The 60,948-nt window shown below is 36.5% G+C and overlaps 3 protein-coding genes, 1 long non-coding RNA gene and 2 pseudogenes across 4 annotated transcripts in view; 5 read left to right on the forward strand and 1 right to left on the reverse strand.

Annotated features, from left to right (window-relative positions):
* The window catches only part of LOC127129017 (protein NRT1/ PTR FAMILY 5.2), a 2,978-nt gene extending 2,233 nt beyond the window's left edge, over positions 1–745 (forward strand). The window contains exon 4 of the mRNA XM_051058348.1: positions 1–745. This exon is cut by the window's left edge and continues 111 nt beyond it. Within this exon, the coding sequence (XP_050914305.1) occupies positions 1–745 (745 nt within the window).
* A 2,797-nt stretch (positions 746–3,542) lies between these two features.
* On the forward strand, positions 3,543–5,645 carry LOC127129018 (protein NRT1/ PTR FAMILY 5.2-like; annotated as a pseudogene).
* A 2,636-nt stretch (positions 5,646–8,281) lies between these two features.
* LOC127126006 (protein NRT1/ PTR FAMILY 5.2) lies at positions 8,282–11,251 on the forward strand. The gene is made up of 4 exons (XM_051054866.1): positions 8,282–8,636; positions 8,866–9,083; positions 9,295–9,863; positions 10,008–11,251. The coding sequence occupies exons 1-4, from the start codon at positions 8,516–8,518 to the stop codon at positions 10,891–10,893; spliced, it is 1,794 nt and encodes a 597-aa protein (XP_050910823.1). The 5' UTR covers positions 8,282–8,515; the 3' UTR covers positions 10,894–11,251.
* A 12,114-nt stretch (positions 11,252–23,365) lies between these two features.
* On the forward strand, positions 23,366–25,466 carry LOC127130229 (protein NRT1/ PTR FAMILY 5.2-like; annotated as a pseudogene).
* A 325-nt stretch (positions 25,467–25,791) lies between these two features.
* Positions 25,792–31,637, reverse strand: LOC127126007 (BRCA1-associated RING domain protein 1). Its single transcript, XM_051054867.1, has 13 exons — positions 31,373–31,637; positions 31,222–31,275; positions 31,051–31,121; positions 30,795–30,890; positions 30,432–30,709; positions 29,966–30,301; positions 29,724–29,824; positions 29,362–29,548; positions 29,149–29,255; positions 27,987–28,080; positions 26,844–27,009; positions 26,638–26,756; positions 25,792–26,331 (listed from the first exon to the last, which is right to left on the reverse strand). The coding sequence occupies exons 1-13, from the start codon at positions 31,486–31,488 to the stop codon at positions 26,002–26,004; spliced, it is 2,055 nt and encodes a 684-aa protein (XP_050910824.1). The 5' UTR covers positions 31,489–31,637; the 3' UTR covers positions 25,792–26,001.
* A 10,968-nt stretch (positions 31,638–42,605) lies between these two features.
* Positions 42,606–43,306, forward strand: LOC127126008 (uncharacterized). The gene is made up of 3 exons (XR_007804869.1): positions 42,606–42,683; positions 42,755–43,023; positions 43,122–43,306. It is a non-coding gene; the product is annotated as an uncharacterized LOC127126008 (long non-coding RNA).
* The last annotated feature ends 17,642 nt before the right edge of the window (positions 43,307–60,948 follow it).

The raw sequence follows: 60,948 nt of genomic DNA on the forward strand, positions 1-60,948 counted from the left end.
TACAACATGTATACCAAGCATAATTATAGCTCAAACAACCACACTTTTCATAAAACAAGGCACAACTCTAGATAGGAGTATGGGGCCTCATTTTGAAATCCCTCCAGCATGTCTCATAGCATTTGTAAATATCTTCATGCTGATAAGCATTGTAATGTACGACCGCGTTTTTGTTCCTGCGATCCGACGATACACAAAGAATCCGAGAGGGATCACAATGCTACAAAGACTAGGAACCGGCCTTGTGATGCATGTCATCATAATGGTTGTCGCGTGCCTTATTGAAAGGAAGAGACTAACGGTTGCTAGAGAAAACAGCCTCTTGGGAGCGCTCGATACAGTCCCTCTTACTATTTTCATTCTCGTCCCTCAATTCGCTTTGACGGGGATTGCAGATACATTTGTGGATGTTGCGAAGCTAGAATTCTTTTATGATCAAGCACCTGAAGCCATGAAGAGTCTTGGAACGTCATACTTCACAACAACATTGAGCATTGGAAACTTTTCGAGTACTTTTCTTCTATCAAGTGTTGCTTATTTCACAAGTAAACATGGTCATAAGGGTTGGATTTTGGATAATCTAAATGTCTCTCGTTTAGATTATTATTATGCTTTTTTGGCCTTGTTGAGTTTGATCAATTTCATTTGCTTCTTTGTTGTTGCCAAATTCTTTGTATATAATGATGATGTAACACAAACCAAAACAACAGACTTTGAGATGAACCCTGCTTCATCTCACAGCTAGATGCCAAATCCAATGCAAAGGTTCTCAGCTTTGTCCATAGTTGTGAGATGTGACTCTCAGAAGTGTGTATTTGTTGCTTAAAATCATCAATGAAATTGAGATGATATTATATTTGTGAATAAACTTAGACATATCTCCAGAAAATACTTCCATTAATACCTTATATTTCATATTGTTGAGTATGCTATATTACTGTCATTTTCTTGTTCCACAGGATTTTGATTATGCAAATTCAAAGCATTCTTGAGGAACAATACTTTGGATTATGCAAATTCAAGTGTTAGTTGATAGAAATTGGAATTAGGATTTTCAATTTATGGCAAAAATGATAGAATAAGAATGGGGAGTATGAACTTATACATGTTGGACACACAAAATACAGCATTTCATGACAAGTCATTTGTTTGACAGACCCATGAGTTTTTTTTCTAATGGTGTTTTATTAAAAGACTAACATATTATACAATTACAGACATAAAAAACTAATATATAATATTTTAAAGATGTAAATGATCTATTAAAAATATAAAAATTAAATTAGTGGAGGATGCATATGGCCAAACCATCGTCCACTTGAAGTTATTGTCGACCTCTGAGTTAAGAGTCGTCCCGTCCCGATTTTAACCTGACATCCCCACATATTTCTATAATATTCATGTTGTTACTGTCAAAATTTTATTAAAAAATCCGATAGAACAAATAAAAAATCTGTTACAAATTTTAAAATCTGATAGTAAATATAAAAAAAACGGTATACCAAATATTTAAAAAATCTTGTCTTGGTGTCATATGTCTTGGGTCCGGTTTGTTCCCTATTGACCACTATAATTTTTCAATTACTGAGTTAGTTCTCAATCGAGGTGATGTCAAGTAATTTCAAAATGTCCCCTCTTCCAACAACTGATTATTGAAGTTGCTTTGCTCTTTCACGGGGGTTTGTTTTTGATGCTTGTCTTATTTATTGGTATTCATTTTACCTTTTAGTTATTGATTCTTATCTCGGTTAGATCTTTGCACATCTCTTAGAATTGAACATTTTGCACTAATATCATTTTTGCATGCATAAGTCAAAACTTTGTGTCGCAAGTTATTATGAAATGGTTCAAATCAATCACTTAAAACTTGGGGCAAGAAACACATGGATATGGATGCATAATTCCTATCATACTCTCCTTTAATTCAATTATGGATGCATATTCATCTTTAAAATTGGTGTTTTCTTTAAAATAGATTATTATTATGCTTTTTTGGCCTTGTCTCTCCTTGACATGAATTAGGGATTTGAATCAAATATGCATAGTTTGAATTTTTAAGTTCTTGATTTAATTCTTTCATCCAATCGGCTCAAATCTTTATCCCTATTTTTAACTCGAATCATAAGAATATTTTTACTCATTTTTAGTGCTTAATATCCGTCAAATATATAAATCAAATTCATTCTCTATCTACCCATAACACAACATATCATAACCTTGAAAGATTTTAGAAAACTTGAAACCAACTTTTGAAGTACAATTTTCATAATTTTCTATTGCATCTCAATTCATCTTCAACCTCTAGTAAGATTATCATATTTGGGTTACTTCTCAACTCTAAGGGAGTATGAAATATATAGGAGATGATATTCATTCTTTGTTAGTATTTGTTAAGTTTTTGAATTGCAGATCAAGAATCAAATTGTGTGGTTTATCAGGGATTGGCAATTCAATAAGAACAAAAATAAATAATTTCTTCTCCATTGAAGATTTAGAACTAAGTGAATCTTGCTATATACGAAATTGGGAGATTTTGTTCCTTCATATATAGGTCAAGATCTCGGACAAGGTATTAGTAGGGTCGAGTGAAGACCAGTGCAAAACAAAGTCTTTGAGCGGATTTTGAATCTGAGTAGATGGGTATTCAAGAATGAGTGAAGGTCTTGCGGAATTTAGCTCCGTGTGTTATATACAGAAAAAGAAGAAAAAATCAAATTGTAATTGTTTAATTGTGTTTTAATTTCAACACTATCTAGTTACTTGATTATATTAGACACACATTGTAAAAAATTGTCAAATAGTGGAAGACTACGAATTTTCAATGATTCACCATTGGAGACTATATTAGACGCAAAGTGAGACGAATACGTTGAACCAGTATAAACACCGGTGCAGTCTTTTCTATCTCTCCTTATTTTTCTATATAATTTGCATGTTTAGGCTTATGGCTTTCGTAAAATCACCTGTTGTTAGGTTTTATTTGTTTGTAATCGTAGGTCTGAAATAGATTAAGTCATCTGATTTGTCTTTCTGGTGATTATATTTGCACTGCATGGAGATTCGGGCTTCTGCAATAATGAGTCATTGGAGATTCTGCAGTTTTTAAGACTCCTTTAAATTGCAGAGTCTTAAAAACTAGGCAACATTACAAATGACCACCGCCTTACTAGAAGGGTTACAACTTACAAAAACAAAGCATATATAAAATGCATCGATGGTATCAAAAAATGGAATCTATACCTTTCAATAAATAAATAAAAAAGAGAAATATAGCATATATATAAGACACTCATGGAGTTGGAACTTAGAAAGCCAAAAAGACACTTTAATCAATAATATTTATTTATTCTTGTAAGCTGGTGACATTTTTGTGCCATATACATCAATCTCACGTCCACTTCGAATACCAATTGAATGGTCGAAAAGGTAAACACCGCATAATTCAGGAAATAGAATATATATGCAAATAGAAAGTGATTAAGAAGAAGTTACAAAACAAAGAGTGCATGCATATATTCCTATAATAAGATTTCTACCTTAGTTAGAATCATGGAAATGGTAGAAGAAAAAGGGCAACAGGGTTATAGTCAAGATGGCACAGTAAATCTACAAGGCAAACCAGTTTTAAGATCAAACACAGGAGGATGGAAAGCTTGTTCTTTCATAATAGGTAAACTTACTTGAAGCATTTTGAAGCACTTTAAGGTATAATATAACAAATTATTAATACTTATGAATATATGTAATTTATAAACTTACAGTGTATGAAGTGTTTGAGAGGATGGCTTATTTTGGGATAGCGTCGAATTTAGTTGTGTATTTGACAAATAAGCTTCATGAGGGAACGGTGGAATCTTCGAACAACGTTAACAATTGGTCGGGTTCGATTTGGATGATGCCGCTTGTAGGAGCTTACGTAGCTGATGCATATCTTGGTCGATATTGGACTTTTGTTATTTCATCTTTCATTTATCTACTGGTATGAGTATGATACTTATTTTTAACATTTGAGACGCAGTTTTGATGCATTATTTATGCTTGACATGAATTTGATTTATTGTGACACAGGGAATGTGTTTGTTGACTCTAGCAGTTTCGCTACCATCGTTGAGTCCGCCGCAATGTGCACAAGGTATCCTAGACCAAGATTGCCCTAAGGCCTCACCGTTGCAAAAGGGTATTTTCTTCCTTGCGTTGTACATCATTTCTCTAGGCACGGGTGGAACCAAGGCCAACATTTCTACTCTTGGAGCAGACCAATTTGACGAGTTCGATACCAAAGAGAGATCCTATAAGCTCTCTTTCTTCAATTGGTGGTTTTTCAGCATTTTCGTCGGTGTCCTTTTCGCCAGCACTTTCTTGGTTTACATACAAGACAATGTGGGTTGGGCTATTGGATATAGTCTTCCCACCATTGGCCTCATTGTTTCAATAATAATATTTTTAGTAGGAACGCCGTTTTATAGGCACAAATTTCCCTCAGGCAGCCCTATAACAAAAATGCTTCAAGTCTTTGTCGCTGCTACGAGAAAGTGGAACGCACGTGTTCCAGAAGATCCAAAAGATCTACATGAGCTAAGTATGGAAGAGTACGCATGTAACGCTAGAAACAAAATTGATCACACATCTTTCTTGAGGTTGAATCTAATTACTACTTTCTATCCATTCAAGTTTTGCTATACATACTCGTGTCTTATCCCATTTATGTGCTTACAGAATCCTTGACAAAGCGGCCGTAAAGACCCGTGAAACTTCATCGTGGATGCTTTGTACAGTGACGCAAATCGAGGAAACTAAGAAAATGATAAAAATGGTTCCTATTTTGATTCTGACAATTATTCCAAGCACTATGGTAATGCAAACATTCACACTCTTCATCAAGCAAGGCACCACACTTGATAGAAGAATGGGACCCCATTTCGAAATCCCACCAGCAAGTCTCATAGTATTTATAGTTATCTTCATACTGATAAGCCTTGTAATCTACGATTGTGCTTTTATTCCTGCGATCCGATCCTACACGAAGAACCCTAGAGGGATCACACTCCTGCAGAGAATGGGAGTTGGCCTCATAATCCATGTCATTGTGATGGTAATTTCATGCTTGGTTGAGAGGAAGAGACTCCGTGTTGCGAGAGAAAACAACCTCGTAGGACAACATGACACACTCCCTCTTACGATTTTCATTCTATTTCCTCAGTTTGCTTTAGCAGGGGTTGCGGATAGTTTCGTTGAAACTGCTAAGATGGAGTTTTTTTACGATCAAGCACCAGAAGACATGAAAAGTCTTGGAGCAGCATTTTCCACAACGAGTTTGGGTTTAGGAGGTTTTGCCAGTTCCTACATTCTATCAACTGTTGCTGATATCACACAAAGACATGGTCGAAAAGGTTGGATATTAAATAATCTAAACGTCTCTCGTTTAGATTATTATTATGCTTTCATGGTAGTATTATGCTTAATCAACCTCATTTGTTTTGTGGTTGTTGCCAAGTTCTATGTTTATAATGATGCAAGACAAAACAAACCATGTTTGGAGATGAACCCTACTCCATCTCAGGACAATTCTAGAATAAGCCAAAGCAATCCACAAGAGATTGATGTGTCATAGGGAAGGTATGAACACCATTCCTTGACACGTTAAAGAATCGAGTGAGTGTGGACAAAGAATCATGTTCACTGATGTAAGGTTCTTCAAAAGTGTAAGATTTACTTGAGATTAAGATATTATGCAGTATGCACATGTTTTGCTTCGTTAATATCTAATTAAGTATTACATTTAACTATACATTTGAAAAATACTGAAAACAACAAATACACCATGTGCAAACCCCTTTCACCATGTTTTTCAATAACTGACATTCAATATTCATCTCATGAACTCCATATTCATGTACTACATTAATATCTTACTAATCTGCGTTGTATAGGTACGATTACGTACCCACTACCTGGTACAGGTACTGGCACGGAGTACCACATTTAAAAAAAATTAAGACATGGGTACATTAGTATAATTTTTGTATATACAATTATAAAAATGGTTATATCGTAAAACATTAAAATTACAAAACAATTTGTTTTAAAAAAAAGTTAATATATGCGCAATAACAAAAATAAATCATACTTAAAAAGTATCCATAAATCATAAATCATGGCTGAATATCAATATTTTCCTCTCCAATATCATTAAAAAGAATGACTTCTAGTTCAGATTTATCGAGAGAAAGACAAACGACTTCAAAAATATCAATTACATCAATCTCCAATGGTCACCATTGACTTCAAATTGTCAATGGACTCCTCCTCCCGCCATCTTCAGGCATTTCCAACATTTTGTTACCATCTTCGAGATCTTTTTCTACCAACCGGTCATCCACGATAAATTTAAAATAATCAAGTTCGCCAATGTCGACCTCTCGACCCCTGAATATAAAAAAATGAACTTTTTTTCTCAAATCACTTCATCCCTGCACAACTCGTGCTTGAGGGAATATGTTATAACAAGATTTAAACTACACAACTCGTGCTTGAGGTAATATGTTATAACAAGATTTAAACATAGAGGAGGATCCCTTATACGCTTGAGGTAATATGTTATAACAAAATTTAAACATAGAGGAGGATCCCTTATACGCTTGAGGTAATATGTTATAACAAGATTTAAGCATTGAGGAGGATCCCTTAACTTTATATAATTACACCAATAATCTATATTTTAGATTATTTGCACGCCCTCAATCACAAAGGTAATTTGCATCAAGCATTCACTACACATGCTTCAGGTACAAAGCTAACTGTAATAATTTTAATTAGCGCAGAGCTAATTAATAATAATTATAAATAACGTGCAAATCATTACATTGTTATAATGAAATGTTCTATAAAATGTCTTTTCCAATAATCGAATTTGGTGCAACAGGATAATTTAAAATTAAATTTAAAAAAAGTTAATAAAAAAAGAAAGGGTATTTCAACACTTAAAGTATTTTGCCCCTATATGGCAGACTCTGACCGACCTCGATCATAAATTGTTGAACTCGCGTGTCATCTCCTAATCGCGAGATTGGCTCAATATTTGATGATTAGAAACTCTTTCTAATTGTATGAGCAATTCATTATTGTACTATCAAGATTTCTTACTTAAATAATTTCTCTCTTACAAATATCGTGTTTGAGATATTATGTATTGGTATTTTTCAAATGACTCAAAGTGGCGCAAGCTTAGATTGATATCAAGTTATATTGATCAAACTTGTCGGTTTGCAAACATAACGGTCATAATAGTCACACTTGAAAAAAAAAACAAGGTTGTTAATTACTATAACGGTCACAGTTAAGAATGACCGTAATGATAAGTTCAAACAAGAAGACTTGGTCATTAATGACCATAAAACTACCATAATCATACAAACAAAGTAAAAATTGTAACAAACTAGTTTAATAATTATTTTTTTTCATCAATACAATGTGTAAATAAGTGACACATTTTTTTTCATATAGTGATTATAGTATACATGTTTAGAGTTGGGTTTGAACTCAGGATCTCTGATTAAATTAGAAGAGATCTCCTTCATACCGTAATTAATTTTTTTTTCATAAAAAAGAAGGTGAAAAAAAGTTAATAGTATTCACATTAAACAATAAAATAAAATAAGAAACAATGTTATAAAAAAAATAGAATCACAAAAAATTATATCAATAAAAAGAGATAAAATTAAAATATTAAGTTATTCTATACAATAGAGTAACTTAAATTCCTACTCATCACAAAAATTAATAAACAATGAAGACATATATGAAGTGTAAGAATTAGAAATATGCAAAATTGAAGAGAATCATCTAAGAGTTTATTTTTAAAAAGTAATAATAACTCAAAATTTATAATGTACACATTAAACATAAGTGTGTAACGTAATAAAAATACTAGTGAAAACATAAATGTATTAAAAGTGTCAAATATAACATTTATTTTAAGATGGAGTGAGTATTTGTTTTAGAGAAATAACATTCATTTATGATATAGGAAATGTAAATTAAATAATTGATAAGATATAATAAAAAAATGGTGAAGACATGCAAAATAATCATTGGTAGAATTACATACATATTGGAGAAAAAAAGCATCGCTATAATGACACATATAATTTGCTATGACATAAATAATTAATATGACAATAAATAGTATCCCAGAAGTTAGTTGATAGTTATTTCAAAAAGCATTAAATATGACAATAATGGTCAATAAAGTTGATGCCTTAAAATTTAACTGTGTATCCAAACATGATTCTTGTTTATGTGTCATCTATACAAAACTCTATAGATCATGTGTCATCTCTATAAAACTCTCCATTTTAACAACCTTTATGTTTTCGAACTTCGATGTTTCCGAACTTCTATGTTTTCAAATTTCTATGTTTCCAAACTTCTATGCTTCATTCATACTCATACATTATATAGCTAGCTTATTTGTTCATTGAGAAAAATTGTCAGTTGTTATCCAAACTCCAGAGTTATGGCAGTAGTTGAAGAAAAAGGTCAAGAGAAGTACACTGAAGATGGCACAGTAGACTTACAAGGTAGACCTGTTTTAAGATCAAAATCTGGAAGATGGAAAGCATGTTCTTTTATAGTAGGTAAATTTAATCAACCATTTTGCTGCTTAATATAATTACTTATGACTTATTTAACTAAACAACTTAATTAAATATGTATAGCTTATATTATAAAAACATAAAACAAAATTATATAGTTTATATGTAAACTATCTATATCAGCCAATTAAGATTAGTTTATCGTGAGTTCAACTCTGGCTGTTGATGTGAAGATGCTGAGATGAATTATGTGTAATTTTTAAACTTACAGTGTATGAAATATTTGAGAGAATGGCTTATTTTGGGATAGCAACAAATTTAGTGGTGTATCTTACAAACAAGCTTCATGAGGGTACTGTGGAATCTTCAAACAGCGTTAGCAATTGGTCGGGTTCGGTTTGGTTGATGCCAATCGCAGGAGCTTACGTAGCTGATGCCTATCTTGGTCGATATTGGACCTTCGTGATTTCATCATGCATTTATCTCATGGTATGACATGAGAATTGTTCTCACTATTTTTTTATTTAATAGTCTAATGACTCGAATTTCACCTCTTGAAGATGAATAAATGAGATGTCGTGAGTTTGAACTCGTGCCCCTACAGTCGAATATTCCTGCTGAGCTCAATTAGCTGACTCGTCGAGACTTGATTATGTTATGTTTTATAAACAACATGTACCCTTGTTTTGTTTTGAAACAGGGCATGTGTTTATTGACTCTAGCAGTTTCACTACCATCATTGAGACCACCACAATGTGCACAAGGTATCCTAGACCAAGATTGCCCTAAGGCATCACCATTGCAAAAAGGTATATTTTTCCTTGCCTTGTACATCATTTCCATAGGCACAGGTGGAACCAAGCCAAACATATCTACTCTTGGAGCAGACCAATTTGATGAGTTTGATACCAAAGAGAGATTCTATAAACTCTCTTTTTTCAATTGGTGGGTTTCTAGCATTATGATCGGTGTCCTTTTCTCCAGTACTTTTTTGGTTTACATACAAGACAACGTCGGTTGGGCCTTTGGATACGGGCTTCCAACCATCGGGCTCGCTATTTCGATAACAATATTTTTGGTAGGGACGCCGTTTTATAGGCACAGACTTCCCTCAGGCAGCCCTATGACTAAGATGCTTCAAGTCTTTGTGGCTGCTATGAGAAAATGGAAAACACTTGTTCCGAAAGATCCTAACGAGCTACATGAGCTAAGTATCGAAGAGTACGCATGTAGCTACAAAAACAAAATTGATCACACATTCTTCTTGAGGTTGAACCAAGTTACTTAATTTCACCGTACTCACTCTGATCCTAAATATAAGCAAATTGTTTATATTTAAGATCAGAAGGAGTATTTACTTGTTTATCGGTGATGTTTTTAACTAACATATTTCTTTGATATATGTGGTTGTAGAATTCTTGACAGAGCGGCGGTAAAAACGGGCGAAACTTCTTCATGGAGGCTTTGTACAGTGACACAAGTTGAGGAAACCAAGCAAATGATAAAAATGATTCCTATTTTGATTTTAACAATTATTCCAAACACAATGCTAGGACAATCATTCACACTCTTTATTAAACAAGGCATCACACTAGATAGGAGAATGGGGCATAATTTCGAAATTCCACCATCAAGTCTCGTAACATTTATAGTTGTCTTTATGTTGATAAGCATTGTAGCCTATGATCGTGTTTTCGTACCTATGATCCGACGCTACACGAAGAATCCTAGAGGCATCACAATCCTACAAAGACTAGGAATTGGCCTAATGCTGCATGTAATCATGATGATAATCTCATGTTTGGTTGAGAGGAAGAGACTCCGTGTTGCAAGAGAAAACAACCTCTTAGGCTTGCATGATAAGCTTCCTCTTAGTATTTTCATTCTTCTCCCTCAATATGCTTTGACAGGGATTGCAGAAAGCTTTGTAGAAAATTCTAAGATGGATTTTTTCTATGATCAAGCACCACAAAGCATGAAAAGTCTTGGAACATCATATACAACAACGAGTTTGGGTTTAGGAAATTTTCTAAGTACTTTTCTTCTCTCGGTTGTTGCTGATATCACCCGAAAAGAAGGTTCTAAAGGTTGGATTTTGGATAACCTAAACATATCCCGTTTAGATTATTATTACGCATTCTTGGTGGCACTAAGCGTACTCAACTTCCTTTGCTTTCTAGTTGTTTCGAAGCTATATGTATATAATGTTGATGTAAGACAAAACAAATCATGCTTGGAGATGAACCCTGCTGATTCATCTCTGGACAAGTCTAGAATAAGCCAAAGCAGTAGAAGATAAATTTCTAAATCTTAGGGGAAAAAGGAATATTGTTCCTTCATGTATTAAGTTCATGTATTAAGTTCTTGTTCATCCATTAATCAACATAAATTTATAAAAGTAAAATAAGCATGTGGAAGATTAGGGTGTGTAATGGCCAAAAAAATGGGGGAAAACAGAGTTAAGTTTCATTATCAATAAACAGATGAAGATGAACCAGCAATGGCTATGTTGCTCCAGTGTGGCAAGGTGGTGGCGTCGAGGTTGTAGGCAGCCACTGGTAGAGAGGGGAAATGATAATTTTTTTGGTCTAAATTTGTTAGTTTGTTTTTTAATTTCTTAGACTGTCTTTATTTTATTAAGCTTTAATTTTTTTCGATTTCAATTCAATCAACTTTTTATAAAAACTAGTAATAAACAGGATATGTTTTTAGACGCTCATTTTTTTTAGATCATAATAAATATAAGATATTAAAATAAAGAAAAAACTTAATAATAGTAATAGTAAAAGAAATAAAAAATAATTTATTAGAAATTAATTTATCCTAACCAATAAATATGCAATTTAAATAACATTTCATTAACATCTACGTACGATCAGTAATAACACGAATATAAGAATTAGGATTTTAATAATAAAATTTAGTATGTCAGCAACTTGTATTCATTCTTGTACGCTTATGATTTTGTATGGATATTTATAGATAGATTTAATCAAAAACTAAATTGTAGAATATATTTAATTAATTTATAATTGTCACATTTTTTTAATATTTGGATTATAAATATAATTTTTTCTGTTTATAAAAGTATTTGGATTAACAATAAAAAAAATGAATTTAATTGATATATACTGACAGTGTAAAGATTTTTTACACTGTCAGTTAATCACAACCATTGATTTATTTAAAATGTTTGACTTTTATTTTAACCACTTAAAAAGTAATACAAACGGATGATTGTGATGTATTGACAGTGTAAAACTTTTTACACTGACAGTACATAACAATTAATCTCTAAAAAAAATTCGTATATAGATAGTTAATTTTGTTTTGGCATCGTATATAAATATTATAAGTTTAATGTAGAAAAAAAGCATACGTAAAGTTAAAAAAAAAACTACATAAATACAAATAAATCTGAATGTGCCCGATCTCAGGCGCCCCCGTCTCGATTTAACATGGAAACCCCGATTAAATTGAGGATGGGGCGGGGGCGGGGAAACTTGATTTTAATTACGGGGCAAGGGCACATCCAGAGGATGCTAGTACCCGCCCCGCACCCACCCCACCCGCCTCCGCCTATTAAATTTAATTTATTACCCTTATTTGTAATAGTTTTATTATTCATTTACACTTTTAATTTTTTTTAAGTCCAAAATGAGAAATATATTAACGATCAAAATAAGTCACTCCAGCATAAGATGTATCGAAGATGACAATAAAGAATCTGAAATAACAAACAAAACTCCGAATAAGACACGGCACAAAGTTGACTACAACACAATGATAAGCAAGATAAAGAATTTTGCCTTCAAACTTGGTAATCAAAATCAAAAGAAATATATTTCGACTTTAACCACCAAAAGGACTGAAGTTTTACCATTTCCAATAACGCCTACAAATGATCCTCTTTATTCTGAAAAATATGAGTATTTCGCTCTTTCCAAATAACCCAAATCACAAAGAGCCAAATAGTATTAAGACTCAGCTGAACATTTTTTGACAAACCGTCTAGCCCTCCAAACTGTAAGAGATGATCCAATGACTTTCCTTGAAATGTTGTTGAGAAACCTAGCCAATTAGAAATTCTAGGCCACTGTCCAACAAAAAAATCACAATTTACAAACAAATTATATTTGTTTTCATCCACACCATAATTTGCCACACATCTTTGATCGGTCGTAGCAAGAATTTGTCGCTTAGCCAAATTGTCATTCATCGGAATACGTTTCAAAAACAACTTCCAGACAAAAATAAATACCTTAAACAGCACAGTCTTCAACCATGAAAAAATGGAATTATCCCGATTGTTGTTGTCGTCAACTTGGGACAAAATTTTATAAGCATTATTGACTGTGTAGCAAGAAGAGAAATGTAAATCCAAATCCAGTGATCTTCTACATCCACCTGCAAAATCACAGAGGTTAACCGCTCAATACATTCTCCCATTAACTCCTCCTCCCACGTAAACAACCTCACATGCCACTTCTACGTCTCGCCATTCTCCCTTACCCCAACTCGTTCATCTCTGTGACTGGCGTCAACTTATTCTCCACTAAATCAAACAGCCTGGTAAATCTAACCTTCAAAGAAATATTATCAAGCCAAGGGTCTTTCCAAAACAAAGTAGAAGCCAAATCTCTTATCTTTCGATCAATGTTATCGAACCACCATCCTCAATCAACCAAACCAACACCCTCCCTTATGTTATTCAAACTCCTCCACCAAACAGATCCAACACCTCCCCCAAAGCATAAATGTCCCCCTTCATCACCATACCGAGCACTCAATACCATATACCAAATACTTTTCGTCTCATTTAGAATCCTCAAACATCATTTACCAAGTAAGGCTACATTAAACTCCTTCAACCTCCTAATCCTCAAACCTCCATTTTCTTTTTTCAAACAAATAGTATCTCATTTAATCCAAGAAATCGTATTCTCTTCCTTATTCCCCCTCAGAAAAATGCATTAAAAATTGATTCAAGAGAAGACATGATACCTGCAGGCACCTTGAAAAAGGAAATAAAGTATACCTGAATGGGCAACATGATTGACTTAATGAGAATCAAGCGACCACCCAGAGAAAGAAAACGACTTTTTCACACCCCCCCCCGGGCAATCTTCTTTATATTCGTTCAATCGAAGGAACCAATAAATTAAGCTTCCTAGAATCACCGCCAATGGGCAGCCCTAAATACAAAAAAAAAAGTAGGTGATTGTGCTTACAGTTCATAACCAGTGATGCCTCATGTAGCCAAGATTCAGAGACGTTGACCCCAAACAACATGCTTTTATGAAAGTTAACTTTTAAACCCAATATAGATTTAAAAAAACGCCTTCAAAGTTTGGACATTAGCCCAACTTTTAAACCCTGCCAAAAGAGTGTCGTAAGCGAATTCTAAAAGAGAAATAGAAGTGACAGATTGTGCCCCCACCCCATAACTTGTATACATACCTTTTTCTAATACATCATTCATCAAGACATGTAACCCTTAAGCTACTAACAGGAAGAGAAAATAGGAAAGAGGATCACCTTGTCGAAGACCTCTTTCCAACTTAAACTCATCAGTTCGACTACCATTAACAAGAACTGAAGCAAATGCCATAGAAATACATTCTAAACTCCATTTCTGCTACAAAGTCGAAAAGTTCATTTTACACATAACATAAGTCAAATACCATCAATTCACCGAGTCATGGGCTTTTTCAAAATCAACCATAAATAAATACAATTCTTTTTTCAAACTACGTGCATCATCCACCAATTTGTTAGCTTTAATAATTTCATCCAAAATCTTTCGACCTTTTACAAAACTTGACTGAGACTCGGAATAACACTATCAATCATGTGCCTTAACCTATTATAAAGAACGTTAGATAGAATTTTATACAGGCAACTAACCAAAGAAATAGGTCAAAAATCCGACAAACGCTGAGGACTCTAACTTTTAGGAATCAAAGCGATAAAATTACTATTTATACCTTTTGCCAACTTGGCATTACGGTGAAACTTAGCAAAGAAGTGCACCAACTCGTCTTTTAAAATGTCCCAGAAATCTTTTATAGAACCAAGATTGATTCCATTCGGGCCTAGACTCTTAAAGTTGTCACAATCCCAAACTGCTTCCTTAATCTCAACCTCTGAAAAGGGTAGAGTTAATATTCACCCCTCCTCCTTAGAGATTGATTTAAAAATAAATATATTTTATTCATGGTCAATCAACCTCTACTAATTAAAATTATTATGAAAATGATCAAAAATGTCTTTCCTCACGCCGCTAATGCCCTTTACCTGAACACCATGAATTGAAATCGAGATTGTAGCATTCGACTTTCTCCTGGAAGTCATAATACCATGAAAGAATCTTAAATTCATGTATCCCTCCTTTAGCAAATGTAATCTAGATTTTTGCCACTAAATGATAGAATTTAATTTGGATAAAGAAGTATTTCTGACGATAAAGAATTAATCTCTCTCAACTTTTCCTCCGTTAAATCTTGTTCATCTCCTTTAGCATCCAAGAAAGAGATATGATCGTTTACCGCTTTGATTTTGTCTTCTAAATTCTGAGTATGATTTTGATGCCATAATTTCAACCTGTCCTTAATCAACTTAAGGTTCTCTTTCAGCACAAAACCGCCTCAACCATCCACCTGAAAAGAAAGTCATTGATCATTCATAAACTCCTTGTAGTCTAGTAAATTTGTCCAACATTTTAACATTCTCGTTAACCTATGACCCCAGTTCTCTTCATCAATATTCATCGATATTCATCAGAACTGGACAATGATCAAAACCCAAGAATCTGATAATAAGAAAAGATCCAGTTGACTCATAGGAATACCACCCCCCTAATACCACGTAAATCTTCTCGCACACAATGGTAAATTAACCAGACAATTGTCTTCAATGAACTAAATAAAAAATTTAGAATCTTCCACTCGGTCAACAGATACACTACTCTTTATTTCCTCATTCGATCGAATAGCATTAAAATCACCATTCACACACTACGCATTCCCCCCGTTATTGTTAATGAGAACGCCCAACCAGTTTTATAATGACATCCTACCTCCTCTATCACATGGAGCATAAACATGTTCAATAGCAAACTCATGTCCTGGCTTAAAAAATCACCATTTGATAATTAAAAAATTCTCAAAACTCGTTGAAATTATCACCTCCACCTTATTAGTATCACATAATGTCAATAAACCTCTAGAGGTCCCTACATAAGACCAAAAGAGTAGCCCACCTTAGGGGACCCCACAGATACCTACACAGTGAGTTATCAATCACTTCCAAAAAAAAATCCTGATGCAAACCACCAGCGGACACCTCTCTCTAACCCGCCTTTGAACCTTTATCCTCTTCTCTCATCCACCTAACTCTCTCACATTATGAAACTTTTTAATCTGAAAATATCATGTTTATTAGAATTATTATTTATTTATTTGAAAATAAAAATTAAATAAAAATTATTAAGCATTATGATTATTCTTAAAACAATCTATTATTTAATTTAATTATTTATTTTTATTATTATTAACAAAATATACATTTAAAAAATATAAAATTTATGTGGGTGGGCGAGAAAACATGTTCTTCATTGCGGGCGTAGGGACCAATTGTTAACACCAGATTTGAGGCGGGTGTGGGGCTGGTTCTAAGAGGCGGGGCGGGGCTGGTGATGCTTAAACACGCCTCTGCTCCACTCTATTGTCATGCCTATACATAAAATCAAACAAATGGGGCTAGTGTCACTTCAACTATCTTTACATTACAACTAGATTAATATTAACTCTTTAATTATCCTTGAAGCTTCACTTTTTACACTACAAAAAAGGATTAATTTGTAATCAACAAATGTCTCAATAAATTCATGAGCAATTTTGACCTAACATCCTATACCAAGTATTTGTGTGTTTGATTTCAAAATTTCCCTTCAACTACGACCAACTCATTACCCGAATTACTCGTTTCCCACTCTCGCTGGTTGGTTCCCAAATTTCTCTCAAGCTTCCATCCTTGCTTCCTTTCACTGCTACAAGTGTGTTGTTGTTTTTTCCTCGTCTCTTCTTCTTTCATTAATGTTTTCTTCTACATTTCATGCATTCTTCTTCTTTCATGACAATATTTCATGATTTCTTCTACATTTCATGTATTCTACGTTTCATAAATAAAAAATCGTGCCGAAGAATTTTAGTATTTTTCAACAAGTTCCCCCAAAATTTATTGTTATTCCATGTGTACAATCTTCATGTCTTGGTCTTATCCCAACTATCAATTTAGATTTTAATAGCGAAGATGAGGATAATTTATACTATAACCTTTGTGCAAGTAAGTCAATTATATTGTACATTCTTTGATGTCTATTTCACAATACTCATTTTAGATATTGAAATCATGGTTTAAGTTATTTTCAAAATATATAATTGTGTATCCTATACTTATAACATTAAATTCATGTATTATGTAGCTCATCAATCTTAAGATGATACAAGTTGTGAAGATAAGGATGAAATAGCACTTTTTCTATATATAAATGTTCAAAAGGAACTTCTGAAGGTGAAAGTTATTTACATGACTTGAACCTTTTTCAACTAAGCAATCCTTTTTATTAACATAATGTACGATTTATGTAGAATATTACGATATTGAGGATCTGTAATCAAATGTCGTTACTCTAAAGCCCTTATGTGGTATCAACTCTAAAGCCCTTATGTGGTATCAAGAGAGTATGGACAAACATTGTCATTCAATAGATTCTAAGTATTCAATATGTTACGAAAATGAAAAAGTTGATCTCCAATTACTTAAACCACCTCCTGAAATACTTTCACATATCATGTTTGATAAAGAGTTTATAGCTAGCAAGAAATTCCAACAACAAATCAGAATTTACAAAATATTATTTTCCTTCACATCAGGTTCAAGCACAGTGAAAAGAGTGATATTGTCATTGTCCAATGTTGGTAGTCGTAGGTTTATGGATCAATTATACAATGATGGATGGCAATTTTTAGTAATATGGATTTTCCTAATTTATTTATAACATTTACTTACTTGAAATTCCCATTGGACAAAGATACAAAGATTACTTGGACCTTTTCATTAGAAGCCGCATGATAGACCAGATATTATATTCAGAATCTTTAAAACGAAGTTTGGTCAATATATATCAAATTTAACCAAGAATGATGTTTTAGGCAAAGTGCTTCCATTTTAAAAAGAAAAATTATATTTGTAACTTTACTAATTGTGTTTTAAACAAGTCATTCAACTAACTAACTAATTATGAATCATTTGTAGATATGTACATCATTGAATTTTAAAATAGATGAATGTTACATGCACGCATCTTGATATTTTTTCATCCTTCTAACTAATATTCAAAACCCGAAGACATTGACAAGATAATTAGTGTTGAAGTGTATGGTCCTTTGAAGAAGTTTAAGTTGTAAACTTTGGTTAAGAATCATATGGTTCATGACACTTGTGGTTTCTAAAATAAAAATCCACCTTGCATGAAAGATGGAAAGTGTTCTAAGTATTATCTCAAAAAATTCTAAAGTTCAACTATAGTCAATCAATATGGTTATCTCATTTATAGAAAAAGGGACAATGGATACACAATTGAGAAAAATAGAATCATATTTCACAACGGTCATGTAGTACCTCACAACCCAAGTTTTTTTTATGTATGAAGCACACGTCAATATGAAATGATGCAATAAAAGTATATCAATCAATTACTTATTCAAGTACATAAATAAAGGTTCAAATATAATTTCAATTGTAATTGTACCTTCATATGATACTATAAGTGGTGGGAAAAACAATATTGATGAAATCAAACAATATCTAGATTATAGATATATTTCAACAAGTGAAGCATGTTGGAGGATATTCTCATATTCAATAAATTGGAGGAAGTCTAATGTGGAGAAATTGTTTTTCACATGGAATGAGGAAATTTCGTGTACTAAAAGGATTTTGAGCAAATTGAAAATGTTTTATTCAAACCAAGAAAAACACAATCCATGTTTACAGCATGATTTGAGGCAAACAAAATCTATGACGGTGCTAAATTGCTAACATATGATCAATTTGTCTCTTTTGTTTATCATAAACAAAGTAGGAGTTAAAAACCAAGGAAAAATGATACACCATTGGTTGTCTTATTTGGATTCATCAAAGTACATGTGAGTTATATTATCTAAGGATAATGTTGAGTGTTAAGGACTAATAAGTTACAACGACGTCAAAAAAATTGATGCTTTCCAACATAAAACTTTTATATAAGCATTTTTTACAATGGAATTTCTACAAGATAATTGAGAGCTTATTAAGGCAATAAAAGAGGCACATGTTTGGGGTTCTAGTATTTTCTTTTACAAAAGTTATTTGTTAGTATCTTGTTATCAGCATCAACGAATAAACCAAAACATGTTTTGCGTAATTCATGGAAGTAATTATATGATGGTATTCTTTGTGAACACAATAGGTTGACAAGAAATTCAGGTAAGTTATTTTGTACTTGCTAAAAAAGTACAGATGTGTGGTACCCCTATTTTGGTATGGATGACCAGAGGCTTTAGTGTTTGTGGTGGTTAGGGCAAGCATACATGGGTGAGAAGCCCTATTTTTGAGGTGTTTTCTGAGAGGTTAGAGAAAGCTCACGAGGGTGAGAAGCTCTGTAATTGGGGTAATTCGTGGTGAATTCAGAATAACCTCTTAACCCTATGGTTGAGATATTTATAAGGGTTTATGGGCTTGAATTTGGGGAATCTTTAGAAGTAGTAACCGTTCCATCTTGACTAGGGAGCCTTTTGACTATCTAATCCTTAGGGAATCATGGTCATGACTGAAGGAGAATTTGCGACCCAAAGCGCAGCGGAAATTAAAATTTTTCCTTCAGAGATCCTTACGAATGGTCATGATCAGTGATAGAATATTTACCTCTTGTGACGATTGAAACCTTTGGTGCAGATCTCTTGTAACGATCAAAAACCTTTGATGCAGATTCACGAAACGATCACGAACGTTGAACGATGACAACGTCTCTACTCAGTCCACACGAACGGATTCCTTCAATCTCAGTGCTAGCTGGTATGAATGAAGGCTTTGAGTGAGAGAGAGAGAGAGAGAAAGTGAGAAAACGAAAATAATACAACCGCACTTTGTGCTTCTGCACAAGGGTTCTATTTATAGAACCACTTGTGTAGGCTTCAAGCTAAAAGCCCACTTAAGTGTATTTTGGCCCATATCTTATAATATGCCCAAAATTACTTAAGCCCATGGTACCTTACCATATTTCGTATTCTACTCAAGTACACCGTACCTTACGATGTTCTATAATCCACTTAAGGGCACCGTACCTTACGGTATTCCTTAGTTACTCTATCTCTCATCAATCTGTCCTTTGTGTGTGACCCTGTAGGTTTTCGTGACGTTGGCAATTATATTAAATCACGCATTTAATATAATAAACAGTGAGCGGTATCTAGCAACACATCACTGCTACCCAAGACACGAAAATGTCATGTGATCTGACAAAACCATCTGTGATAATAATTATGTGTATAATTACCCCTTTGCCCTTATGTCTATATTGAACACAAGGTATAGACCGTGTCACCCTTGTCCAGTTCAATATTGGGCCCATAGACATTTATCCTGTTACGCAGGATGGGCAAATTCCATCTAGGACACTCATGTCCCTCAGCATGCTTTGTGGAGTACCCATCAACTGTCTTTATGGTTATCCAGTTACGGACAACGTTGGATCAGCAATAAAGCACTCGACTCTACATCTAGGATCCATAGTGGTTTCAGGTCGAAGAGTGGTATACACTATTATCACCATGAGAATAACTTATGACACTTTGCATAACTTTCTATATAGTATTCTCATAGCGGGTCAATCCGGTATAAATATTACTCCTAATATTCATACCTATGTTTAAGACTTGATAACTCTTTATCCATGATCCATGAGATGTGATCATCAGTCTACAAACATAATAGTCTTAATGCTTTAATGTTATCCCACTTCACATCAAAGCTCGACTATGGATACTTTAAGAATAGCCCCCTTATGTTTAATGTGTTCTCATGATTAAGTCACACTTAATACATTAAACGGACTATCTATTCTAGGGACTTTATTAATCAATCATAATAAAGAAAAAGCCTTTTATTAATTCGATACAAGTACCAAAAAGTATTGGCCTCTAGGGCTTACACCAACAATGACTTCTTTCACATATGGTTATGGATTGCGTATTTGTCACCATTCATGTTTCCCCTTAGGGCGAGCCACCTACTAAGGGGGGATCATGTGTAGGCATCATATTATGGAATGGGTGTCTAATAGGGTCCGGCCCCATATCGCAATGTTGTGGGTCTTTACAAATATATAACTACACAGTCTCTCAAGCACAAGGACTTGTAAAGGACTAAGTGGTTAAGCTCCTTTTTTTTACCTAATCTCAAACTCTTTATTCCTTTTAGGTGAATCTCGTAGTTCAGGGTGATTCCCTCAATTAGGGGCGAGTCCTTCAGAGGTGAATCCCCTACTTAGGGGTGAGTCATCGTGTCCTACTAGGTGTCTACTCTATAAATCGTATGTTAGCTGAGGAAGATCAAACATAAGTCAAGTGATGTTTAGAGACGTCAGAATGTCAGTCATTTATGGAAATTTGACTGTTTGGTGGGAAAGAAGTGTGTGTGACATTTAATGTTGTTCATGATGATTTTTTTGGAGAAACTCAGTCTAGTTCCTTTTGTTATGTGTGCTCTTGACGTGTGAAACCATATCCACTTCTTGCAAAAGTTGTGCTACTAGGCACGCATGTGGCTTGTGCTCTTGATTTTTTTCCTTTATAAAGGGTCATGACTATCTTTTCAAAAAGACTTTTTCCTTTCCCTTATTTTAGAATTTCCACTAGCAATAGTACTTCTCTGATCTTTAAGTTCAAATAGGAACGGAGAAGATTATAGGGTTTGTTCAACTTCTAGGATTCAAGTATTGTGGCATTTTATTTACCTCTTCGCATTTCATCAAGAAAAAACGACTATGAAGAATGTCAAATGTATCCATGTTCGAGTACCCTTATATAAAACACACGCGTTTGTTTTAGATATTCTCTCATTCACACACTCGAATTATTTTTTCACTCATTCACTGACTTTATCATTAGGGTGGTAATCTTGCATGTCAACCTCTGCTCCGTTGTACCGAAAGCTCACTTCACCCCATCATAACTCAAATTCGGCCGATCTCCACATAGTTGTGGTTCCATTACGGAACATTTTATAAGTAATATTTAATAAAAATAATCTTTGGAAAAGTTCTGTCATTAGATGTTGACTTTTTATATTGCCTTCATATATAATACTAGGCCTTGGCTTGCTGCATATTTGTTCATGTTTCCAATAGATGTTATTGCCTAAATCACGTCATAGGACCAATTAGACCCTTGCGGACGTACTTAGAACATGTGTTTAAGATGAAGGTACGAGTTGAGATAAGTATCTGCCTTTTATAGAGTTTGTGTATAGAAACTGATGGAAGGAAGTGTATGCCCCATTTATGTTGGTGACGAGTAAGTGAGAAATCCTTCTAAGACCTGATTTGATCCATTTATCACATTTCATCTCCATAGGCTTCTTGTTCAATAACTAAGGTCTAAAGCGGTCCTATAAAAAATTTTGCGATTTCGGTCGATATAGATATTGCAACATCGAATGCGGTCCTCATGGCATAAGTTAATCATAATTTGTTCTTTAACATATAAACGGTAAATAACAATATCAATATCAACACCTATTGATAGACCATTTTCTCGCGCCTGATTTTTTAAACCTTATATTTTTTAAAACCTTAAGATCTAGTAACAGTTTTCTTAACCATATTATCAGCATGCTATAAGTTAAAAATAACAAGGGATAGAGACCTATCAGCCATGGCATTGTATATCACTAGTGATGGAAAGGGAATAAAACATATATATGCACAAATACATTTTGGGAAGCAGAAAGAGATTAGAGCTTATGTGACATGGACTATGTGAAGAGAGAAAAAGTTATAACCGTGTAATTACACAGTCCAATATACATGCACTTTGAAACTCCTTATTGGATTAAAAACTATTTATTGTAAATATCATATCCATATTATTTTATTGTAGGTAACATTATTTAATATATTATTGAGATACAAGATTAATATACATATCAATCAAGAGATTCTACATATTGATACCAAAAAAATGTTGCATATGCATTCAATCAAATCATCTATGATATACTTTATTATGCTAATTCTTAAAATATATTTATATGGTAAGATATAATTGGATGTATGTGGAAAAGAAATTACATACAAATTAAATCCATCATGGAAAATTTGAAAAGCCATTTTAATGTATTTATTTTTGTAATCTCGTGACTTTTGTGCCATGTCAATTTCAAAGATCTAATAGCTTGGTCGAGAAGGTAAACAACAGCTAACATGGTAATAAAAAATTGATGAAAACTATAATAAATAAATAAATAAATGACATGCAGAAGCACAAACTAGTTTTTGGCCTTTGGATTTCTACATCATGTTAGCTCATGCAAAATGGAATGTGTAAAATATATAAAACCAAACTTCCTTAAATACATCAAAAGTTAATAGGAAAAGTTAGCAAGTAACAACCTTGTAAGATTCTAGACACTGAAGAGCTCAGCTCAAGTTGTTGTTCTTGTTCAGTATCATGGAAGTCAGTGAAGAAAAAGGGCCACTAGAAGATTATACTAAAGATGGCACGGTAGATTCACAAGGTAGACCTGTTTTAAGATCGAAGACGGGAAGATGGAAAGCATGTTCCTTCCTAGTAGGTATAAAATGAAGTCTTTTACTGTGTTATATAAGTTTTAAGAATGTGATTATGTGACATATGTGTGTTGTATGTGTAATTTATAGGGTATGAATTGTTTGAGAGGATGGCTTACTATGGAATATCAACGAACTTAGTGGTGTATTTAACGAATAAGCTTCATCAGGGGACCGTGGAATCTTCGAACAATATTAGCAATTGGGGAGGATCGGTGTGGTTGATGCCGCTTGCGGGAGCTTATGTAGCTGATGCTTATCTTGGCCGATATTTGACCTTTGTAATTGCATCGGGCATTTATCTCATGGGAATGTGTTTGTTGACTCTATCAGTTTCACTACCATCGTTGAGGCCGCCAGAATGTGCCAAAGGTGTTGCGTTCGAAAACTGCCCCAAGGCATCTCCGTTGCAAAAGGGTGTTTTCTTCCTTGCCTTGTACATCATTGTTCTGGGCACTGGCGGAACCAAACCCAACATTTCTACAATGGGAGCAGACCAATTTGATGACTTCGATCCTAAGGAGAAATCTCATAAGTTTTCCTTCTTCAATTGGTGGTATTTTAGCATTTTGATTGGTGTCTTGTTCTCTACTACTTTCTTGGTTTACATACAAGATAATATAGGTTGGACCCTCGGATACGGCCTTCCAACCATTGGACTCGCATTTTCGATATTGGTGTTTCTATTAGGAACACCATATTATAGACACAAATTGCCCCAAGGGAGCCCTATGACAAGGATGCTTCAAGTATTCGTGGCTGCTGTGAGAAAATGGAAGGTGTGTGTCCCCGAAGATACAAATGAGCTGCATGAGCTGAGTATGGAAGAGTATGCATGTAATGGTAGAAACAGAATTCCTCACACATCTTTCTTCAGGTTGAGTTTACTTTCTTTTAGTCTCTTAAATATTTCACCATATTTCTTGGTGTGGGGGCAACACACTTTCTTTTCATCACACGAATTTCACTAAATTAAGTTGGTCTCTTAATGATATGGTGGCATCTATGTGAATTTCAACCAATAAAATAGAGTGTTAGACACTAAATATATGTTGATAACACCTATTTGATGTGTATGTGTCCCCCTCTTCTCTGTTTGCAGTTTCCTTGACAAAGGGGCTATAAAGACTGGACAAAGTTCACCATGGATGCTTTGTACAGTGACACAAATTGAGGAAACTAAGCAAATGGCAAAATTGATTCCTATTTCGATTTTCACAATTATTCCAAGCACATTAGGAATGCACTTATTCACACTCTTTGTTAAACAAGGCATGACTCTAGACAACAGAGTGGGACATCATTTTAATATATCTCCAGGAAGTCTCCTATCAATTACAATTATATTCACATTGATATGGATTCCAATGTATGATCGGATTTTTGTGCCTTTCATCCGACGCTACACTAAAAATCCTAGAGGAATCACAATACTGCAAAGAATAGGAATTGGCCTTGTGTTTTACATCATTATATTAGTCATTGCTTGCTTAGTTGAGAGAAAGAGACTCAGGGTTGCAAAAGAAAACAACCTCTTAGGCATGCATGATACAATACCTCTCACTATTTTCATTCTACTCCCTCAGTTTGCCTTGTCGGGGATTGGTGATAACTTTGTCGAAATTGCCAAGTTGGAGTTCTTCTACGATCAAGCACCAGAAAGCATGAAGAGTCTCGGAACAGCATGTGCCACAGCCTCATATGGTCTAGGTGGTTTTCTCAGTACCTTTTTTCTATCTGCTGTCGCAGATATCACCCAAAGACAAGGTCGCAAAGGTTGGATTTTGGATAATATCAATGTCTCCCATTTAGATTATTATTATGCATTCATTGCAGTAATAAGCATATTAAATTTCATTTGCTTTCTGGTTGTTGCAAAGTTCTTTGTGTATAATGATGTAAAATACACCAGACCGGTCTTAGAGATGAACGCTACTTCATCTCAGGACAGTGGCACTTCACAACCAGATGCCAAGTACTAGAAAAATATGGTTATTTCTTCATGTGTATGTTTAAAAAAATCAAGTGGGCATTTTGCTTTATAAGTGGAAGATTTGCTTTAGATTTTTGAATTTAGCCACACTTGCAAGTAAATTAATGGAAATAATGAATATGCTTATTTATATTATGCAATTCCTAAGACATTATTCCTTCTGTTAGAATATCAAAAAATAAAGAGCTTTTTGTTGGAACATTTTTCTTAAATTTAGCCTTGCCAATTTCATATCTTAAAGCTAAATACAGTGTCTTTTTCAGTATCTTCCTTAATATTACAGACTCTTTTGAACAAACTTGACAACACTTGACTGAAATAATAAGTAAAACACAGAATTTAATCTATTCCATATGAATTTCATAACATATCATCCCTTATCATCTTTAGTGCCAAAAGAAGATATATCTTGAACGCCCAAACAAGATATAAATCAAGTAGACATCTTGTACAAAACTGATCAGAATTTTGCAAAATAAACACCCTATTAAAAGATGTACAAAATATCTGCCACAAAATACATTTTAACTAACCAAAGGCTGCAGTTTACATGCAGCAATTGACTCCAGAATCCAAGTGTGACCAATAACTTGATAACCGGTATTGGCAGCTAGATCCTCTGCTTCACTTAGTCTCTGCCAAAGAATTGAAACTTCCTCCCCCAGCTTACATCCTTGTGGAGGATCAATATTGTAAACAACCAGCACTTTTGCATCTACTCTAAGTTCCAATTCATCTTTGCTTTTCAACACAGCACCTTCTCCCGCTTCAACTAAATCTTCAAGATATTTCTTAAAACTCAAATCATAGTCACCAGAAAAATAAAACTTTAAGCCACTGAATATCTTTGGCTCCTACAATCAGTCAGAATATAGAACTCAAGACATTAATACCACATAATTTAACAAATGAATATCAACAAAATAAACTAAATTTTAAAGTCACTAGTGGAGCTAAAGAGAAAGGTAAAGGTGGTCTTAAATTCTGGAACCGAAATTGCAACAACAAAATTTATGTAATATTTTTTGTAACCACATTAAACCAGAAATGCAGTTCCACTAGTCGCATTTTCATTTGTCCAAATCTTTTTCTCAAAATCAAAGATCAAAACAAAACCATAATTCAAACCCTTAATCAAGATGCAGTGAAAGAATATTTACCTTGGCCAGTGCCATAAGTCTGCCAGCTTTTGGGCCACCACGGCACCCTTGATTGTCTAGATCAATTTCATAACATTCTTCGTCAACAAGATTAGTCTCTTCCAAGCATGCAATTATCCCTAAGTTATTCATTAATGATTGTGAATAATCAAACTAAAATGAGGCAGCAAATCAAGGAAACAAAATTAGAAGCCTAAATTACATACAGTCTACTTTTAGGATCCATTGTCCATTTAGAATTGCCCTCAAAACTTTCATTGTCCTCGAGCATGCCCCATTTGCATCCGTTGCTGCAATCACATGGGTGACATTTGAGGTCCAACACTTGGTCACTGTAGCACCAACCTTGCTTGCAAAATTAATCAAAAGCACCTGCACCACCAAAATGAAACATATTAATTAGTTTAGTTATACAATAGATATTTGTGAAAATAATTTATTTCTGGAAGTGATATAATAATAAAAAGTTTATTGTCATTGGAATTTAATCCAAGTATTTAATGGATAATATTTGTGAGTGAAATAATGTTTAATGAACTGGCTTTGATAGATATATGTGTGGAAGTAATCTTTTAAGAAAAATGGTTACAAATAATAACAAAACTATAATCTTCTTGGAAAAATTACTACTATATTGCTAAAATATATGAAATGTATTATATAAAAACTTATATCAAATTGTGTGATAAATATAAAATGTGTCAGAATAAACAACAAATTGTATTAAGAAACTCCACACAGTGAAACAAACAAACATTTTTAAATTAACATGTTCTGCAATCCTACAACATAGTTAAATGCTACACAACAATATTAACACTATTACATAAAGTGAAATAAAGGATAATACATAACATAAATGAACTAATAAATCTTTTTAATAAGATGTATGAAATGCTAATTGGAAGAATTGAAAAATAATGAAGAGTAATAAAAGTATAGTGTGTATACTAGGGTTTGAACACATGCACATGTAAATTCACTGAAAAGCTTTTACAAAAAAGTTACTTTTTGTTGTAGAGCTTTTTGTAAATATTGTTTGGCCTTGCTTCTTTAAAGTAGAAGAAAAGACAAGAAAAGGGCAGGCCAAACAATACATAAGCCCCTTAAGAGAGAAGCTTTCCCGCCAATATTTCCCTGAGTCTCTTCATACCTCACTTCCACTCTCCTATGATTACATCATCATTCCTAAAACTGACTACCCCTTTTACTAACCACCATATTAGAAGTTTATGATGCTGCTATAAAGCCATGAACATCCCACCCTTATACCATTTGGAGAGAAACAGTTATGATAATGAAGGTAATGAAAGACTTAATCACAGATAGAAGACAACATTCATACTAACCTTTTCTTCATTTGATAGGGCAGATCCACAAAAAACCATTTTTTTACCACTATTCTTTAAACCTCCCAACAGGTTGTTTGGTTGTTGAAATGGCCTACAGCAACAGTGAATATATAACCTTAGAAACAGGGTTAAAACAAAAGGAGAAAAGGAGTATGTTCATCATAGCAAATTAATAGCTTCCTTACATACATATACTATTATGGTAATGAAATTTGCAAGGAATTTAACCCTGAAATTCACTCAATTATAATAAATATTTGAGGGAGCTATTAGAGCATATTTGTGCATATTGTTTTACTTGCATTTCTTTTAAGTTTGTTACAATAGTCCTTCAGCCCTAACTGAATTGCAGACTGGACCGATGACGATATGCACTCAGTGTTAAAATGTGACTGCAGTTCACTAGAAATTGATCCTTTTATCATGAGCATTTTCTCAGTCCAGACACCTATTCTTTTACTTGTTCTATGTTATGAAGGCCTTGGGCCCATATATGATCAGAGAATGGAGTTATGATCATCTGCACTGAAGTGTTATGATATGTCTCAAAATGAGTAATGGATTTTATTGATTGTATTTCCCTTGCTTCTCTATTAAATAAAGTACACCTTAGGCCCGCATTGGATCAGAGACTGGATATATGAGCATCTAGACTTGTGTCTACTACAAAAGATTGGTTATGTTTCTACCGTACAAGTGATTTGTTATGTTCTGAAATTCACTATCAAACCTCATTTGCTGCTACCATAACATTACTGCATCAAATCTTAATCAAACCAGTTTATAAATTTAGCAACAAATTCAAGGAGTCATTGTAGGCTTTAGAATGTGGCTCTTACTATACCTCCAAGATGTTTCTCAAAAGCAGAGTTTCAAATTCTCTCAACTTCTATTTTCTCTCTTTACATCATTGTCTCAGCAATACATTCTAAATGAACACTGAATCATTCAATATTATCTGGTTTGGGAGATGAACTGTTGTATATATAACAAAGTAGTATTTAATGTGCTCTAGATTTTGTTCTAATATTCAAATATCAACTGTTGAAAGTAAATAAACAAATTATATATTAACAATATGTTGGGGAATAAGCAGCACATGCCATTATATAAATACCATAATCAAACACAAATAGACATTACTTCAAAAAAAACATACAGTTGAGATGAAACAGAATGCTTCTGAGTTGACTTTTTCTTATGACTGGAGTTCTCACTTGGAAATTTGACATTTGAATGAGAGGGGCATAGCAAGAGATAATCCACCTGAACAAGAGAAATGAACAATGTTTAAAAAAATATCCATAGAAACTCTAAAACAACTACTGTTTTGAAAAGATAAAAAAACACTAGTAATTGAAGAAAATAGTACATGATCCCAGCGGCAGGTAGAGATGTTCATTGCACAAGGGACATGATAAGTTCTTTTACATGATTTGACAAAGCAACCAAGAGCAGCTCCCTTTAGACCGCATTGGGTGCATTTAAGCTTTGCTCCCCTGGCCACTTCTTTCTTCAAATTCTTAACAGTTTCACCAACAAAGTACACTTGGGGAGCCCTGGTTTCACAAAGTTTTAAAAAAAATTATCAGCCAAATGCATGTTAAGAAATATTTGAACAATCCATGATCTATAGAGAATTATCATCTAGTTTTAGAACAACTCCACCTAAAACATACATCCAAAATTCTATCATAATAAATTATGCATGCACAGAATATCAAGCGAGTGTACCAGTCAATACAAACTTTATGCACATGCACAACATTTGGTTGCATTGCAGCATCTCCTGTAACTAAAATTCCTTCTTCATAATGGAGCATAGGCCCAGTAGCCTACAAAAATTCACTTGAACATCAGGAAAATAATTTCAAGAAATTGAATAGTGGGAAATATGAGAATAAGATAGCTTTCATGGAAAAGGGGCTGGCATAAGGCCAATTAAGTGCAGGAAATTGATGCACATGATATCTCACCTCTGAAATATTAAAGGACTGGCAAAACGAGCACATGCTTGTACTTGGACACAAGTCATTTGGTGCATTAGAAGGTATGATTAGACCAGGGTCCTTTTCAGATTTAAGGTCCAAGTCATGGCGGTAATCCACAAGCTTATTATGATATGAGGTGCTTTGTTGAATAATAGCATCTCCATTAGTAAGATTTTTTTGTTTCTTAATACCTCGCACAAGACCCTCATTTTCAGAGGCAGAACTTTCAGACCTGAACTTTGCCATTCTTTCTTTCAAATCACTTTTTCCTGTAGTTGCACTTTTTAATGATGAATATTCAGATTTCACAACATTGACTGGCTGAAATGAAAAATTTAGGAGAATAAGGTGCCAAACTGAAAGAGGACTTGGCCTACCAAATACAGGAAGTTCAATGTAACTACTTAAATAATCAAGACCATAATACTATGTAATAAATAATAAATCATACCTGCTCACTGTCTTGATAACTACAGCAGTTATCAGAACCTTTGGTATCACAAAATGGAGGGCTGTCTGGTGCTGATTCAGTCACTTGATTCAAATCCATTTCAACACGATCCCCAATTTCTTTCTGAGAACATCTCATTGAATTACTTTTCTCCACAATGCGGTTAGCATCCCCAGCCTCATTTGACATACTCGAGTTCAGCAGAACCTTGTCGGTATTCTTATTACTACAAGTTGAATTGTTAAGAGTTTGGCAACGCTCCAAAACCATCCTATCATCTACATTAAACAATTCACAAAAAACAAGTCAAGCATCAAACAAAAACTAGAATTTACACATACTAATGCAAAAAAAAAAACTCACCAAAAGAACGTTGCTGAAATACATTAGCACAAAAGGTCGCATCCAAGTTCTTATAAATAGTCACCATGTTTTCCACAAATGGCACATGCCTTAAATCTACCACCAAAAAAAAACACATTAAAAAGTGAAACTCAGCGCAAGCAGTTAAACAAAGCATGCAAATCATATACTAAACGAGTTCCCTAAAATATAATCAACACTCGCTTAGAACGTGAATCTATAACAACAAAATAAGTGTATTTTGATAATGAGTTACCTATTTGAGCGTATTTGGTGTTACAGAGAGCACACTCAGAATCAATCGTTGAACTATCTGACATGCAGGAACTGCCAATAACGAAAGAAGAATAGAAAAAAAAAATCAAATAATCTCGACTGAAAAACCTAGAATTATTAACCGGGATAACATGTAGAAGAAGTAACGAACCTGCAGAACAAGTGGTTGCAAGGAAGCAAAACCGGTTGCTTGAACAAGCTCAAGCTACAAGATCCATCACCATATCAAACAAATTATCAAATCAACCACTCAAAACCCTAAATAACAAAAAACAATGAAATAAAATAAACAAAACGCGAACCAGAGAGGGCATTTGAGTTCGAGAGCGAGTTTCTGAAAGTGAAGCATCCATGGATTCAATAGTTTACTACTACTTTTACTCGCGATGTTGTTGATGGATTTTCCAGAATCCTCCATTTTTCTTTCTTCTGTGTGCTTTGAGAATCGAGAGTGATACGATTCGGGGTTTATGTGTTTTTGGAAATCGTGAGGAAGTAGAAATCGATGGTTAATTTCTTTTCTTATGGTGTTTTGTGCGATGACGTGGACGGCTGAGATTTAGTTTTGCGAAAGAGTATAGGCGCGGGGAATAATGGATTTGATAATATTGGCGCTTCGCAACGGTGACGTTTTTGCTTGAATTGAAAACTGCTCGCGCTCTTTTTTTTTAGTTTTTGGAGTTAGTTCCCACCACTAGTTCCCGCTTCCTTTTGATATATTTTTTGCTTTAACTTTTTAATAACTTACTTGGGCTTCAATACCTAAATTAAAAGTACACTTTTTGTCAGAGAAAAAAAAAACTAAAATAAAAATGCGTGACAGTAACCTATTGGGCTGCAATCATTCTCATGTTTCTCCTATGAATTTTGACTCAACATAACCTATTTTGCGTGACAGTAACATCATTTTCTCTTTCTTATGATAAAAGTGACATTTTTATGCCCGCGTGATTGATGATATGTTCCTCGTATAATATAAATATTTTTTATATGAAATAATTAAATAAATATAGTACTAAAAATATCAATATAAATCTTTAAGCGCAATAAGTAGTCAATAGATTAATACAATTAGAGTTCGTAAAATAAATCGATAATTTCTTAATGCACCATAAATATTTCTTAACCATTACGTGAAATTATTTAAATGTTCTCAGTTTTTGGAGATGCGTCTCCGTACACACCTATTTTTGAATAAACATTGAAATATTTCGGAGATATATCTCCGAAATATTTTGGAGCATAAGAGTCGCGTCAGATTCTTCTTCTTTCTCATTACACATTTCTTCGACCACAATTTCAAACTCTCTCAATACACTACTATATATCAAATTAAGTTTCATCGAACAAGATTCAAGGAGACTCAATAAAACATAAAGCTTCAACTGTAACATCATTCAACTTCATCAAAATCATCAATTTCAAGTAAGTTTTTCGAGTTTCCGATAAATGATTGAGTTTTAGTATAAATGAGTATAAATCAATTATTAGGATTGAAAATGTGTAGAAATCACATGTAACATAGTTTAGACATAGTGTATAAGTTCTTTGTTGGCACATAATGGTGATCAGAACATGTTTTTTTCAACTTGCATGTGGTACATTCGTCATTGACACAACTTCTGAGTTGCAGAACATTCTGGAGATGCATCTTCGGAATTGTTCAGTATTTTCATATACTGCATGAAATTCATGAGATGCATCTCCAGAATATTTCAACATTTTAGTTACCTGGTGCTTTTGGAGATGTATCTCCGAAATTTCCTACGGTATATTATCTTTTTTATTTTCTTGCTTGTGTGTGTTATTTGTGTTCGCTAATGGTATGTCTTACTTTAACTTACAGGCATAATGGCTGACAGACATGACAGACTGAGACATTGCAGGGTTGCTCAGCACGCATCTGTTAGGCAGAGTGAAGCCAGCAGGTTCCGGATGCTCCAGGTACCTCTGGTTAAGCAGAGTCGTCTACTTTTGGGGCTCGCACTTCTCCTCGGATCACTCCATTTTCTTCTTTGCGTAGGAGATAGGATTCACCACCTGAGGCGTCACTTCCTTCATCCTCCTGCAAGCGACAGGATTCACAAGTTCCACCTCATACAGATGATGTTGTTGTTCCAGTTTCACCTCTCGTTAATGATGTTATTGATCCAATGCCACCTCTGGAAGGTGAGGTTGTTGCAAATGTCGAGCTAAAGGCTTTAGGAGGAGGTCAAGTTGATTTGTCCTTACTTCCTCTGTATCGAGACCATACTATCATACATACCTGTGACAGAGAGGTAGCCTTAGTTAAATTCTTTATTTTTTTTACCTAAACTTTAATTGTTGAAATTGATTATTTCTGCCATTGATTATTTCTGACAAATTTCAAGAGTGTGATGCCTAGAAGTTTGTTAACCACAGAGGAAGATTGTTGCATTGCCTCAACCGAATGAGGATTGGTTTCAATCGATTCTGTCATTATCTGGCTTGAAGGACTTATGCATGACAAGTTACACTCTGGTCAACCACGGGATGCTTAATGCATTCGTGGAAAGATAACACTCTGAAACCTCGTCGTTTCATCTACCGGATGGTGATATGTTTATCACACTAGACGGTGTCTCATGTTTATTACATCTTCCGACCAGGGGGAGATTCCTCGATCATGGGAGGAATACCAAAAACGAGGCAATCGAGATGATGGTAAAGTATCTAAGGGTTGATCTAGGGAAGGCTGATGGTGATGCAGAGCAGGTGGCGATCCACATATCGCATGCATTGAGAGCATACCTATTGTTTTTGGTTGGCACTTCGATTTTTGTGGATAATAGTGCCACGTATACTGACGTCGTATATAGTATTTCGTGGATCTCTAGGGGATCCATAAGTACAACATGGGGCGGCTTGCCTGGTCTACCTGTATTTGAAGTTGATATAGAGTTGTTTGTGGAAGGCGAAGCATGTCACGGGCAACGAGACACTACTGGTGGTAATAATTCTTGATTTTTGAATGTTTTTTTATCATTTTTATTTCATATTTGCAAAACAATTGTCGATGATTAGTGTGTTCCAAACTTTTTTATTTTAGGCTTGAACCCTCAAGCACTTTCGTGCATCGCTGGTTTGGCGAGTGTACTTGAGTACACTAAGGTTATTCCGCATGCTACTGCTTTTATCTTGCTCAGAGGGAACCCAGAGATCGAGCCTTTCAAAGTATATCTTTATTGTTTGGTTGTTAAGGACATGCACTTCAACAACCACGTTGATCACTGTTAAATGCAGCCATTTAACGAGATAGTGTTATACTCTAGTTGGTTGGCATTTGGGTCATGTCTTACGGCTTCTCATTTGCCTGAGCGCGTCATGTGACAGTTCGACTACATTCAGATCATTCTCAGACACCATGATGTCGCTACTCTTCCTGCCCTGACACATGGACAAACAAATGAGATGTTTGATGATTATGAAAGTCATCTGGTACCGGAGGAGGCACGGGCTACCATAGTCGAAAGTGATTGGAACTACGTCGAAGGGTACATCAAATGGTTCTTTAGAGTGTCACATTCATACATGGTGCATGTTTCTCCAGGAGATCCGTCGAGACCAGCTCATCAGGAGATACTATAGGAGAAGCAGGCTCACCTAGATCATATTGATGATGTCTTTCCTAGGTGTCGTCGCATGGTGGAGATTGTCCGGGCAAGAATTGACAAGGGTATCTTCCCTGATGGGTCTGGTGTCAGACGAGTCCTAGATGCCATCATAGCGGATGCACATGGGGTATTATTATATCAGAGACATCGTCGGAGGACATAAGAGATTGACGGCCAAGGAGGTAAAGGAGAGGTTGTCAGACACACACGGTATTAGCCTCTTATTATTTTGTTATAGTACTATAGTTTGTACTTTATTTTGACGGTCTTACTGCATTTTGTATTTCAATTGTACGACATTTTCGACATGTATTGCTATTTTATTTTCGACACACACAGTAGTAGTCTATTATTATTATTATTATTATTATGTACGTCAATTTTTTTATTTTCGATCGTACGTTATACTTCATCTGAACACATATAAACAACTTATAGCATTAAATACATGTTATGATACATTCCGGAGATGTATCTTCGAAATATCCATGAATATTCATCTTTGATACAATTCAAATGTAAATCGCTTATGAGTTGGTTGTGCTTAATGTTTGAAATTATTCCAGAAATACATCTCCGAAATATTTCAATGTTTATTCATAAATAGGTTCGTCTGGAGATGCATCTCCGAAAACTAGAGACATTTAAATAATTTTGCATGGTGGCTAAGAAGTATCCAAGGTGCATTAAAAACTCTCAATGAATTAGTCAGTATGGATTGGTTTGTCAAGTTCGATACGACATAAGGTTTAACTCTAACTCTTTAAATTATATATCAAAATTTATATAGTTTTTTTAGTTCATTTTTGAAAAGACGCTGCCTGTTAAGGTTAATTTGTATGCATTGTGCATAAATAAAAACAATGTATTGAAAATCAATCAAAAATAATATATTGAATTGTCTCACTTTATAACTTTATTTCTTATGTTATATTCAATATATTTATGTTAAGTATTAGTATATATTAATATAGTCTAACAAAAGTAGTAAATTATTCAACGGTTCACTTCACTGTTTTATCATATTCTATTAATTTTTATTACAATATTTATGTATTATTTTGAAAATTTTAAACTTTAAGTGTGTTATGGATCGTTTAGAAGGCCCGAGGATAAATGCCTAATAATAAAGCGAAATAAGTAAGGTTTAAGGATATCTAATAGTAAAGCGAAATAAGTAAGGCGCATAACAAGTATACTTTATAACTCTTTTAATAGGAATTCGCGTATGAGGATTATTCTGACCGTTCATATCAATCTATCGGTTGATTGTGATTTACGTTTCATTCCACGCTTTTAGTTGTCAACAGTTTCTCCTATTTAAGAGCGAAAGTGTGTCATTTCTCATGTATTTAAATTAATTTTCATTCATGTGTCACTCTTACTCTCTTACCACCTTAAGCGTTGAAGTGTTAATTTTGTCGGTCAACTTCATCTCCACCATATCGGAAGCTCAGAACCACTGCTCGTTATCGATTAATTCAGGTTCCACCACGGAACATTGGTGTTGTCTATTAGAATTGAAATCTACTCTTGCTCATTTTGAAGTCTAGATTTCTCTTGTTAGAAGTTCAAATCTCTTTCAACTGAAGTAGAAATCTTTGTTTCCCTATCACTTTCCTAGAATTCCAACTTCCTTTCTCTCAGTCCATCGACTATCGTATCATATGTCGAACAAGTGACTCGAAACACACGAGGGGTGAATTGTGTTGCATTGAAAAACAATGTCCATGTAAAAAATTGTTTATAAAAGAAATTGTTTAAAACAATTTTGAAATGAGTAAGCAACTGAATAAATAAATTGAATAAAATCATAGTTAAAAACAAATTCATACACAACAAAAATAAACAAGTAATGAAAATAGAGAGAGTCAAGGGGTAAGAATAATGCATCAAAGATTTATACAGGTTCGATCTAATCACTTGGCTTACGTTCTTTCCCCCGATAAAATATTCTCAAGAGTTCCACTATAAGTGTGAACTTTTAGAGGTTATGCCCACAAAACTTCTTACTGTTAAATTTAGAGTTTTACACCGACTATCCTTCAAACCAAACACAATCTTTTATATCATGTTAATCTCGAACAAGATAAGAGCTTTTATAGCAAGCGAATCTCACAGACTAAACATGAGATTTTGACTGACAAACTGACAAACTAAATAATAGCTTTTTTAATTCAGTTCAACTTAGAACCAAACAACAAAATCTTACAATAGATATTACAAAAATGCCCAACACCTGGAAAAAAATACCTCACAAGTAAATTTCACTCTCGTATCACTAAGACAAAAGTGAAAAAGAAATAAATAGAAAAAATAAAGCGAAAAGTGAGAAAGAGTATTCAAAATACGTTTTTTTAAGGTGAATGAAATGATAAACGGGATCTTTATTGATATGACAAAGTATGGTCCAATTATGAAAATAATTCATATCGTATATTACATAATACTTTTGATGGATAACATAAGTTTAATATCGCTCCAATTCCCTTAACCGATAAAGAAATTTATCAACGACAACAACACATTAATGTTGCCTTTAGAAAGAAAAAAAAGATTTTGCAGAGAAAAATATATGGAAAAAAGGGTCAATATTCTTTGATCTTCTGTATTGGTCTAACCTTAACATAAGACATTGTATTAATGTGATACATATGGAGAAAAACGTGTGTGATTGAGTAACTGGAACACTTATCAACATTTAAGGAAAAATAAAGTACGGTAAGTATGTTTGTCTTTATATGGTGGAGGTGGGTATACACCAATAACTACCCCCCAAAAGAAACAGGTAAAAGAACATGTCTGCACCCAACATGTCACACTTTGTCTATAAAAGAAAATAAATTGTAAGGGTTTATAGAGTATCAAAGTTCCCCAGGGATACTTATTAAATGTCAAGAAACTTGTATCAATGTGAGCTAGCATTAATTGGTCGAAAATCTTATGATTGTCATGTTTTGATGCAACAACTTCAACCAATGGCTATTTATGGTATCGTGCCCAAAAAATGTAAAGGAAACTATAACTATATTGTGATTATTCTTCAATGCTATATGTAATAAAGTCATCGATCAACAAAATTTAGATGATTTGAAACATGAGGCTGCAATAATCTTATGTCAATTGGAGATGGATCTCCATCCATCCTTTTTGATATTATGGTTCACTTGATTGCTCATCTAGTTAATGAGATTGATTTTGTGGCCCAATTTATTTAAGGTGGATGCATCCAGTTAAGTGATACATAAAAATATTTAAAGGGTATATGAAGAATCGCATCCTCCAGAAATTTCAATCATTGAAAGGTACATCACAAAATAAACTATTGAGTTTTGTTCAAACTATTTGTTAGAAGCGAATTATATAGGAATTCCTAAGTCTCTTCATGATAACAGATATGAAGGTAGGGGTACTCAAGGTTTAAATGTTAATTCAATGGCCCATGATGTAGTTCTTCAAACACATTTGTATATATTGAACAAAATTTATGAATTTCAAACTTACTTATCTGCTTACAAAAGACTTATCAATGAAAAATTCTCCCTGATGAAGCAAAAATGGTTGTTGAAATAGCATAACAAGACTTTTTGTATTAATGGCCTAAGCCCAAGGAAACGAACTGTTAGAAATTATGGCTTGATGCCTTTCTCATTGTATTTGATACTATATATAATAGTGTCGGTAATTACAACTCATAATGACTAATCATAATTAATTACAGCTCTTAATGACTAATTTTCTATTCTATGAATGTAAATTATTTACAATAAATGTGTTTGATTATTTCCTGATTAACATCCCCCCTCAAATTGATGAGGCTGGTCAAAGAGCATCAATTTGCTAACAAGAAATTGATGTCGTGGGCGTGGAACAACCTTGGTAAGAATATCTGCAACCTGCAACTGAGTACTGACGTGAGAAAGTGATATTATTCGATCATCGTAGGCGTCACGTATTGAATGACAATCAACTTCGATATGTTTGGTGCGTTCATGAAAAACAGGATTTGCAACAATTTGAATGGTGTAACAACCCGATTTTTAGTATTTAATTCTTATATTATTATTATTATATTTTATTTTATTTATTCACTACGCCAAAAATGACTTTTAACAGCGCATCTTAGACAGCGCTTTTAAAAGAAAGCGCTGTCTAAGGTTAAAATTAAAATAAAACACGGAAAATGTTCCAAAAAAATAATGAAAGCGTTGTCTAAGGGGGGGTCTTAGACAGCGCTTTCTAAAAGCGCTGTCTAAGACCCCCCCTTAGACAGCGCTTTTAGAAAGCGCTTTTAAATATAGACCTTAGTCAGCGCTTTTGATAAAGCGTGTCTAAAGTCTTTAAATTAAAAAAAAAATTAAAACCAAAAGCGCTGTCTAAGGGGGGGTATAGAAAGCGCTTTTGGAAAGCGTTGTCTAAGGCATACCTTAGAAAGCGCTTTCCACAAAAGCGCTGTCTAAGGTCTAATTAAAATAAAATTTCAGACTCCATTTCTATTTTCGTTCTCTGTTCTTTTGTTTTCCCTCCTGCGAACGTTGAAACCCTAACAGCGAAAACCATAACAACGAACACGAATACACTTCCATTTTTCGGTTTCAATCATTGAACGTGTTTGAAGAATCGTACGTGTCTCGACATTTGGGTGTTGACTTCGTTTTTCGTTTCTACTGTTCTTCATTTCTTGCGGTATGTTCTTCAATATTTCTTCATTTCTTCGTTTCTACTGTATAATCTTGTTGAGAATGTTGAGAATGTTTATAATCTTGTTGAGAATGTTTATAATCTTGCGGTAGTTTACTAATGTTGAGAATGTGCATAATCTTGTTGACTGAGTTTAGTGTATTATTCTTTGTAAATAACTTCATCAGTATTTTTCATGCTCTGTTATTTTGTTTGGTTCAATGCTTGCTCTTTTTGTTTGTAAAATACACTATTGATGCTCAATTGCCAACCCTAACTGAATGAGAAATAAAAAGGTAAGTAGGTAGTATTAAATTTCATACATTGTTTTGTTACAGTGTCTGTGTCTACTTGACTTTAAACTCTAAATATCATTTTGGATTTAGATGTTCAATATTGTTCAAACTTCATGTTTCCTTAGTGATTATACTTGAAGATTGAATAGGTAGTTTTTTTTCTTTTTAACTGTGAAAGTGTTGTTCATCTCACTTTCATTCTAAAGGAACAAGATTTCTCCCATAAAATGATTGAACGAACTCTAATATAGTTATAGGTATAGTTATAGGTATATTGTAATAGAAAAAGTTTGATTCTTGTAATATAAAAAATGAAAGTGATGAGGTAATTAAAGTTGGTATATTGGCGTATCGGATACGTTATTGAAGTTTATATTAACATTGGTTATGTATAGGTTTTTGAAGTTTAAAATGAATTGAACTTTATAATTGTTAGGATATTCAAAGATACTACCTTAGTTATGTATTTTCGTCTGGATTAATTGTTTACTTTAATAAGTAGGAAAACCATGGATAAAACATGGATCTGTGCCGATCGAATGACCAAAGAGTACGAGAGTGGGGTTTTGGAATTCGTTAAGTATGCTGTTCAACACGCTGAAAACCCCAGACGAATGCATTGTCCTTGCTTGCGTTGTTGTTATATTGGTAAGGTTGACGCACATGGATTGAAATCGCATTTGCTGATACTAACTATCAATCTGTATGTTTTTCTTAGCGATGTTTTAACATCGAAGAAGAAAGAAGAGGTTTTTGTATGAAATTGGCCGGAAAGCTTCTAAGAGGGTTTCGGACATTTTTATCATCCAAGTTCCTTAAGGATGCGGATGGTAATTTTGTGGATGCGGAGCTTCCTAAAAAATATGAAAGTTTGATATCGGCTGAAGAATGGGAAGCTTTCAAATCCAAAAGACAAGACCCGGTTTTTCAAAGAATAAGTGCTACAAATCGGGAAAGAGCATCAAGTCCCGCATATCCGTACCGAAAAGGACGTGTCGGATATGGACGCTTAGAACAATCCATGGTAAGTATTTATAAATTGCGATAACAAATTTGTTCATCATATATTAGTTTTATCTGATCAAATTGTATGACTTAATGTGTAGCTGCAGAAGGAGGAAAGTTCAGAAACATCTCTTCCTGCACATGTTTTGTGGAAGGAAGCCCGTGTGGGCAAATCTGGAGTTCCTCAAGAAGAAGTTTTACACGTATACCAGAAATGTGTAAGTATAACATTTTTTTCATTAATTGAATAACATTTTTATACACAAGTATTTGACAAGTATACGGTATTCATCTGATTTTTCAGGAGGAGCTATCTCAGTCTTTATCTCCCGATGATACTAAGGGCATACTTAGTCGGGCATTAGATGTCCCTGAGTATTCTGGTCGGGTGAGGGGTAAGGGATTTGGAGTCACTCCGACCTCCCTGAGTATTAAAAAAGGAAAGGCTCCTAGTAATCGGGAGCTTCATGCAAGATTGGAAGCCATGCAAGCTGAGCTTGATGCATTGAGGAGAGAAAGAGAGGCTAGCGCCTCAACAGTATACAGAGATGCTTCGGACAAAGACAGTATCAACTGTACCTTTCAGCCGAACATTCCAGAGGTAATTACATATAATTGTCTTAAATTGAACTATTTGCTTAAATTATGTATTTGACATATATACACATTAACGATTTCTTGTTATTATTGGTTTTAGGGCATTTCCCATTGTCAGCTGTATTTGTCGTCACCATACTATCGGATGGTTGGCAAGGGAAAAGTGCATAACGTTAGCGGAGTATTACTCCACACTAGAGAGCTCCCTGCTGGATGTTTGAAGGTATCAGTTGATATTGCAGTTGAGCCGAATGCAGCATTACCATATCCTAGCAATGATTCAGATGCAACAACGGTGCACGAAGCAGTAGGTTCGTTTGTTGCATGGCCGACAAACCTCATATGCGTAGGATATGAGGTATGCTTAAAACTTATGTTAACTTTAATGTGTATATTCAAAGTTTAAAATTTATGCTTAAAATTTTACTTACATATTTTCCTTGGTTATGTTAAATAGACTCCCACAAAATCCAAATCAAAAGATAATGCGATTCCACGGTATACCGAGTCCACGGTTTCAAGAAAAGAGGTAATATACAATTATATGACATATATTCATGGAAGTTGTTACATTCTTAATTTGATCTAACTATTTATATGACATGTAGCTTCAAGAAAATGAGGTTAGCAATGCCTCCGCACAACAAAAAAAGGAGGTTAGCAACGCCTCCGCACGGGTAAAAAGTTCTGGTGCTAAGAAGACCGTAGCTAGGAAAAAACCTACCACCAAGTATAGGTCGTGCCTCAGGACATTTCTAGAGATGACCGATATACCGACCGGAGGTGTTCGGACTGTACATATGGAGGTAGGGATTTTCGGATTTGATTACGACCAAATGATTGGTAATGAAGACTTCATGCAAGTTTTTAGTCATGAAGAAATCGGCGTCACCGTTGTCAATACATATATTAGGTAAATCCGGTCTACTTTGTTTTATTAATTAAACAACTTATGTTAATGATGTTTACTTTATGTTAATCCGGTTTACTTTATGTTTCAAAAGAGGTGTTAATGATGTTTTTATATTAGGTTTTTGTATGACAAATTGATGCGCCCCAATGGTTTGGACGTGTCATTCGGATTCTTAGCACCCGCGACCGTCAACTTAGGTTTAATCTTAAGTAGACCGGATACCGTGACGGAGTACGTTCTTCGGATCCTCATGGACAATAAAGATGCAGAGAAGTTGTTTTTTATACCGTTTAATACTGGGTTAGCATTTCATTCTAAATTCATCTATTATAATTATTTTCCAAGTTACCATCTAACATTTGCCTAATCATTACAGTGGACATTGGTTGTTGCTCGCAATCAATCCTATCCGAGAAATTGTGTATTATCTTGACTCGTTAGGAAATGATTGGACAACATACCCGGATATGAAGGTCCTAATTGACACGTAAGTGAGAATGTTCAAAATTTTTCTTAGTTTATGTGAATTGTTCTAATTGCTTCATTTTATTTTATTAGCGTCCTACAAGCTTTTCGGGCCCAACGAGATATCCAAACCTCAAGGAGGGGCGCCAACTCCATTACATGGATTAAAGTGGCGGTATATTTTTAATTACCACATTTTTTATTATATTAGTGATGACACTTGATAAAACTTAGGATTTATAATCCATATTTTTTTTCATATGTAGTGTCCTCAACAACGTAATCAAATAGATTGCGGGTATTTCATGTTGAGGTTTATGCGAGATACTCTTGCTTTGGGCCGATTAAAGATTCCCACCGATGTATGTATTTCTAACTTATGAGTTATTTTTATATTTACACATATCTCATATAATTAAATAGTTGGAATTAATTCAAAATATGTTATATTATTATGTAGTACTTTGATGAATTCAAGTGTGCATTTTATACAAAGGATCAAGTGGACGAAATCAAAGAGGAGTGGTGTCAATTCATGATAAAGCTGTGTAATTAATGTGTACATTTGTAGTATATGTTATGACTTGTAAATGTGTACATAAATTTGTATATATTTTGATACATTTAAGGCAAAATTGGTTTGAATTGGTATATATATATATATATATATATTTGTTAGCCAAAAATTGGTAGAAAAAAAGGCCAAAATGGCATATATAAAATGTGATAATTGTCTGTCAAAATCTGGTTGAAAACAGGTAGAAATTCTGGTTTATAAACCTGGAAAAAATGTGGTTTAAAACAAAAGCTTCAAAAATTTTCGTATACCTTAGACAGCGCTTTTGTAAAAAGCGCTGTCTAAGGGGGGGATTAGAAAGCGCTTTAGGCAAAAGCGCTGTCTAAGGGGGGGGCTTAGACAGCGCTTTTTGAAAAGCGCTGTCTAAGGTATACCTAAAAAAATTAAAATAGGAGGGTCTTAGAAAGCGCTTTTGGCCAAAGCGCTGTCTAAGGGGGTGGGGCTTAGACAGCACTTTTCGAAAGCGCTGTCTAAGGTATACCTAAAAAATTTAAAATAAGAGGGTCTTATAAAGCGCTTTTGGCCAAAGCGCTGTCTAAGGGGGGGGGGGGGCTTAGACAGCGCTTTTAAGATTTAAAAAAGCGTTGTCTAAACCTTTAGCAGCGGAGGTTTAGACAACGCTTTAAAGCGCTGTCTAAGGCTAAAAAAAGCGCTGTCTAAGGTCTTGTTTGTTGTAGTGATTGGAGTGTTAATTAATTAATTGATTGTTAGGTGGTATAATAATTGATTATATTAATTAGTTTGGTGTGTTAATTAATTATTTAGTTGATATGAGATATAATTGAATAATTGAATTAATTAACTTGGTAGGTATATTGTGTTAGTCTAATTTAATTGAACTAATTACAGATATTTTAATATTAGGTCTTATTGGATCTATTAATTAAATTAGAGGTATCATTCTTTAAGCCCAAATATAATACCAATATATAAGAGGTGAGGAGAGTGAGGAGTAAGATTAATTTAATCATTGACGGCAACAGAGAAAGAAAAGAGGAAAAATAAGGAGAAGAGGGGAAGAACAAGAGAGAAGCTAGGTTTTCCAGAAAATTGAAGAGGTAAGGGGGGAATCCTTATTATTATGGGTTAGTATGATTGGGTCAATGGGTAGAAATATGTTACGTTGAAATCCCTAAATTTCATGGTTTTTGGAATTGTTAGGTTTTGATGAGTATTTTGATTTGTGGTGATTTAATTGTGCTAAAATTGTAAATTAACTTTGTATACTTAGAGTATTGTATGAGTTATATATTTCTGAACGTTTGGCTTTTTACGGAATCGAAATCGGAGGTCCGAAAGTCCTTCAACGATGAAAAACGCAGAAAATTTTGCATTCTGTTTTGTGGTAACCGGTTACCCACCGAGCGTTAACCAGTTACTTGCTAAAAATTTGCTCAGAAATTGTGTTCTGTTTTGCGTTAACCGATTAACCAAATGCGTTAACCGGTTAACACTGTTGAAAATCTGCCAGGACATTCTTTCTGTTTTGCGTTAACTGATTAACCAAATGCGTTAACCGGTTAACACTGTTGAAATCTGCCAGGAAGTGCATTATGTTACGCGTTAACCGGTTACCTAAATGCGTTAACCGGTTAACACTGTTGAAAAATGAAAAATTATGGATTTTAAATGCTGTAATCATTTTGAAATGAAATCTAATTGTGCGTATTTGATAATTAGTGTATATATGTGAATAATGGATTGTGAGGAATGTGTATATGTACTATTGGTGGATAATTCATATAATTGAATTATGGTTATATGTGGAATGATTAAGATGGTAGGAATGATCTTAATTGCATATTATGTGAATGGTGTATTTGTTATGAATGTGTATATGTACCATTGGTGGATAATTCATAGAGTTGAATTATGGTGATATGTAGAATGATTAAGATGGTAAAGATGATCTTAATTGCATATATTATTGGTATGTGTACATTCATTCATGGTATGGTCGGCTTCATGGTGGAAGCGGTGAAACTGTGGGTTTACATGGTGATAGACGTTGATCCTTAATTGGAAATAGCGTAGCAGACGTTGATCCTTAATTGGAAATAGACGTAGTGGCTTGGATTCTAGATATTGAATCGGAAAGCGGTGAAACTGTGGGTTCACATAGACGTTGATCCTTAATTGGAAATAGGCGTAGTGGCTTTGATCTTGTCCGAATCAGAAGCGTGGCTTGGATTCTAGATATTGAATCGTAAAGTTGTGAAACATTGGGTTCACATTGCGGTACCACATGCATAGAGTCACATGTCTTGCATTGAGTCACATTAGAGTTATGTGATAATTGAGTGTATGCATGGTTGTGATTGTGATGTGTGTATGAGATATGGTAATTGAATTTTGTGATGTTTGGATACATAACTTGGCAAAGTATGTGATTATGTGATAATTGTGGTTATGTGTATATTGGGAACATAGTATTGGATTTTAATATTATACTCCTTGAGTTTTGATGGATGTTGAAACATGTGAAATAAATGTTAGTTAATATTATTGACATGGTTATACAAGGTATGATAAATTCCGTTAATTATTGATTTAATCATTGTGCCTTATTATACTTCTTCATAATGATTTGAATTCTCACCCTTTCTGTTTGAATGTTGCCTTTACATGGGCATCGCGCAGATACTCAGGAGTAGTATTGCTGAAGTAAGTGGAAGGTAGCTCATTCAAGATTTAGCCGGAGAGCTTCCGTATTCTAGTTTGGAGACTAGGTAGTGAGTCAATTCTCTGGTCATGTAACACGGGGTAGATTAGTAGTATTGAACTCATATCTGGTTTGGATACGTATTACGTTATTGCTTGTGAACATGTTTATTTGAAATTGCTGTTTGAGAGGCCATAGTGTCAAATATTCTGGATATGGTTTTATTTTATCTCGAGGAGATTATTGAGAGATGATCATGGTATGGGTGTTGAATGTAGTTTTAAGTGTCGGGTTTTTGTTATCGTATCCACAGGGATTGTGAGATATCACCGCCTTTCGACAGTTGTTTTAATTCTTAGCTTAAGGTAACAATGGGTGTCATACCCCAAAATTTGCCCATTGAAATTACAAAGCATTTTCCAAGACCCTCTGACTTGTTCTGCAAGGCACTGATATCAAATGGACAAAAGCCCAGCTCACAACAGGCCTAATCCAAAGTGGCCCAAAATAGCTTGCTCGCTAGGCGAGCAATTCCTTCGCCTAGCGAATATCTCAGCATGCCACTCGCCCAGCGAAGCATCAGGTCCAGAAAAAGCCCAAACCTAGTTTGCTCGCTAGGCGAGCAATTCCTTCGCCTAGCGAAGCTTGCGAGAATTTGAAAATTTGGACCTCATTTTAAGCCCATTAGGTCACCATTGCCACTACTATAAATACATGCTCTTCTGCCACGAACAAGGACACACGAGACGGACGAAGACGGACGGAAACACGCATCCAGAGGGAGGAACACAGAAACCCTGCTGATCCAAAGAGTTCAGAAGGCGGAAACCCTGAAGGCCGCTTACCCGCTCCGAAGCTACCACCACTCAGCTCAATCCGGCTCGCCAATTCAAGGTTGCAACTCGATTTGCAAACAGGTTTGCATCATTATCATCGCTTTAGTTTCTTAATTGGCATATGATATCACTTTAGGGTATTAATTTACACATGATTATCACTTTGTATTCTTATTTTGCATGTGGCACCGCATTAGTGTCTTAATTTGCATGTGACATCGTTTTGTACTCTCATTTGGCATATGGTACCACTTCATGTTCTTAATTAGTGGAGGATATCATAATTGAATTCATAAACATTTTGAAGCTTTGCATGAGAATTTAAATGTGCTTGAACATTGTGAAACTGAACCATATAATTATGTGTTAGAGGCCATAGGCCATGCTGCTGATTGAGGTCATAATTTCAAACCCGTGGCCGCTCGCTAGCTCATCGCTAGGCGAGCCCGCAGCGAGCCTTCGCTGAGCCTTCGCTAGGCGAAGCAGAAGCGAACAGGACAGGGGCTGCTTCGTCCCTTTGTTGCCCGTTTTATACTTACCTAATCATGACTCTGCATCATTTGGCTTAAATTCCTGGCTGTTATATTCATTTTGTGATGCAATTTCCAATTGTGTTTTATCTCAATGCTATAATCTGTGTGTTAATGGTGTAAAGGCTAGCATACTTCCGAAGAAATAACCGGCTAGGTACACCGCTTTATGCATGGGAAGACTTTCATGGAGATGGACTCTAAATTATTTCACTTTAATGTGAAAATTCATATTGGTTGCCTAACCAATTTTAATGTATTGATCCTTAATGTGTTGATTTTAATGTATCGATTCAATGCGGTATCACCATAATTACCTAATGAACTTAAAACATGGACTTTAAATAAATGATATCGGACCTCTCTCTATTACCCCACGATTACAATATTACGGTCATGTCCCGCGAATATGGGGATATCCTTAGCAAAGACCCTTCGGTAAAATCATCATAGTCCCTCGGATGTTGCCTTCGAAAATACGACTTTGTCCCTCGATGACCCTTCGGTGTAGCCTACGGTTAAATGATGATAGTCCCTTCGAATGCTAAGGTATCCTCACAACTGTTGCCTTCAATGACCAATCGATGACCCTACGATGACCCTCCTACATCCCCAGGATAAAACTACTTACTTCTCAATAGTACGGACAGTTTTACCCTCATAAGGATAGGAAATGCCCGGAAAGACCTCGGACAGGTATAACCTTAATTGCTCATTCATAACAAAAAAAATATACTTTTCACCTCACACCTTTCAAACATCTTTTTGGAAAATCACCACTTAGCATACATCCGCACTAGGATCATTGCCGAGTTATATTCTTCTAAACTATTTTCTAAATTAAAACGAGATAACCACTTTGTATACATTCATGCAAGAATCATTACAAAGTTAAATTCTCATTTTGCAAAACGTTTTTTATACATTTTTCAACCACCTTTTTCAAACAAAAGAAACATAAATGATTGAGCAATTAAGAGCCCATGGATAACCATGGATACAAAGGGTGCTTACCCCTTCCCTTTGTATAAAGTACCTCCCGAACCTAAGAATCTAAATTAAGGTCTTTCCTGTTCTTTTCCGCCTTTCCTTATGGGATAAAAGAAAAGTCGGTGGCGACTCTTGCTAACCGCGACATTGCGATTACAAATCCAATAAGGTCCAGTTCACCGTACGACAGAACTGGCGACTCTGCTGGGGACGATAAAGAGAGGTCCACCTTAAAAATCATTTATGTTTGAATTTGTTCTTTCGTTTTAAGGGATTGTCTGAGTGAAAGATCCTACACCCGGATCTAGTGTACCTTAGGTAAGTAGCAATAGATCATCGCGACTATCCGGCGTATACTAGAATGGTCAAAATGATGGCTACGGTTAATGTGACACTTTGGTCGTCCTGATGTTCCTCATGTTCACTTGAGGAAAATTTTGGCTTCCGCGTGGTGTCATCAAAGCATTAACCAGACCTTTAGAACCCTAATTGACTCATCCTAGCCATTAGAAAGTAGTGAGATAACTGGCTTCGGTTCCGACTGAGGTTGGTTGATACTCGATACTACACTCTTTGAGATTGGACTTTAGGGAAGCTTCGGTCAACCACTTGGTGTTGCACTGAAGTGGACTTAAGGAAAGATCGATGATTTGAGATCCTTCTAGAACCCGGTTACTATTCTAGGACAGGTTGAACCAACCAAACTTCAGTGGGGAGGGTACTTACCTATGGAACTCATGCAAGCCTTAAAACCTAGGAATAATTGTTGTGTGACATGCTTGTGCTTGCATAACATCATAACATCATAACATCATAACATCATGGCATTATACTAACCATTTCAAGGACTTAGGAATTTAGCTTTGCTCTGTCGAACAGGTTATGGCTTCCAGGAAGACTATCCGGATCAATCTTGTAACGATCTCTCCTCAACTCAAGGATTTGGTGTCAGAACTCCCCGATCATGCTCAGTTCCACAAGAAACATGGTCATCTTCTCAACTTAGTTACCACCGGTTTCAAAGAAGATATGATGAGAGTTCTATTCCAGTTCTTCGATCCTAAACATCATTGCTTCACTTTCCCAGATTATCAGTTGGGACCCACATTAGAAGAATTCTCCCAGCTGCTCGGGATACCTATCCTGGACCAAATACCTTTCAGTGGTCTAGAAAAGATGCCAAAGTCTGAAGAAGTTGCCGCAGCTTTATGCATGACAAAATCTGATATTGAGACCAATTGGGTAACAAGGAGTGGAACGAAAGGTTTACTTGCCAAATTTCTGATAAGTAAGGCCCGAGAATTCCTAAAAGTTGTGAATGTCCATGCTTTCGAAGATGTTTTAGCATTGCTAATCTATGGTTTGGTGCTATTCCCTAATCCGGACCAATTCATAGATGTGAATGCTATTAAGATATTCCTCACTCATAATCCTGTGCCTACCTTGCTTGGAGATGTCTTGCATTCCCTTCACACTCGTACTATGAGGAGGCAAGGGACTCTCATGTGCTGCGTACCTTTGTTGTCTAGGTGGTTTATTTCGCACCTCCCTCGATCAGTCTTGAAGAATGATCAAAATCTGAAATGGTCTCAAAGGATAATGGCACTCTCCCATTCAGACATCCGTTGGTGTTCCAATCTCAGAGAAAACGTCACTCTCATCGACCGTTGTGGAGAATTCCCTAATGTACCACTCCTGGGGATAAGAGGAGGTATTACTTATAATCCTGCCTTAGCCCTACGTCAGTTTGGGCATGCTCGAAGAGATGGTCCACATAAAATGATTATTCAAGGTACAGTGTTTGACTATGACAATGACTCTCAAGGTCTCCGCCAAAGGTTTGTACGAGCTTGGGGCATGGTGAAAAGAAGCAATTTAGGAAAGAAAAATTCTATTCCTATGGAGCCTTATCTCAGATGGGTACGCGCCAGAGCTCACGAACTTGTCATGCCATATCTTACAGTCGGACCATTGATTGTTGAATCAGAGGCCGAAGGAGCTACTTCCCAGATCATTCCTTATCCAGATATGCCTACTGATGTTGAGGAATTGAAAAGATCCTGGACCCAGTTGAGAGAAGAGAGAGATACTTTCGAAGCTCAGTTCAATGCAGAAAGGAAGAAAGTGTTAGAGCTCACCAGTCAGCTTAATGAGGAACGAAGACTCAATGCATATCTTCGCCCGAAAAGAAGTCGCCCCTGGGAGACTTGAGCTTTGTATTTTTACTATTATTCCTTTTGTAATGAACATTGATCAAAAAAAAAAAGTAGCAATAAAACATTTCCCTCCTGTTGGGGATTTATGCAGAGTTAAATTCCAAAAGTCCTTGAAAACATTTCATACATTGCATCGCATAACATAACATTGCATAACAGGTGTTCTAAAAGACCATATTCTCACGGTCTGCCTCTTAAACAGAAAAATGGATCTCGAACAGACTGTCAAAGATCTCCAGACTCAGAATGCTCAGTTCAAGGAGATGATGTTAAGCTTATCCAAAGGGCAGGAGGAGCTGAAGGCTCTTTTGGCTGAAAAGAAGAAGGACAAGAAATCTGTGAGCTTCATTAACCCGGGCAGAAGGCGTAAAGGACAAGCTACGGGAATCAAATTTGGAATCCCGAATGGCCCAGAAGAGGGGGCGGAAAATGATTCAGAGGAGGAGAATGTTGATTTCTCTAACCCTGAGGATGATGATGAGGAGTATGAAAATGAACAGTACTCTCCAAGAGATGATAAGTACAAATTGCTGGAAGAGCGCATGCTAGCCATGGAGGGTCAGAAAACACCTGGTCTGGATTTCGAAAGTTTGGGTCTGGTCTCCGATGTGACCATTCCTCGCAAATTCAAAATCCCCACTTTCACTAAGTACGATGGTGCGTCTTGTCCTCAGATGCATCTAAGGGCTTATGTGAGAAAGATCCAGCCGCATACCACTGATAAGAAACTGTGGATCCATTTCTTCCAAGAGAGTCTATCTGGCACTCAGTTGGAATGGTATTATCAGCTCGAGAGCTCTGACATCCGCACCTGGACTGATTTAGCAACGGCTTTCTACAAGCAGTACCAGTACAATTCTGAATTAGCACCTACTCGGCTGCAGTTGCAGAATATAGCCATGGGATCTAAAGAAAGCTTCAAAGAGTATGCTCAGAAATGGAGAGATTTGGCCGGCAGAGTCAAACCCCCTATGACTGACCGAGAATTAGTAGACCTGTTCATGGGTACCCTGACTGGCCCATTCTACAGCCACCTACTGGGGAGTTCTTCATCAGGTTTCACTGAACTTATACTGACAGGTGAACGGGTGGAAAGCGGCATTCGAAGTGGAAAATTACAGGCAACTACTTCTACAAGCAGTAAAAAGTCCTACCATGGGAAGAACGAATCGAATGTTGTGTATGGTCAAAAGAATCATAATAAGAAAATCGGTGACCATGCCATTGGAGCAGTGACGATCGCGGCCCCGCCAGCTCAAAACTTCCAGCAAAGACAAGACAGACCAAGAAGGCAGTTTACCAAGCTCAATATGACTTTAGCACAAGCATTGCAAAGTATGCTAAAGGTAAACCTGATCACTCTCAGAGGTCCTCCTGCAAATGCCAACACTGCTTCGCCTCGTTATAATCCCAATGCCAGGTGTGCATATCACTCCGATAGCCCCGGGCATGATACAAACGATTGTTGGCTGTTGAAGAATAAGATTCAGGACATGATCGATGCTGGGGAAATCGAGTTCGAGCCTCCGGAGACTCCTAATGTCATCAATGCACCTATGCCTAATCATGACAAGGCTGTTAATGCTCTCAATGACGATTCTCTCATCACTACTGTAGCGGACTTAACATCTCCTCTCCCGGTCATAAAGCGGAATTTATCGCAAGCTGGTTTATTTCCAGGTTGTACTGAAGATTGCAATCTTTGCACACTTTGGCCCGAGGACTGCTTGAAATTGAAAAATGGCATTCAACGGCTGATGGACGACCGTACAATTCTCTTTGAAAGGGTTTCTAAGGCGGAAAACCCTATTGAAGAAATATCTATGATTGCAAGGTCCAAAGTTCCGGTTAAGATTACCGCTCCCAGGGTACCTGTGAAGATCATTGCTGAGCCCAAGGTAGCTCCCCTGATCATTACTGCACCTGGCCCGATACCGTACTCCTCAAGCAAGGCCATTCCGTGGAATTATGGAGGTGAGGTTTACATCCATGGCGTAAAGCAAGTTGGTGATTCTGCTAATCCTAATGACATCGTTGGGACTAGTAAAATTACTCGAAACGGAAGGATCTTCTCTCCAGAGATCTCACCCCCAGCTCCCGAGACTCGAGGAAAGGAACCAGTCAATCCTTCTCAGTCAGAGACACCGGTCGAAGATACTACTGAAGACGTTGCCAAACGAGAAACGGAAGAAGTGTTGAAAATCATTCGCAAGAGTGACTTTGATGTTGTAGAGCAGTTGGGGCATACCCCATCTAAGATCTCAATGTTATCATTGCTGTTATCTTCTGAATCTCATGCCAATGCGTTGATAAAATTCTTGAAGACTGCTCATGTGCCTCAGGAAACATCTGTCGATCAGTTCGAACATTATGTGGCTCACTTGGCTGTTGACAATGGCCTAGGATTTTCCGACGCTGATCTGACACCAGCGGGAAAGAACCATAATAAGGCCCTGCATATCTCCATTGAGTGTAAAGGCATCACCCTGTCTCATGTGCTGATCGATAATGGCTCTTCTTTGAATGTGTTACCGAAAGCCGTGCTCGAGAAACTTGACTGCAAGAGCGTTGAACTGAAGCCTAGTGACATTGTGGTGCGGGCTTACGATGGTGCAAAGAGTGTTGTCCACGGTGAAGTTGTTCTCCCTATCAAGATAGGACCTCAAGTTTTCAACACTACCTTTTATGTAATGAACATTCGTCCTGCCTACTCCTGCCTACTGGGGCGCCCTTGGATTCATGAGGCAGGTGCTGTGGCTTCGTCGCTCCATCAAAAGCTGAGGTATCCAATAGAGGGTAAAATCGTCACCGTGTGTGGGGAAGAGGAATACATTGTCAGTAGTGTGCATACCTTCAGATACGTTGAGATGGATGGTGAATTCTTCGAGACTCCAACTCAGTCATTTGAAGTGGTTTCTCCGCCCGATCCTGTCCTTAAGCCAACTCCCTGTGTGCCCAAGGTTACTCGTGCTCCTCCTGCTATGATTTCTCTGAAAGATGCTCAAGCTGTGGTTGAAGATGGTGGCTGTACTGGCTGGGGTCAACTGATCAACGTACCGTACAAGTCTGACAAAGCTGGTCTGGGATTCAACTCTGAGAAGACGGTCAAAGATCAAATCAATGTTGTAGAAGATGCTGACAGTGATTGCGACCTGGATAGTTGGATCTACCCGACAATTGGCGACGGACTCAATAATTGGAAGGCTGAAGACACTATCCCGATCTCCTTTAGTCAGGAGTAATTGTTATTGTCTATTTAGCATTGCAAATTCTAATTGAACTTCTTAAAGCATTGTGTCTATACCCGGGGCACAATAGCTAATTTGTTAAGGGTTTTGTCATTTCATAAGCATATTTTCATATTCAATAAATCAATGGACCTTTTCGCATTCAAATATTGCGCTCTTTATTTTTCCTGTCGTCTTTCAAACGAGCTATGTTTTCTTACACACACTCACGTAACAAATTGCAGATCCGTACTCACTCTGGATCCTATTGATAATAATTCCGCTACTGTTCATTATGACTTTGAAAATCCAATCTACCAAGCCGAAGATGGAAGTGAGGAAGATTGTGAAGTCCCTGGAGAGCTTGCCAGATTGGTACTGCAAGAAGAAAGGACTATACAGCCGCATGAAGAGTCCCTCGAAATTGTAAATCTGGGTACTGAGGTAGACAGAAAAGAAGTCAAAATAGGAGCAGGATTGGAAAGCAGTGTCAAGGAAAGATTGGTTCGGATGTTACATGACTATGTAGAGGTTTTCGCTTGGTCTTATGAAGACATGCCCGGGTTGGATACTGATATAGTGGTACATCGGCTGCCTACGAAGAAAGACTGCCGTCCTGTCAAGCAAAAAGTTCGCCGCATGCGTCCTGAAATGTCCGAGAAAATCAAAGCCGAGGTTATGAAACAATTCAATGCCGGTTTTTTAGCTGTTACTTCTTATCCTCAATGGGTTGCTAATGTGGTGCCAGTGCCAAAGAAAGATGGTAAGGTGCGAATGTGCGTAGATTACAGAGATTTGAATAAAGCGAGTCCCAAAGATGACTTTCCGCTCCCGCACATTGATGTTCTAGTAGACAACACCGCCCAACACAAATTATTCTCATTCATGGATGGTTTCTCAGGTTACAATCAGATTAAGATGGCACCTGAGGACATGGAGAAAACTACGTTTGTGACGCAATGGGGCACTTTCTGTTACAAAGTAATGCCGTTCGGTCTAAAGAACGCCGGGGCAACATACCAGCGTGCTATGGTGGTTTTGTTCCATGACATGATTCATCATGAGATAGAAGTATATGTGGATGACATGATAGCTAGATCTCATACTGAAGAAGAGCATCTCGATCATTTATACAAACTGTTCGAGAGGCTGAAGAAGTACAAATTGAGATTGAATCCGAACAAATGCACTTTTGGAGTAAGATCCGGTAAACTCTTAGGCTTTATTGTCAGTGGTAAAGGAATTGAGGTTGACCCGGCTAAAGTGAGAGCTATTCAAGAAATGCCAGTTCCCCGTACGGAGAAAGAAGTCAGAAGTTTCTTGGGACGCTTGAACTACATTGCTCGATTTATCTCCCACTTGACCGCTACCTGCAAACCCATCTTCAAATTGCTGAGGAAAAATCAAGAAATGATATGGAATGACGAATGCCAAGAAGCTTTTGACAAAGTCAAGAACTACCTCCAGGAACCTCCGATTTTGATACCACCAGTTGAAGGAAGACCTCTAATCATGTATTTGACCGTGTTAGAAAATTCAATGGGGTGCGTATTGGGGCAACATGACGAGTCTGGTCGAAAAGAGCATGCCATATACTACCTGAGCAAAAAGTTTACCGACTGTGAAACAAGATACTCACTGCTCGAGAGAACTTGCTGTGCTTTGGCCTGGGCTGCTCGCCGACTAAGACAGTATATGTTGAATCATACCACTTTGTTGATTTCTAGGATGGATCCCATCAAATACATGTTCGAGAAGCCTGCCCTCTCTGGAAGAATAGCGAGATGGCAGATGATCTTAACAGAGTACGATATCCAGTACACTACCCAGAAAGCAATCAAAGGAAGCGTGTTGGCTGATCATTTGGCTCATCAAGCGGTGGATGATTACCAATCTATGAATTTTGAGTTCCCAGATGAGGATGTCATGTTTGTTGCTGATGATGAAAAACCTAAACCAGATGAAGGACCCGAATGGGGATCCCGATGGACTATGGTCTTTGATGGATCTTCTAATGCATTGGGCCATGGTGTTGGGGTTGTACTCATTTCTCCTGGAGGTTACCATACGCCTCTCACTGCTAGACTATGTTTTCATTGTACCAATAATATGGCTGAGTATGAAGCATGTATTTTTGGACTCAAAGCTGCTATAGATTGGCGAATCAAGTTTTTGAGTGTGTACGGAGATTCGGCCTTGGTAATCAGTCAGATCAAAGGGGAATGGGATACTAAACACCCAAATCTCATCCCTTATCGAGAGCAGGTGATGACATTAATCCCATACTTTGAAGAAATAGCATTTGAACATATTCCACGAGAGGAGAACCAGCTGGCAGACGCATTAGCTACCATGTCATCTATGTTCAGAGTCAGATGGGGCAGCGAAGCTCCCATGATTACCATTGGACGGTTAGATGAACCAGCATACTGTTATGGACTTAACACAGAGGAGGTACAGGAAAAACCTTGGTTCCACGACGTAAGAAGATATTTAGAAGCTCAGGAATACCCTGAAGGGGCATCCATCAAGGACAGAAAATTCCTGAGGAAGTTCTCCGCTAAATTCTTGCTGAGTAATGGAGTGTTATACAAACGTAATCATGACTCGACTCTGCTTCGCTGTGTGGATCAAAAGGAAGCGGAAAGGATTATGGAAGACATGCATGACGGTATTTTTGGGACTCATCCTAATGGACATACCATGGCCAAGAAGATTCTGAGATCAGGGTATTATTGGTCTACCATGGAAGCTGATTGCCACCATCACTCCAGAACCTGCCACAAGTGTCAGATCTATGCGGATAAAGTACATGTACCTCCTGCTCCATTGAACGTGTTAACAGCGCCTTGGCCCTTTGCAATGTGGGGCATCGATATGATTGGAGAGATTAAACCTACGGCTTCTAATGGACATCGTTTCATTCTCGTCGCTATTGATTACTTCACAAAGTGGGTAGAGGCAGCCTCCTTCGCTTCTGTCACCAAGAATGTGGTGGCACGGTTCATCAAGAATAGTCTTATTTGTCGGTATGGCATCCCTGAAAGAATTATCACTGACAATGGTACTAATTTGAATAACAAGATGATTACTGAACTCTGCACGCAGTTCAAAATAAAGCATCATAATTCTTCTCCGTACCGGCCAAAGATGAATGGCGCCGTGGAGGCTGCTAATAAGAACATCAAGAAGATCATACAAAAGATGACAGTAACGTACAAAGACTGGCATGAGATGTTACCGTTTGCTCTCCATGGTTATCGCACTTCAGTACGCACCTCGACAGGGGCAACTCCTTTCTCTTTAGTCTACGGAGCGGAAGCTGTTTTACCAGTGGAAGTCCAGATTCCTTCTCTAAGAATCATGAAAGAGGCGGGCTTAGACGAAGATGAATGGATTCAGACTCGACTTGATCAAATAAACTTGATTGACGAGAAGAGACTTGCGGCTGTTTGTCACGGGCAGATATATCAGAAGCGCATGACCCGGGCATTTAACAAAAGAGTCAAGAGACAGGTGTATCAAGTAGGCGACTTGGTGATCAAACGTATCATTCTACCACAAGGTGACCCCAGAGGCAAGTGGACTCCCACATACGAAGGGCCATTTGTGGTTAAGAAAGTATTCTCTGGTGGAGCCATGATACTTGCTACAATGGATGGCGAAGACTTCCCGCATCCTGTGAACGCGGACATAGTTAAAAAATACTACGCATAAAAGAGACCCGCTAGGTCGACGTACCTAGGCAAAAGTAAGGGCATCCTGGCGAACCAAAAGGGTTCGGGCAAAAATTAGGGATAAATATATAAAGACGTATACCCGGCAAGTCGAAAACCTGAGAAGGCGGCTTGGGCAAAAAGGGGTATCCCGGTGGACTGAAAACCTGAAAAGGCGGTCCAGGCAAAATTAGGGATTAAAGCGTATGACTATGTCCCGTTCTCTGTCAGCTTCAACCAAGTTCCAGGGACTGAACAAGCCAATCACTTCTATCCGACAGCAGGAGATGAGATGCTTGAAGACATAATGACAGTAGTGGAATCAAAATCAATAGGACTTATTCTGCATAGCTTTCTTTTTGTTGTCTTGACAACTTCCTCTTACTAGGATTTCTGTCTCCTTGTACACAAATTGCCTGTTTATAGGCCCTCTTTCAAAATCAATACAATTTCATTGCCAAAAAGATGCTTTTGTTTTTACCTTTTCTGTTTTGTTTGCGTAAACGTCCATTGATTTAACTTGAATTGACTTATGCACTTGAATATGACCCATAAATGCGTGCCTAAAATAGCAATAGCAATTACTACACGACTTCAGGATCGAGGAGAAGGTCTAACCACGCTTTCCAAGGAGGCTGTCACTAATTCGATTCCCCGGCAACGCCAATTATTCCCCAGAAGAGGTCGGCATCGCCCTACCGAAAGGTCATCCCTTCTATCCCCAGCCAGGCCCCGTGGGACAGAACCCAAATCCCCAGCTAAGGAAGGGCCATCCATACCAATGTCTCCGACCAGCAGACTGAGATCTATCTCCCCAGTAGTGTCCCTTGGAAGAATGTTTCAGACGCCTAATGCATTCATTACATCATTTCATATTACATACCTGCATACAACGCTCACATTTACTTCATTCCACATCATATACTTTACATAATATATACATGCATACACATGCATACCAGGTTCGCAAGCATAAAACATCTCATGCATCATGACATGGCATGAAGCTAACTGTGTTTTTCAGGTTGATTATCCTCCTGATTACATTCAAGATTCAACTATATCCCTCAGATACTGCCTAGCATATGGTACATTCCGAGGTGTAGTCTAGCGTACGACCACTTTCTTCTTCAGCTACACCTTCCAGATATACTCCATGTCAACATTCATTCTGACATTCTCCCAATGGTGGCATCTCTAAGCCCACCCCAGATATTCGCTGCAAATACAACAAACAGTATCAGATACAGCCTAACGTACGGTTCATTCTGATTCAGCCCAACATATGGCTCTTTCAACTCAGATACGGTCTAACGTACGATCTATTCTGACTCTCAACAACTCCAATACGGTCTAACGTGCGACCCATTTGGACCTCCAACTCAGATACAGCCTAACGTACGGCTCATTCTGCAACTCCAATATGGTCTAACATACGACCCATTTGGACCTCCAGCTCAGATACGATCTAGCGTACGATCCCTTCTGATCTTCAACAACTCAAGTATGGTTTAATGTACGACCAAGTTAAACCTCCATCTTCTCAGGTGCTACCTTCGGACAGGTACATTCCTGAATGGTAGTCTAGTACACGGCTACTCCCTTTCTCAGGTGCTACCTTCGGACAGGTACATTCCTGAATGGTAGTCTAGTATACGACTACTCCCCTTTCTCAGGTGCTACCTTCGGACAGGTACATTCCTGAATGGTAGTCTAGTATACGACTACTCCCCTTTCTCAGGTGCTACCTTCGGACAGGTACATTCCTGAATGGTAGTCTAGTATACGACTACTCCCCTTTCTCAGGTGCTACCTTCGGACAGGTACATTCCTGAATGGTAGTCTAGTATACGACTACTCCCTTTCTCAGGTGCTACCTTCGGACAGGTACATTCCTGAATGGTAGTCTAGTATACGACTACTCCCCTTTCTCAGGTGCTACCTTCGGACAGGTACATTCCTGAATGGTAGTCTAGTATACGGCTACTCCCCTTTCTCAGGTGCTACCTTCGGACAGGTACATTCCTGAATGGTAGTCTAGTATACGACTACTCCCCTTTCTCAGGTGCTACCTTCGGACAGGTACATTCCTGAATGGTAGTCTAGTATACGGCTACTCCCTTTCTCAGGTGCTACCTTCGGACAGGTACATTCCTGAATGGTAGTCTAGTATACGGCTACTCCCTTTCTCAGGTGCTACCTTCGGACAGGTACATTCCTGAATGGTAGTTTAGTATACGGCTACTCCCTTACTCAGATGCTACCTTCGGACAGGTACATTTCTGAATGGTAGTCTAGTATACGGCTACTCCCTTTTCAGCAGATTCAGCCTAACGGACGGCCCATTCTGCAACCCAGATGCGATCTAGCATACGATCCATTCTGATCTTTCATCCCCAGCAAAGTCATCCGCCTAATGAACAACTCACTCTGGTATTCAGACGCGGTCTAACATACGATCCATTCTGATCCCTTATCCCCAGCAGTATATAACATACTCTGACTCCCCAACGAAGTCAACAGCATGATGGATAATTCACTATACGGTCTGATGTACGACCCGGTGTGACACCCATGTCTCTAGATATCGTCTAACGTACGACACAATCTGGAAATCTCCTCAGCAAGTTGCTTGGATGGCATCTCTAAGCCCATCTCCGTCAAGACTGATGGACAAGCGCAAATTTTCGGGGCATTATAGTGTTCAATAATCTTTCACCTCCAGACCACGAACGGCACATGCCATTCTACTCTCTCGGTGCAAGAATATTGAACAGGGGCAACTGTCATACCCCAAAATTTGCCCATTGAAATTACAAAGCATTTTCCAAGACCCTCTGACTTGTTCTGCAAGGCACTGATATCAAATGGACAAAAGCCCAGCTCACAACAGGCCTAATCCAAAGTGGCCCAAAATAGCTTGCTCGCTAGGCGAGCAATTCCTTCGCCTAGCGAATATCTCAGCATGCCACTCGCCCAGCGAAGCATCAGGTCCAGAAAAAGCCCAAACCTAGTTTGCTCGCTAGGCGAGCAATTCCTTCGCCTAGCGAAGCTTGCGAGAATTTGAAAATTTGGACCTCATTTTAAGCCCATTAGGTCACCATTGCCACTACTATAAATACATGCTCTTCTGCCACGAACAAGGACACACGAGACGGACGAAGACGGACGGAAACACGCATCCAGAGGGAGGAACACAGAAACCCTGCTGATCCAAAGAGTTCAGAAGGCGGAAACCCTGAAGGCCGCTTACCCGCTCCGAAGCTACCACCACTCAGCTCAATCCGGCTCGCCAATTCAAGGTTGCAACTCGATTTGCAAACAGTTTTGCATCATTATCATCGCTTTAGTTTCTTAATTGGCATATGATATCACTTTAGGGTATTAATTTACACATGATTATCACTTTGTATTCTTATTTTGCATGTGGCACCGCATTAGTGTCTTAATTTGCATGTGACATCGTTTTGTACTCTCATTTGGCATATGGTACCACTTCATGTTCTTAATTAGTGGAGGATATCATAATTGAA

This window comes from Lathyrus oleraceus, chromosome 3 (genome assembly GCF_024323335.1).
Source record: "Lathyrus oleraceus cultivar Zhongwan6 chromosome 3, CAAS_Psat_ZW6_1.0, whole genome shotgun sequence".
Taxonomy (NCBI): Eukaryota; Viridiplantae; Streptophyta; class Magnoliopsida; order Fabales; family Fabaceae; genus Lathyrus; species Lathyrus oleraceus.

Bases quoted from the DNA above. Each gene is read 5' to 3' on its own strand.
- LOC127126006 (XM_051054866.1), top strand. From the start codon at position 8,516: ATGGCAGTAGTTGAAGAAAAAGGTCAAGAGAAGTACACTGAAGATGGC. The intron at 8,637-8,865 runs GTAAATTTAATC...TTAAACTTACAG, and splicing joins AGCATGTTCTTTTATAGTAG to TGTATGAAATATTTGAGAGA. The intron at 9,864-10,007 runs GTTGAACCAAGT...ATGTGGTTGTAG, and splicing joins GATCACACATTCTTCTTGAG to AATTCTTGACAGAGCGGCGG.
- LOC127126007 (XM_051054867.1), bottom strand. From the start codon at position 31,488: ATGGAGGATTCTGGAAAATCCATCAACAACATCGCGAGTAAAAGTAGT. The intron at 30,710-30,794 runs GTGAGTTTTTTT...TGTTTAATGTAG, and splicing joins ATTTCAGCAACGTTCTTTTG to ATGATAGGATGGTTTTGGAG. The intron at 29,549-29,723 runs GTACACTCGCTT...TTGTGAAACCAG, and splicing joins CATAAAGTTTGTATTGACTG to GGCTCCCCAAGTGTACTTTG.